At 38.0% G+C, this 72,089-nt stretch overlaps 3 protein-coding genes and 1 long non-coding RNA gene across 5 annotated transcripts; 1 reads left to right on the top strand and 3 right to left on the bottom strand.

Moving 5' to 3' along the window:
- Positions 1-18,722: 18,722 nt before the first annotated feature.
- Positions 18,723-27,863, top strand: LOC128856698 (uncharacterized). Its single transcript, XM_054092011.1, has 5 exons — positions 18,723-18,833; positions 27,176-27,263; positions 27,354-27,442; positions 27,512-27,651; positions 27,712-27,863. Exons 1-5 carry the CDS (start codon positions 18,765-18,767, stop codon positions 27,794-27,796), a joined length of 471 nt encoding a protein of 156 aa, XP_053947986.1. The 5' UTR covers positions 18,723-18,764; the 3' UTR covers positions 27,797-27,863.
- A 5,775-nt stretch (positions 27,864-33,638) lies between these two features.
- LOC128856697 (general odorant-binding protein 19d) lies at positions 33,639-35,054 on the bottom strand. The gene is made up of 4 exons (XM_054092010.1): positions 34,671-35,054; positions 34,284-34,571; positions 34,163-34,216; positions 33,639-34,086 (listed from the first exon to the last, which is right to left on the bottom strand). The coding sequence occupies exons 1-4, from the start codon at positions 34,863-34,865 to the stop codon at positions 33,928-33,930; spliced, it is 696 nt and encodes a 231-aa protein (XP_053947985.1). The 5' UTR covers positions 34,866-35,054; the 3' UTR covers positions 33,639-33,927.
- An 11,971-nt stretch (positions 35,055-47,025) lies between these two features.
- On the bottom strand, positions 47,026-47,934 carry LOC128856696 (uncharacterized). 2 transcript variants are annotated; one of them, XR_008453856.1, is made up of 3 exons: positions 47,775-47,921; positions 47,110-47,716; positions 47,026-47,040 (listed from the first exon to the last, which is right to left on the bottom strand). It is a non-coding gene; the product is annotated as an uncharacterized LOC128856696 (long non-coding RNA). The 2 variants fall into 2 exon arrangements; XR_008453855.1 differs by lacking the exon at positions 47,026-47,040 and having other exon boundaries at positions 47,466-47,716; positions 47,775-47,934.
- A 3,080-nt stretch (positions 47,935-51,014) lies between these two features.
- On the bottom strand, positions 51,015-51,360 carry LOC128856695 (uncharacterized). Its single transcript, XM_054092009.1, has 2 exons — positions 51,290-51,360; positions 51,015-51,183 (listed from the first exon to the last, which is right to left on the bottom strand). The coding sequence occupies exons 1-2, from the start codon at positions 51,342-51,344 to the stop codon at positions 51,068-51,070; spliced, it is 171 nt and encodes a 56-aa protein (XP_053947984.1). The 5' UTR covers positions 51,345-51,360; the 3' UTR covers positions 51,015-51,067.
- Between the last annotated feature and the right edge of the window lie 20,729 nt (positions 51,361-72,089).

Here is a 72,089-nt window from a genome sequence, read left to right as displayed (position 1 = left end):
AATTTTCCCCCGGGACCCGGATATGCTCTCTACGGCCCTGCATGGACGTTTCAACAGGACTCGGCATCGTCTCACAAAGCTCGAGTGAACCAAGAATGGCTAAAAAACAACGCTCCGAACTTCATAACGTCCACACAATGGAATCCGATGGATTATTTTTTTCAGGTCATTTTGGAGAGCAAGGTTCGAACTAAAAGATGCACCAGTCTGGTCCAGGCCCTGAAAAAAACCATTTCCACGAGTGGGCCAAAATACCTGCAAGTCACAATCAGCAGCTTGCGATTCGTTTTTGGACCGTCTCGAGGCCATATTCAACGCAAAAGGTGGTCATATCGAGAAAAAGTAAATTGATTCTTAGTTTTGTATTATTTTCATACATTATTTACTTTGATTTGAATAAAAGTAATTTTCCAAACTAAATTTATAGCCTTTTTAATTGGTTACACTTCGAGTGCCGAACCCTGTAATGTGCAGTGCTTTGTTTGACTGACAAGTGTTGACAGAGAGTTGAACGCCAAAATTGAATGACAATGATGACAATGTAATAATATGTAGCGCGGCATCAGAGATTGTGGAAATAAATATATGGACATACATACGTACATATATTTACAAACGAATGTATATCTACTCGTACATATAAAAATCGAGAATTATTTGCGCAATGCCAGTGGAAACATATTCAATAAACTGAGGCAGTAATGAGTGGGTGGACCAAATTATACTTTGTTATTAGTGACAACACTAATAGCATGTGCGTGTTTTATGGTGTTTGTGGTTAATGTATGTATGTATTTATGATTAATAATAAATTAGTAATGTCTGAATAATTTTTTTTTACTGCACCATGCACACATGGCCAAATAAACTTGAACTTTAGTCGTTTTTATTAAAATTTGCTCCATTTCAAATTGCGAGAGAATATTTTAGAATTCTGAGTTGTGTTGTTTTTATTTCATAAAGAGTGTAAGTGTATGCTAAGTGTGAAGAGTGTACATCTGACTAAATTTTCAATAACTTTTTGGCAAAGCACCAGCTTAATTTCATTAAAGGCACTCAAACTCATCTTTAAGTTCAGGAATTGTGCTTGGATTATTGGCTGTTAAAAGTCAATGCTATACAGCTGCAAAACATGGTGGAAAATTCATCATAGCCGGAGCGTTTGCATCCAGTCGCACGCTATGACCCAGCCGACGGATTCGCTGGATCTTTATCCTGCACTATGTCTATGTCGCAGTTCATTGTTCCATCTTCTATGATCTATCTACCAACATCCCAAGATGTTTTGGATATAAAAAGAAATCCATTAATTTCTCGGTAGATGGCTGTAGTGATTGATATCTCGTAAAGTATCGATGAAACAATTTAAAGTTTGTGCGCGTTGTCAAGGTGACATTTCACACTAAAAAAATTCTTTTGCTGTTTTTTGTTTGTTCCATTTAGTTGTGAGTTACAGGGCACTACAACTGGAAGTTAACAAAGAAAAAATTCGATACATTTTACAGTTTTTCTTTGATAAGACAAAAATGCAAGCCAGACCGCTGAAATTGTGAATGGTCTTCATGATGCCGATACTGTAACATTTAATTTTGGCGTCATTGATTCTATTAAGACATTTTTGATGTAAAAGATGCACCTCACACAGGCACGTTCGTCGGCGAAAATGTCGATAAAATCAGAACTAATCGAAATTGAACAGCATTTTAGTAGTCGTAGTATCGCCCAGAAGCTACAGATCGACCATAAAACAGTTTTAAACCATTTGCGCAAAATAAAAAAATACTGGATTTCTTTTCCCCAAAGTACAATAATAGTGGGCAGTCGAAAAAGTCTTTTCGTATTTTGTCAATAGATGTCGTTGGAGTCATCTATCTCCAGTGCTACCAATCACATTGTGTCATATCATATGGTGTTAGAAAGGTGCCATTTTAAGCTTCATTTAACCAAAAAAAAAAACAATTAAATTCAGAGAAGTTGAAAAAAAGTTATAGCTGTTCAAAAATGAGTGAAAATGTTCTTCATTACCGCTGAAAAAGTCGATGAAATTATGGAAAAGATTGACCAGGACCGTCACATAAGCTGTCATGACATCGCCAAGGCACTAAACATTCATCGTCAAACGGGTTTGAACCATTTAAAAAAGGCTGCTTACAAAAAGAAGCTCGGTGTTTGGGTACCACATGAATTGTATGTGAAAAATTTAATGGACAGAATTAACATCTGCGACTCTTTGCTGAAACGAAATGAAATCGAACCATTTCTGAAGCGAATGGTAACAGGAGACGAAAAGTGGATCAAATACGACAATACTGTGCGAAAAAGATCATGGTGCAAGTGTGGTGAAGCTCAACAAATGGTCGCAAAGCATGGATTGACGCCTCGAAAGGTTATGCTGTGTGTTTGGTGGGATTGGAAAGGAATCATCTACTATGAGCTGCTCCAGCCTGCTCGAACGATTGATTCTACACTTTACTATCAACAACTGATGAGATTGAAGCAAGCAATCGAAAAAAAACGGCCAGAACTGATCAGCAGAAAGGGCGTCGTCTTCCAACAGGACAACCCTAGGCCACACACATCTTTGATGACTCGGCAAAAACTGGGAGAGCTTGGCTGGGAAGTTTTTATGCATCCACCATATAGCCCTGACTTTGCACCATCGGACTACCATTTGCTTCGGTCAATGCAGGACTCCCTTAATGGAGTAAAGTTGGCTTCAAGAGAAGCCTGTGAAAATTACTTGTCGCAGCTTTTCGCCGAGAAACCACAAAAGTTTTACACTGATGGCATAATGTCTCTAGAAGAAAAATGGCAAAAGGTGCAATGAGCGCATTATCTCGCGCCGTGGACCTGTGGCGTGGCCTCCAAGATCGTGCGATATAACACCGCTGGACTATTTCTTGTGGGGCTATGTGAAGTCGCTTGTCTACGCAGATAAGCCTGAGACGATTGACGTCTTGGAAGAGAATATTCGGCACGTTATTGCTGACATACGGCCCCAATTGCTGCAAAAAGTGGTCGAAAATTGGGCCTCTCGGCTGGAGTTTATTCGAGCCAGCCGCGGCGGCCACTTGCCCGAAATCATTTTTAAAACATAATGGCAAACCCTTATCTTTATAATAAAGCTAAATTCTTGGCCATAACATTAAATTATATACGTTTTATTTCATCTTGAAAACCTAACCTCTAAAAAAAACACCCTTTATTTGGTTTAATAAAGTTCACTATAAATATTAAAAAAATGAGTTGAAGTTTGATTAGAAATAGGAAATGACTTTTTCGACTACCCAATATATAACATTTTTTCCAAATCATAAACGAAGTACAAAAACTTTTCATGATTCTAGTTTTAAAATTGTTTCCACAAGTTTCTTTACATATTATCATATTTTTCTCTTTCGAATAAAATATAATCCCGTGAACCAAAATTTTATTAAAAATAATTGATTTTAGTATTGATTTGAATTAAAAATTTCTTTAAAAAAAATTCTTTTCGGTTGTTGATTTTATTGTGTTATTTTAAAAACATGTTATGCATTAAAACTTGTTGTTACTTCGAGGGTTGCCTTTTATATTTTGCGTCACTATGTGTGCAACACCACGTGTGACGAGCAGCAATCTGACATTTTTACCGAAAAGTATGGTATTTTTATCATAAACCTACTTGAAGTGTTTCAGTTGCGAGTTTTATTTGTTCTTTTTTCAATGAGTTGAAATATTCTTCGCGCTCAAAGGATGAAATTAACTCGTGAAAATTTGCATGCGTTGATTTACGATTTTTGACGTTGATTATCGGGACAGAACTTCGACCTTTGGCGTTGAAGCACTACACTTCGCCGCTGTGAAACGATGAATTCCGTGAACGTCGTCGAAAAACGGAGTTTGCGCCAGAAACAACTGATAACGCAAGATCATCATGTGGCATATCGCGAGATAGAGGCATCCCTGAGCATTAATGGGACCAGCATACATTCAATATTGCATGAACATTTGGTCGTCAGGAAGTTTTCGTCGGATACTTCATAATTTGACAATTAGCCAAAAAAGGACTTGTGTCGATTAGTGTAAAGAAATGTTGAAGAAATTCAGCCACGGAGGTTAGGACATCCTAACGAATTTTGGATCTATGCGCATGAGCCGGAAACAAAACAGCTGTCGACAGTATGAGTATTCAAAAACGATCTTAATCCAAAAAAAAATTGTTCACGGAAGAATCACCTCAAAGCAAATGATCGCCTGTTTTTCAGAAAATCTGGTCATGCCACAATTGTACTACTAGAGAAACTTAGAACATTTATTTCTGAGTGCTACACAACCATTTGTGTGCCAGAAGTTTTGGGAGAATTAAGAAAAAGTAATCACCAAAGAGGAATCATCCTCCACCAAGACTATGCGAGCCCTCACGTACGGGCTGACGCAAGAGAGTTTTTGATCACTAAAAATATCGAATTAATGGTTCATCCGCCTTGCAGCTTTGATTTGGCTCCTAATGATTTCTTTTTGATTCCGAATATCAAAACTAAAATATAAGGTCAACGTTTTTCAATACCTGAAGAAGCTGTTGAAGCCTTTAAACAGCTCGTTTTGGAGGTATCCACTTCTGGGTGCTAAAAATGCTTCCAAAATTAGTTTAAGCGCTTCTAAGGAGAGTATTTTAAAAAGAATAAAGCCATTTTCATTTTTATTTTGCAGGGCTTTCAATATGGACTGCTAAATATAAAAGGCAGCACTTTAATGCATTACAAATATCTTAATACTAATTATTAATTATATCGCCTATAAATAAAGGTTGTCAAAAAAGTCTTGCGGTATTTCCGCAAGCTTGTCTTTGCAAGCGCGTAGTTCTAGTTGTATTTGTCGCATCGGTTCACGCTAGAGCTTTTTGGAAAGCTCTTTTCACGTGCTAACACGTGTTTGATTAATTGTTGTTTGCTTTTAGTCGTTCGTGAGTTATAGCGTCGCAAACATGGAGCAAAATAAAGAGAAAATACGGCATATTTTACAGTACTACTACGATAAAGGCAAAAATGCATCTCATGTTGCCAATAAAATTTGTGCAGTTTATGGACCCGATACAGGTTCCATTTCCACCGCACAACGATGGTTTCAACGTTTTCAATCTGGTGCAGAGGTGATCGAAGATGCAATTTTTGGTCCTCAGTTAACTTGTGCGGAATGAAACGTGCACAGACCTTTCGTAAGCCCAAACGATTAGTTAAAATGCGATAAATCGATGTTTTGGAGATATTCAACTCCGATTCCATGAATTTCAATGATGATTTCGGTTCATTTTTGATAAATTTACTAACAATTTCGATGGAGTTTTCGTTGATTACTGATTTTGGGCGGTCCGTATGTTCATTGTCATTAATGTCCTCACAACCATCTCTGAAACATGTACACCACTCATGAACTCTGGCACGAGATAAAATCGCTGAATTGATCGAAAGAGACCGGCATAGTAGCAGCCGTAGCATGTGCCAAGAGCTGGGCATGTGTCATCAAACCCTTATAAACCATTTGAAGAAGCTTGGATTCAAAAAGAAGCTCGATGTATTGGTGCCACACGACTTGACGCAAAAAAACATTTTTGCCCGTATGAATGCATGCGAATCGCTTCTGAATCGCAACAAAATCGACCCGTTTTTGAAGCGGATGGTGACTGGCGATGAAAATTGGGTCACTTACGACAACGTGAAGCGCAAACGGTCGTGGTCGAAAAGCGGTGAAGCTGCCCAGACGGTATCCAAGTCTGGATTGACGGCCAGGAAGGTTCTTCTGTGTGTTTGGTGGGATTGGCAGGGAATCATCCACTATGAGCTGCTCCCCTATGGCCAAACGCTCAATTCGGACCTGTACTGCCAACAACTGGACCGCTTGAATGCAGCACTCATGCAGAAGAGGCCATCTTTGATCAACAGAGGCCGAATTGCCTTCCATCAGGACAACGCCAGGCCACACACATCTTTGGTGACACGCCAGAAGCTCCGGGAGCTCGGATGGGAGATTCTTTTGCATCCACCGTATAGCCCGGATCTCGCACCAAGTGATTACCACCTATTTCTGTCCATGGCGAACGAGCTTGGTAGTCGGAAGTTGTCCTCAAGAGAGTCCTATTAAAATTGGCTCTCCGAGTTTTTTGACAATAGGGAAGCGAGCTTCTATAAGAGGGGCATTATGAAGTTGGCATCTCGTTGAGAACTCGTCATCGAACAAAACGGCGCATATTTGACTTAAATCGCATTATTATAACCAATTTTATGAACAATTGAAAATTCAATAAAAATACCGCAAGACTTTTTTGACAGAAAAAAAAGATAGATAGAAAAAAATTCCATTTAAGAATTGAAAATCGAAATCATTATTAAAAGGCGTCATTCCTTGTATTCATGTTCCTATCTATCTGTTCATGAGTGTAGTTAACGCCGGAAATGCGAAGTATGCATTGAAATTAATTGCAACTGTGTTTCATGAATTACTATGTTATGTAAGTATTTAAAGTATTTTATCATAGAGAACTTCAACAACTATCTAAGTGCATAATAAGTTGGGTAGTGGGGTTGGTAATTACATACTTTTGTTAAACAGTTAATGACATACTCTTATAACGAGCTTAATTGGCAAAAAGAGAGATATACATTCTGTCAAAAAAATATCGGGAATTGTTCATTTAAAAAGCACGCGTTACACATACACATGCCCCACAAAATCTGCGTTCACCCTACAACAACTTTTTAGTGAATGAAACACACAACCTGATTTTATAATTTTTATAAATTTGTATATATTTATATGTTTATTATATGTTTAAGTTTTAAAAACAAAAATAAATTTCAAGATTCCTTACATAAGTTTTTAGATAACGGTGAATAATGGCTGTAACAAGTAAATAAAGCGACCATAAAGTCTGCGCTCAGTCTTAAAGTCTAATACAAAAAAAATTATATGCTATATCCAAAAATTAAATCTAATATTTAGTTGGATATCCACGTTGCTTCAGGACTTCACTCAGCCTATTTGGCATTGAACTTACTAGTTTCTCGGTTTTCTCTGCTGTTACCTTCTTCCATTCTGCCTGCGTGACACTCCCGAAAACCTCTTTACTAGTAATCGCTTGCTGACGAATTCTTTTTCCCAATAGATCCCACAGATGTTCGATGGGGTTAAGATCTGGGGACTGTGGCGGTGTTTTAAGTTGTTTTGGGGCGTTGTAAAAGAGCCAAAGCTTAACGATCTCGGCTGTGTGCTTCGGGTCGTTATCTTGTTGAAACCAAAATGTTCTTGATAAGACGAGATTTTCTGCACTTTGCTTTAAATTCCGTTTTAGTATGTTCAAGTATCCCCATTTATCCATCGTCGAATCAATAAATTTTAACTGACCCACCCCTTTTGCCGCCATGCAGCCCCAAACCATAACCCCGCCACCTCCGTGCTTAACCGTGCCAACAAGATTTTGCTTTTCAAGAGCAGTTCCAGGTTTTCGCCAAACAATTTGACGGCCTTTTATTCCGAATATACAAAATTTACTTTCGTCTGAAAATATTACTTTTTTCCAGAACTCGGGAGGCTTATTTATGTACTCATTAGCAAACTGTCGATAGTTTTTTCGGACGCCCTGACCTGGGCTTAGATGTAAAAATTCCAGTTTGCCGAAAATTTGTTACAACTCGCTGAATAGAGGAATACGTTCTCCCAATAGATTTTCCAATATTTCGGAAACTTTTCCCGTCTTTCCAAATTTTTGTAATTATTTTCCTCTCAGAAACCCTTATTTGTTTTCCCTTTCCTTCCATGTTCTTTAATTATCTCCAGTTATAAATAAAATGTTCAACAAAGCTTTGTTAACATTCAGTCGAAGTAATGCGCAATCAAAAATTAATATAAACAAGGAAAAATATCTTAAAAATAACGGTATCATTAAAATAAACAGGCTGAACGCAGACTTTTTGGTTCCACATTTACATGCTGCTGAAATTATTTTCCCGTTATCTAAAAAGTGAAGTGGGGAATCGTGTTTTTTTTTTGCCCTTGAAAGCTGGGATTGTAGTGAATAAACAAATTGTAAAGATTTCAATTTAATCATAATATTCTATTTTGTTCTTAATAAATTTAAGAAGGCTATTCGGGTGAACGTAGATTTTGTGGGGCATGTGTATGTATAAATCTTTCTTGCTGGAATTTTTATACAACTGTCCTCTATAGTGCCGCAGAGTTTGAGCGTGATCTGTCAATCAGCTTATTTTTGGTATTTAATTATACCAGTCAAACGCAGGTGTGCCCTGCGATTTTCACTATGGATAAAAATATCGAACAAAGAATTTGTCTTAAATTTTGGGTATTGAGCGGGATTTCATGTGCCGAATCGTTGAAAATGTTGCAGAAAGCCCATGGCGAGTGCGCTTTATCAAAAACACAGGTCTACGAGTGGTTTAATGCTTTTGCTGAGGGGGGAGAAGACATGAAAGATTTGCCCCGATCTGGTCGCCCATCAACGTTTTCAACGGATGAAAACGTCGACAAAGTCAAGGAAATGGTGCTGGAAACCCGTAATTTAATTTTGAGAGAGGTAGCTCGTGACCTCTTAGCGTGTCTCACGAATCAATTCGCAACATTTTACACCATCAATCGGGCATGAGACGGGTGGCTGCCCGACTCGTTGTAAGAGAGTTGAACTTCTTCTTTTAAAAAAATTCATCGGAAGAAGGTGGCTGAAGACGTGCTTAAGCAAGTGAATTCGGACCCAACGTTTATGCAGCGCATCGTAACAGGTGATGTGACGTGGGTATATAAGTTTGATATATAAACCAGTCAACAGGCGGCTGAATGGCGCCATCACATGAGCCGAAACCTAAAAAACCATGTCAAAGTCAGTCAAAAGTGAAAGTCATGCTACTCGTTTTCTTGGATTATCATAGTGTTGTGCACTCGGAACTCGTACGAAGTGGTTCAACGGTAAATAAAAAATATTATTGTATTTGGAAGCGACGCTTTGAGTCGATAGAGACCATTAAGGAGAATTCGCTGGAGGAGCTGAAGAAGATCTCTTCAAACGCGTTTAAAAGGTGCTTTGATGACTGGACTAATCCTGTATTGTTTCGAATGGAGCCTATTTTGAAGGCGACAAAACAAGTTTTGATGATTAAACAAGTATTTTGCGTTTATTGAACTAATTCCCGGTACTTTTTTGCCAGAATGTAAGTAAATGAAAAAGGCCGTTTAGTAGAAAGTGCAATAAGTTCAAATTTCCTGATACAGGATGAAGGTTGAAGATTTGCCTGATGGCAGAATACAAAAATACTTTCATAGGTGGGTATTTAAATTTAATACAGGTATAGTATAGTATATGGTAAACGTTTCTTCTGCAATCTGCACAGCTACAAAAAAAAACAAAGATTGACTTGACTTCATTAAAGCGGCCCTACTTCGGGTGATCGGTAACCAGATTTAGACAACCGATGCAATATTGTGAGAGAAACTTCGGATACCACGTCATCGGGGATTCGGCTACATCAGTAAATCAGCTGATTCCTCCAAATTGCTAAGAGCCGGTTAACAGTCTGATGTTGGCAACACCTCTGCATGTGTACATCGTTAGCCCTACCCAGTTTTATGGGCAAATGGACGGCATTGGGAGATAAAAATTAGGTAGAGATCTAGTTAGGAAACCTGGCACATATATTGAGGCAAGAAATATCTGTTTTGGGCCCTTTCAAATAGATAATTTTCATAGTAAGGGGTAAGCCCACCTTGAAATTTTTAGAAATTTGAATTTTTTACTGAAATCTAAAGAGAGTGAAGTGAAATTGTTCTCTTGTACACTCGGAACTCATCCTATTTACGAGGAAATGCAAAATACTCACACCTCAACTTCCCTCAATAGGGGTGCTTGGTACTTTCTGACAAAGTGAAGTAGGTGGGTCTAATCGTTGACAGTAGGTAAGCTAACGTAGAAGCCCAACATTGAGGAGAGGATAAGGAACGCACTAATAGCCTTTTATGGATGCAAAGATGCTATTGGAAAAAGATAGGGCCTCTCACCTAAAGTGTTTTTTTATGCTTTGTTATACTATGATAAAGCCAATTCAGTTGTATTCAGTTGAACTCACTGAAAAAGATGACATCGGTGAAGAAGCTTTGGAAATAATCCAAAGGTCTGCACTCATTGGAATCAGTGGGGCGATTCGAACTACTCCTACTCTATTGCTTAAAGCAATGCTAAAAGTTGTACCTATAGACATTGCAGGCAAAGCTGCGGCTGAGAGACTCAGGCTAAAAGGTTGGCCTCAATTATGGATACTCAAGTGTCTTTATGAACTTTGGATTCATCCCTTTGGCGACTGATCAATGCGCACTCCTGCTTAGTCCGCCCGGAACATTTTCCACTTATATTCCTTCGTGGGAAGAGTGGCCGGGGTGCAGTATTTGAAGGCGGGGCCTGGTAAACCCCTATATGGATAGGCCAAATTGGGTAGAAGGGTTGGCGCAGGAGTATCCCCATCAGACTCAAGTTCAGGTTACCAAACTACTGCAGTGTATTCCGAGCGGAGGTAGCGGCAATTAAGGAAGCAGCTGATTGGTTGCTCACTTGTGTAATAACTGTCACGGAGGCTAATATCACTTCCGACACTCAAGTGGCAATCAGGGCGCTGGGCTCGATGATGATGCAGTTAAAACTGGTTGTGGAATGTGTGACTTCACTTTCGCTTGCATCCGAATTCTGTAATACCTTTAAAACTCATCTGGGTACTTGGTCATAGCCACACCGCAGGAATCTGCGAGGCAGATGACTAGCCACATCCGGTAGAACCTGCGAGGTAGCTACCCCGCAAAACCAGAGGATTCGAATCCCGTTGACTACGGTCAGATCCTAGAGAGATGGGCTTCGCGTCAACTCAGCGAGCGCTGGGCAAGTACAAAAACTTGTACGGTCGCGAAATCTTTCTGGCTACGAGGGCATCGCAGGCACTCGAGGGATCTCTTGCGGTTAACAAAATTTCAGCTCTCGAATTTCGTGGGTACCCTTACATTACTTAGAGTCCTTTTTGCGTCAGTCGCATGGAGCATGAGGTGGAGGATAACTGCTTTTGCGGGCATACGATTTAATCATCTCGGCTCTCATCTCTTTGCCACACCTGCTGATTCAGCAGGCATTAATTTTAAAAACCTGATGCATATCATCAGTAGTTCGAAGCGGCCACACCACAGTAAATTAGTCACATCGCCTCCTTATTTATTTCTTCCCAGACTTCTTATATCCTTTACAATAGTATCGCAAAGGACGAATTTTTGATTTTCGCCCAAGTGTGCCCTCTCTATGGGCAACTATTTCAACCTAACCTAACCTATACAATTAAAATATTATATACGGCTTGCGTTCGCTCCAATTTGGAATACGCTACTTTCCTTTAGAAGACAAGTTATACTATACAATAGTGCAGATGCATACGACGAGAGTAAAATCTACCGAGTCTCTGAGACTAATTTAAACGCTTCGTATAGGCGCCAAAAAATCTCCCACTATTTGTTCTATGAGATTAAAGAAAAATCACAAAGTAATTTTTCCTTTTTAGCTGTGTAAAAATATAATTAGGAGTGCATACTTTGAAATTAAATACTAATTAATTATTGGAGGTTGAATTAGTTTTAAAGGTGACACAGAGATGGCGCTATTTATCACTTTATCGCGTTGGCAATACTGAATATATATTCATGACAAAGCCTCATCCCTAGGCTTTGTTTATCAGTATCTGTCATTTCGCTGAAGTATAAACAACGCAGTGTTTTCGTGCTCCGAGTATGTCAACTTTCGTGCCGTCGAAACGCAATTTGCGGGAAGCTTTGCTTTTCTGCTTCAATTTGAAAAAAAATACAGCCCAAGCCCGTGAATTGCTGCAGGAGGCCTACCCAGACCATACTCCGTCGATTTCAACATGTGAGTACTGGTTTCGACGATTCAAAAGTGGTGATTTTCACACCGAAGACAAGGAGCGTCTTGGCCAGCCCAAAAAGTTCGAGGACGCGGAATTGGGGGAATTGGTAAACGAGGACTCGTGCCAAATCCAAGAAAAGCTTGATGAATCATTGGGCGTTGATAAATCAACCGTTTGCAAGCGTCTAAAAGCGATGGGAATGACCCAAAAGCAAGGACATTGGGTCCCGTACGAGTTGAAGCTGCGCGACGTCGAACGGCGACTTTTTACGTGCGAATTGCTGATCGAGCGACAAAATCGGAAGGGTTTTTTGCATCGGGTGGTGACTGGCGACGAAAAATGGATCCACTACGATAACCCAAAACGCAAAAAATCATGGGGTTTGCCCGGCCACGCATCAACGTCGACGGCCAAGCAGAATATTCACGGCAAGAAAATCATGCTCTGCATTTGGTGGGATCAGGTCGGCGTCGTATATTTTGAGCTGCTCCAACCGGGCGAAACAATCACGGGGGATCGTTACCGACTGCAATTGATGCGTTTAAGCCGGGCATTGAAAGAAAAACGACCGGAAACGGTAAAAAGGCACGACAAGGTTATTTTGCAACATGACAACGCTCGGCCGCATGTTGCTCAACCTGTCAAAAAATACCTTGGAACGCTTGGCTGGGAAGTGTTACCCCACCCGCCGTATAGTCCAGACATAGCTCCCTCCGATTATCATTTGTTCCGGCATATGAGTCTCGATTTGGCGGACCAGCGGTTCTCCTCGTACGAGGCTACCAAAATATGGGTTGAGTCATGGATAGCCAAGCAGCGGCCAGAATTTTGGAGAAACGGCATCCGGAAATTGCCCGAAAGATGGGCGAAAGTTGTAGCTAGCGATGGCCAATACTTCGAATAAAATATTTTGTACCGTTTTTTCACAATAAAGCCCCAAATCTTCGAAAAAAACCTTTAAAACTAATTCAACCTCCTAGTAATTAATCAACTAAAAGGTGTCGCAAAATTAAAAATCCAATTTTGTTTTTGAATAACAATTTTACAATAAAAAATTTAAAAGTAAATAAATTATTCTAAAAAAAAAAGAATTCGAGTGTTGCAAATCTTTATTTTGACCTTTACGCGCTCCATTGCTTATTTTTTTGAATACTCCAGCTGTCTAATTCACAAACTGTCGAATATGATTGACGTACAATGCTAATATATTTGCTGAAGTTAAAAATTTTTCGATAGTCCGATTACTTTTGCGCCACATTGATCTCAATCAAACTTGGCGAAGTTTTCCATGCTCCTGAAATTCTATCACCTCTGAATGTAATCGATGAGCAGAGTGAGGAAGGCGACATCACGCTACTAATTAACCTCAGCTCCGAGGAGTCACCAGGAGAAAAAACAAACAATACACCGAAGAAAAAACTTTACTTTTTATTAAAAAAAGTTGTTTAACATTTTTACATCCCCACGCATTTTTGGTTTTAATTTATCGGGCAGCATTGACTTTAACATTTTCGGTGTCAAAATGATTTAAAAGCTTCGCAAATAAGGAACTGCACGCAGCCTAATATAATAACACGTGCTTATATGTAGTGTGGTAAATGCTCAGCGGAGCAACACGTGTTTAACTCTTTCGAATCGGAAAACAACCAGCGGGAACATTTCGAATTTAGTGATATATCTAGCTTCAGTACAGGCCCTGAAATTAGAAAATCTGAAAAGGAAGTCCACCACCCCCTCCAGGGGCTCTAGGCGGGGTGGGATATATGTGTCCCATTAGGTGTTTTGAGCGGGACCTTTAAGTCCCATTAGGTCTCTATATCATACTAATAAATAAATACCAAATAATAAGTTGAATGTTTCGTAGCAATTAAAATAATGTATTTCATTTATTTTGAAAAAAAAAAAAAAATTAAGTGAAATTATAGCAATCAACGCTTATGATAAGGAGCGAAACAATTCTTGCGTAGTGGAACTTCACATTCTTCACATATTGTTTTAGTACGCCTTTCAACATTTTTGAGGCGACAGCCAGCGCATCGTCGTCTTGTGCTTCCTTCGATTGGTAGATGAGTAGCGGACTTTCCATAAGTCTTTTTCTTTTTGGAAGTGTAACCAGACCTTCCATTGCGAATATTGGCGGCCGTTTTCTGACCTTCGCCAATCAGCTCTTCTGCCAAAATTACTATAAAATCAATCAATGGCATCTTTTGAGGACGTAGCTCTGAATATAAAATCCATGAATTCACAACGGACATCATCAGAAGTCGATAAAAAATTTTCTTCAACCTCTTATTGGATTTTCGATTCAAATCATATAAGCCGGCCATTTGATCTGCTCTATCGACTCCTCCCACAATTGCGCGATATAACTGTATCATCTTAGGACCTGGTGTAGGTAGTATTTGGCCATCCCTCTGTTTTTTTCCTGTGGTTGTCATTTCATCATCGTGGCAGTTACTTAGGAGGTTAACTTATTTTATATCCAGCCATTTCGTGTACATTAGTGCAGAGCTGCTTGTATTACTGAGTCAGATCGTCCGATATGTGAAGGAATGAGGGGGGTTCGTTGAGCTTGAACAGTCTTTCGTTATTAGAAATTTTGATCAGGCATTGACCAAACAGTAACATTTTAAAATGTCGACACATAATTAGTTTCACCACTTTCCGTTGATTGCGACTCATCATTTTCAGAAGACGTATTATTTCCATTATCTTCCCTAGATTTTTCTGATAAGAAGCTTTCCTCTTCAGAGTTCTCGTAATTATCGTCACTGCCGTCTGAAAAATCGACGACACCAAGGTCACCAGATTCGACATACTCTATTAGCTTGGCCAATATATCCTCTTCATTTAATTTTCTCGACTTGTTTCAAGGTTTTTCTAAATCAAAACAGGTTTATGATTAAATATGTTAAAAATTTCGAAAGGTTAGAGAATGTCGACAAGCTCTAAACGGGACATATTTATACCAATAAATAAACGTAACGGGAGACATATATAGATCCCATAAATAAAAATAATCGAAATAAGACTTAGAAACTGAAATAATGCTATATTAATTAACTTACCCAATTACGGTGACACAATTCGAACTTAGTTTTAGTAAAATCTTCTATTTTTTACACTTATTTTCACTGAAAAAATCGCATATTCACAAGAAAAGAGAAATTGATTCAAGCACAGTACGCTTAAAAGCATACTGAGCGACGTCTGTTAACTATTTTAGCATAAAAAAAAACACACAGAACCGTTACCTAAACCTCACTATACCAGACGGGACAGTTTTCAATGAGTTTTAATGGAAAATTTAGACTATAGTTATAAGAAAACTTTTGCTGGGACGTATGTGTCCCAATAGGTCCGAAAGGGTTAAGTGATTTTCGATCGGGTGATGTAATTTTTATGTAGGGCTACGTAAGCATTTATTGAAGTAAGAGCAATTGTTTTCTAAAGGCTACAGTATTAAATGGTGCTTCGAGATTTCAATTTTAGAAAAAAAACGGTAAGTAACAATAAGTTTTTAAGAATGAAATAATCAAAACAATTAATGTGGACAAAGTCATTTGGGGCACATTTGCCTTTTGAGTGTAGGGTACTTGTGACGAATGTGAAATGTGCCCCATGTTATAATTATGTTAATATGTTTGGTAACTGTAAGTAATTTGGCTTATTTATATATGACTTTTGTACAGTAATGGTACGAAACTATAAGAAAAAGTCATCTGGAAAAGAAATAAATGAAGAAAATATTAAAAAAGTCATGAATGATGTAAAAAATGGAGATGAGACACAAACTTAGGCAGCAAAAAATACAGCATCAAAAAAACGACATTTATAATGCGGATGAAACGTCAAGGTTCACTTAAACTTGCGGTGAACTCTAGTAATAGTCATATCGTGTCAACTCTTCACAAAGAAACTCGAAGTGCAGCTTGCTTACTATATAAAGAAATGAGCGTTTTTCGCATATGGCTTGTCATACCAGTTACTCAGAAAGTTTGTTTATGATTATGCTAAAATAAATCAGATCACCGTTCCAGTTGGATGGAATGTTACTAAGGAAGCAAGTAAGGACAGGCTTTATGCTTTTCTCAAAATAAACCCAACTGTTTCATTGCGAAAGCCAGAGAAAGTAAGCCTGGCCAGACTTTCGGGCTTTACAAAATCAGCTCTAGAAGAATTTTACTCCAACCTCAGGGCAATTTATAAACAATACTCCTTCTAGCCAAAGGATATATATATATATATATAGATGAAACTGGATTAGTCTCATTATAGTCTCGAAAGCATTAACTTTTGCAGAGATAATGGAATTGTGATGCTATCTTTTCCATCTCCTATCTCGCACCGTTTGCAGCCCTTAGGTGTGCCCATATTCGGACCATTTAAACAACTTTGCCGAAAGAGCTTCAACGATTTTACTGTTTCAAACATCGGAAAACAAATAACTAAGGGTCCGCCATATAACTTTAAGGAATTAAAAATGCTATAAAAAAGAAACTACTCAATATTTTTCCAAACTGTTTTTTTTATTTTGAAGTACAATCCTTCCGGTTAATGATGGGACACAACTTCATTCATATGGCTGCCTCGACTAGCCATGCACCATCCCATACGATCGGTCCAATTTTTCAACACATTTTCGATTGTATGCGGCTGTATTTCAGCTTTGACATCGCGTATGTTGGTCTTGAGTGCATCAATTGTTGCTGGTTTGTTGGCATAACACTGGTCTTTGACGGCACCCCAAAGAAAATAATCCAACGGCGTCAAATCGCAGCTCCGAGGCGGCCAAATGATATCAGAATTTCAGCTGATAATGCGATCTTCGAAGACAGTGCGCAAAAGATTGATCGTAGCATTCGCTGTGTGGCAAGTAGCGCCATCTTGTTGGAACCAAATGCCACCAATATCCTCCTCTTCAATTTCTCGGAACAAAAATTCGTTCAACATGGCCCGGTAACGCTCTCCATTGACGGTTACGGCCACTCCTTGCTCATTTTCGAAGAAAAATGGACCAATGATGCCTCTCGACCAAAATCCGCACCAAACAGTGACTCGTTGTGAATGCATTGGCTTTTCTTCGAGTACGTGCGGGTTTTCTGAGCCTCAAATGCGGCAATTTGCCGCCGAGATGGAAAGGAGCTTCATCCGAAAAGATTATTTTTCGGTAAAAGTCTTAATCTTCTTCAAGTCGATCACAAGCCCATGAAGCGAAGCGAAAACGCATTGGGTGGTCGGTCCTTTGAGCGTATACACAAACATTTTCGTTCAGCGGAAGAATACAACTAATTTTCTGTCAAATCAGATGACAGCTAAGTGTTACCATTCTTCAAATAATATCTAGTTCAAATCCGTAACGATAGATGGCGGGCCCTGTATTTATGATGTGGCAAAACTAACTGACGACATGTTTACGTTGGAAGACTTGCCGAAAGAAGAATCTCGCCCAGTTATTAATGTCAGCGAAAAGGTAGAAAACAGACAAAATATAATAAACGTGCAAGAAAGCCCACAAAGCAATTCGGCCCAAAACCGAACTCCTGAAATGGTTCACCCAATCAAACGTTTGTGTGCCTCTAAAAAAACGGCCAAAAGTTCAACATTCCGTATCATAACGAGTTCAGCTGAAAAACAGAAGATGATGGAACCTAACAAAAAAAAAAATATATATTCATAACGTAAAGCGAACTATTGTGACGGAAAAAAACTAACGCTTTTAAAGAAAGAATCCATAAAATATGACGTAATTGAGTCTGATACGAGTGCAGAAAATGAAGATTACGTTTCCTACTATGAGTCCATTAATTCCATTGGTCCTATTTCCGACGGTGAAGGACATTATGACATAGAAGATAACGACTTATCTAAATGGAAATTAACCGATGGAGATATATTAGACATAGGAGATTTTGTTCTGTTTAAATTGGCTCCTAAAAATCAAAAGCCATTCCACTATATTGGTGAAATAACGGAAAAGTTCAGTAATAACGCTTTTAACATGAACTATTTACGAAGATTTGCAACATTTAACTGGGTGTTTGTAAAACCAGAGGTAGAAGACCTCGCACTAGCTTCAACAAGTGAAATTGAACTGAAATTGCCACAGCCAACTAATCCAGCTGGCACATCTCGATGCCGGACGAAGTATTTATTTCATGTTAACTTTGGAAACTACTATATTAAATCATCAAATACTTTTTAATTACCTTTGTTCTCTCTTACACATTTTTACTATGATATAATATTATTTTGATCTAGCTTCGATGGAAAAAAATAAGCCTGTGTTTTTATTTTGTTGAAATAAATATATTTATTTTGTTTTTTGAAATAACGTCTTGTCAAATGTGCCCCTTTAAAAGTCAAAGGTACCCCTCCGGCGGGGCACATTTCACAAATTGGCTATTTTTTAAAAAAAGGCCGAATAAGATATTTATACTGTTTCTTGTAAGTCCTTGACCAGTTAAATATTAAGATTAATTTTAAATAGTTACGATCAATTTCTAAGATCTACGGTTTTTTCGAAAAACATGCGAGAAATATGGTTTCGCAAAAAAGGTGTCACAGGTGCCCACTTTCCCCTACCTTGGAAACTTCCCATGTGTCGCTTTCCAGTCACTGTGAAAACAAACAAATCTTCCCACTAATTGTATTTCAGATTTAGATTGCTGTTCGATAAATTTTAATGAAGAACAATATCCGGCGCATTCGATAATAATATTCATAATATATGGAAGCATGCAAATTTTTAGTTGAAATTTAAATAAAATGCAGTGCAATATCTAGTGAATGCTAGTCTCATTTCGCTGAATTCGTGTGATTAATGTAATTGAAATGAAAATGTTGCAGACAGCTCGAATTTTTACGGGAACGATTTTGCTAATATTCACGGGAAACGTTCTGGTGTGTTATATAAAATAGTTTTAATTTTAATTTATTCTGTGAAAAAATGTCGAACTTTAGGGGCAACGAATTTCATAAGTTCAGCGAAAATTTTTGTAGTACTAGTCAACTAAAGAATTTCAACAAAATGTGTATCATATTTAAGTGTTGTACTCAAATAACTAAGCCAGCAACATTTTGAAAAGTTTTTGCTATTTTTCGTTTGTTTATAATTTTTTTATAAAAATCTGGCTCATTGTATAAGAAATATCACATATCACATTTACAAAAATTAAAAAAATTATATTTAATTATATTTTTTTATTTAAAGTGCAAGTATAAGTTGCAAGACAAAACTCTCCTTGATGTTTGATAATTTCTTTCCTCGACGTTATTGCGCATTTCCTCCACATAACGAATGCAGGAAATTTTCTTTACATGTAGGAATTGCGCAAAACAATAATTTAATATAGCCCATTACTACTATGACAATACAATTGACGACATAACCCACTTCGGATGGAACTTACCGTGCAATTATGAAGTAAAAGAATTACAAAGAATTTTGAAACGATGGCATAAGCGCAGAATTACTCAAAAAAGGAGTAAAGGGAGAGTAAGGACAGAGCAAGGAGCAAGCAATGCTCTTCATTCCCAAATAAGAACCATCTGGCGCAGTGAATAAATCCCTGCAGACTGGCACGTAGGCACGTGAAGGTTGAGTCTGGCTGCATGCTCCACTACTTTCCAGTGACCTGTAAGGGTTGCTGTGATGCGTGAGATGTTTGGTCGAGAACATCCTAACAGGGGATTCGTCCTTTGGGTTTTGTATGATGGCCATGCGTTTTTTGTTGTAGTGCATGTAGTTAGTTGCTCCCATCTTCTTTCAGCTAAAACTTCATAGTGTGAAGCAATGGATGCTTTTATTGTGTTCAGTGGGGGTGGAGACTACCACCGCCTTTGCTAAGGCACTAGGGTCGCACCTTTTCTTGCTAGCTCATCCGCTATCTCATTACCTCGTATGTTCCTGTGACTGGGAACCCATATCAGAGTGATTTCAAGCCAATGACTAAGCAATTCCAGCTCCTCTCTACACTGTAAGACTAGTTTGGATGAAATGGAGTTGGAGTCTATGGCCTCTATAGCTGCTTGACTGTCTGAGAAGATAGCTACTCTTGCATCAACTTCCTTGTAGAGCACTATATCGTCTGCGTACGCCACTACTTTAATCCCCTTTCGGTTGAATTTGGTAAGGATATTGTTGACAACTAGTAACCACAGCAGAGGGGATAAGACTCCTCCCTGAGGGGTTCCTCTGTTGACAGTGCGTTTTAACGGCGCTGCTGCCTACCTCACCGAGGATTATTCGAGTTTTAAGCATGTTCTCTATCCATTCGTTGAGACCTGTGTCCGTGCCTAACATATTAAGAGCCTCAATTATGGATCTTGTGCTAACATTGTTGAACGCCACCTCTATGTCGAGCAAAGCGACTAGTGAGTATTGTTTGTATTCTATGCTCCTCTCAATCGTACTTACAACCTCATGAAGAGCTGTCTCTGTGGATTTTCCCTTGAGGTAGGCATGTTGAGATAGTGAAATCGTTGTGTATGTAATATTCTCCCTGAGATATACATCAACAATCCTCGAGAGCTTTGCGAATAAAGGAGGGTAAGCTGATGGGTCTGTAATCTTTCGCTGTACCATGACCGCGTCTACCAGCTTTGGGGATAAAGATCACCTTAACCCTCCTTCAGCTTTTTGGTATATGCCCTAGCATAAGGCTTTTTCTGAAAAATACCTCCAGCCAAGGAATCGTCGTTTCTCGAGTGTTCCACAGCATGGCTGGGAATATCCCATCTGGGCCGGCTGCTTTGCATGGTTCAAAGTTTTTCATCGCCCATAGTATTCTGTCTTGGGATACGATGTGATTGATTGTAATGGATGACAGGTTGGATGTTTGAACACTGTTACTATTGTTCTCAATATATTCTGTGCTACCTGCGAAATGTGTATTTATAAGATATTCTAGTGTGTCGGCCGAGGATTTTGTCATTCTCCGTTGTCTTTATTCAAGAAGGAAGGGCAGGAGTGTTCTTTGGATAAAAGTTTACCTAGTCTGGCCGTATCTTTGGTTGATTCGATGGAACTACAAACATTTCTCCAAGTCTCTTTCCGAGCCTCTTTGATTGCTTTCTTGTACTCCCTAAGGAAATCTTTGTAGAGTTTGAAGTACTTGTGTTTGTAGCAGATATTGAAGATTTGTCTTAACATTTCCCTGAGTTTACTTAAATCTTCATTCTACCAGGTAGGTTAGGTTGTTTTGCCATATGTGGCGGGACATGAAACTTCAAGCCGTTTCGTTAACGAAGCTGCGAAAGCTCCTACTTTCTCATCTAAGTCTTCACTTGATGTTATGGTTTTATTTATGTGTTGAAGTTTAGACTGGGTTACTCTACGGAATATGTGCCAGTTTGTTCGTGTAGGGTTTCTATATCGGGTATGTTTCTCAAGTTTAAGATTAATATTGAAGAGAATCCAACTAAGGTCCGAAAATGATTTCTTGTCGGATACTCTCCAATTTGTGACTATTTGGGAATTATTGTTTGTGCATAGGATAACGTCTAGGACCTCTTCCCAGCCTGGAAAATTTGTCGAGCTCAGAAAAGTGAAGGTTGGGGTGGTATCTAGATTGCATATATCGAGATTGGTATGAAGTAGGAATTCAAAAAGTGACTCACCTCTTTCATTGCGTTTGCGTCGCAGCCCATCAACAGTTTGTCTGTCTTGTTCAGTGTTGATAGGAATCGAGCCACTCCGTCTGGCGGCGCCGGTTTATCATGTGGCATATACACCGATTCCAGGTATATTGCCGATTTCTGCAGCTGCGCTTTCATTACAGTAAAGTCGGGAGTACTAAAATTAGAATGCAGAAACGCTTTTAAGTGTTTTTAAATGATTATGCATGATCGGAGCTTACCGTTCGCTTGATTGTAGAATATGTTGATGTTGTTGTTGTCTTGGAACCCTTTAACCTCATTGTCTGTGACCCAGGGTTCCTGTATAAATCCGATGTCGATGCTCCTTTCCCTGAAGAAGACATCCAAGTTCTCTGCAGCACATTTCGAGTGCTGTAGATTCAGCTGCATGGCTCTAGGCATCGGGTTGGTTTTCGTCTTCAGCTAGGCCAAGCTTTTCTAGCTTTACTAGCTATCGACCTCATCTAGGTCATCCTCATTTTCATTGCGGTCTGCTTTGAACATTTTTGGTTTGGCCTTTCTTAGACCAAACCGCATTTCGTTGTCAGTTTTTTTGAGTATTGGCTGGCACTCATCGTAAATCTGGAGAACGAATGACATGCTGCCCTTTTGCGGTTTTTCTGCCTTCACGATTGCCCAGACGTCCATCGGCACCGCAGGGTTGTGTGACTTTAGGTATTTTAGCACATCTGCACCGCTTAAGCCCATTGGACCGGTGCGGATAGAACACGTCAACTATCACCTACGTTTTAACGTTGAATGCCTAGCTGAGCTTCAGCGTCTTAAGAGGGCTAAACATGTTCTGAGGATGGACACAAACGAAATTGCAAAAAAGATCTGCAATATTAAGCTGTCTGTGCCTTTTAAAACGGGAAAACCTGGATTGATACAGTTAATGACGATGTCAAGATATTTGTACTGAAAAACTGGAGGATGTCTGCAAAGAATCGAGAGTCTTGGTCGAAGTTATTGAGGGAGGAGGGAAGTCAAGGTTTAACGTGGACCGTCACGCGAACAATGATGATGACATAACTGCCTTCATAAATTTTTTCTAAAAATTTCGAATAAAACGGTTGAATTTTTATCATTTTCTTACAAATTTGAAAGCCGGCTTTATATGGTATTTCTCATATATTTTGAGTTACACTTTTATAAAAAAATATAAACAATAAGTATCCAAAAGCAAATTGCTAAAACTAGGCAAAACTTTGCTGGCTTAGTTCGGTGAGTTTAACGACGTAAGAGTATAAACGTGTTAACCGGCGCCACTTAGAAAGGCTAAGTGAAGTCAAACCCTTTATTTGCTTTTCCAATATTTTGAGGGAAAGAGGGTGCAAGATGACCGAACCCACTTGATTTTTATTCGCTACACTCTATCTATTATACATACCACCGATGGTGCGTCTCACGGTGCAAAATCCACAAATTCTGCGTTTTTTGCCGAATTGCTGCACGAGTTGCTTAACTTCCAGATATTAGTCCTTATTAAATGTCTGACTTTCTGGCCATGGGTACCGCTTTCTTTTTTGACTGAAAATGACGTAGTTTTTTTTATATCGGTTCATTCGGAGCTCGTATCTAGTAATGATGCGTTTGATGCATGTTGGGTTTGATTAAGCCTTGGAAATAATGTCTTTGGCGATTTCAAAATGGTCCCTTTTTTGCATGCAATTCAGGTAGTTTGGGATGAACTTTGAAGCAACACGTCGCAAGCCAAAATCATTAACTAAATACAATGTCTTGAACGGATCCATAAGCATCGTTCAAATCCTTTACCAACTCTCTGTTGGTCAACTTTTCTTTCACTTTTTTAACTTTTTGCCTCGACATTCGTCACCTCGATGGACTCACGATCTTTTCTTTAGCGTTCATGTCACTCGTAAACGGCTGTTCTCTCTGGTCGCATGGAACTTGGGTTCCCTGTGGACTAAGCTTCATACATGCCAAAACCCTGCAATCAGGACAGTAACGGGATGCCTCCAGGTGCCTCCTTTACAGCACCTACATAATGAAGCACTAATGCTGTCAGTTAAGGAGCACATCAAAATGCTCCGCATACAGTTTCCACTTGGGTCCTACCGAAGGTTTCATCCTTGTAGACAGCTGCTAGAACCTGAGCCGCCTCCCAGGCACATTAGGAGACATCTCTTTAACTATTCAGATGAGATCCCGAACAAAACGAACCGATAATACGCTAAATGACATCCATCGGGAGACATTTTCCACCTTCTTAAACTCCTGACCTCTGAATGTCGTAATTGGAGTGCAGTCACCACTTATTGTAGTTGAAAACCTTCAGCTAACCCGAGAGACCCGCGTCACTCTGGCACAATTACATTCTGAATACTGTAACTGACTACACTCCTACCTATCCAGGATCGACCCCGACATAAGCAACATATGTCCACCTCGTACGATACTAACCACCTTTTCACATGACCTTTCCCTCTGGATCCAACTTGTCAAAACAGCAAGCTACAATAACAATAACAGAGTAGGGCAAAAGGGAGAGCAAAATTTTTGATGGCTGAGATCGATAATATCAACACCAGCCATTTTATAGTCTTAAACGCTAAAATGATATCTGAGCGATTCAGTTACGTATCCCAGAGTATTTTACTACCGAACTTCACTCCAGATACCGGGGAAACTAGAATATCGTTCATCACCCAACTGCTCAAACCATTTGAGCATCAAAAGAAAATTTGTCAATTTTTTTTTATCAGCGTTTCCTTAGTTTTCCAATCACGTTAATGTGAAAGTAATTTGTAATACTTAAAAAAATATCTGAAAAAAAGTCAAAGTAATCAAAACTATTGATCAAAAAAGCTCGATATGCTCCATCTCCAATGAGCTCCGAACACGTGGGCGAGTACTCGTTGCTCCTTTTCTCAAACTGTTCGAGCTGCACTCTGAAGTAATCACATGGTAAAGACCCTGTCATCTAGTAGGCTCGTGTGACATCAAACGCCCTTGGCAGTTACGATACAATTATCACATTTCGACAGTATTTTTCAAGGTTCCTTTACATCCTCCTTTCTCATCACGTTTACAGGAATATCAGTTTCAAACACAGTGGCTTAAAAGTACTGATATTCTTTTCGCATAAGAAATTCTTTTACCTGCTGTTGGAAGTGGTTTTAAAATCTACAAAGAGATTTTGTGCCTCGAGTCTCTTTTCGCAGATTTTTTCAAAATTGGACTTATAGTAAATTATGGGTAATGTGTGATCAGCCTGCCTACATATACAGGATTCTCAATTCATTTTGCACTTTATACGCCACATTAAGATCGCCGATGTCCTGATAGCCGATGGAGACTAAGCTGATTCAAATTGATATTAGGATTCTAATTTCATCGTTCATGTTGTTGTGAGAGCTTAAAACATTCCCTACAAATTTGTGATGAAAGCTACTGAGACGATAGTGTTTGGTTGGTTATAAATTCCGGATATGTTGGGGTTCCATTGTCAACAGACGGTTGCTATTTCTTGCTTTAAAATTCTTGGAAATAGCATAATTTGAACTGACTTGAAAACTCTATTATTCTAGTACAGGAGGTGGGTGTCGTTGCTGTCCGATTCGTATATTCGTAAACATTTTTTTTAAAGGACTTGCAAAGTATTTGATTAGTGGCAAATATTTCTTTCAGATAAATTTTTAAATTATGGGACTTTACCTAAAGTTTTTGAAGTGAAACTTCTTTAGCGGCGGTCTGATATTTGAGCGAGAATGGAGAGTGAATTGGAAAAAATGTAACGTTTAGAGATTTCGTTACGCGAGAGAGAAAAAAAGATACAACGTAGAGAGAAGGAGAAAGAGAGCTATATATTTTCTATACCTAAGACATAGGCTTCGTTGTAAGACAGAGTATACAGATATATAACATAGAGAGAAAGAGAAGGAGAGCTATACATCATAATGTTAGGCGACAGAGAAAAAATCAGAAAAAAAGTTGCTGGTCATGTTGCAGCGCATAATATCAGTAAAACAGCGGTACCAATCGGACGACGCACATCCACAATCCTGCTTAACAACAACAAAACGATTAACGCTAAACGATCACATTTACCATTAGTTTGTGCTTGTGCGACGACCATTCACAAGTCTCAGGGAAGCACGTATTCTGAAGTTGTTTACGAATACGAGTATGATAAAAAACATTCGCAATCATTAGTTTACGTTGCTTTATCACAAGTCACTTGTATTGAAGGCTTGTGGATTATAACGAACGGAAATGATTTTCGATTCTACCATGGTCGACGAGCATCAGTCAGTATGTCTCATTTACAAGATGAATTCCGGAGACTGTCGTTAAATAGACTGGAAACTGTGGATAAACAAATAATCGATTTCATGACTCAGAGAAGAGGGCTATCTGTATATACTCTTAATTGTCAGAGCCTACGAGCACATTCCGCAGATTTAACAGACTCTGTCATCCGCAAATCGAGTATAGTACTTTTGTCCGAAACTTGGTTAAACGATAACGAGGATATTATTGTAGTATACCAAATTTCAATTGCGTCATCAAATATAAGCGACTAAATGTTAGAGCTGGCGGTAAATATCGACACACCAAACATGGAAATGACTGCAAGGCAGTCTCAGTCATATTCATCAACAGTCACACCAGTTGGCGATGTTTGCATTGCAGAATGTCAAACGCTGAATGGAAAAACTATTGTCATAGCCGCCATCTATATCTCACCGAACCAAAATCTTGATGACATATTTCATTCACCGCTCACTACTGGTTTACAGCCACGCAGGTGCAAATGTACTTGGAAGAGGCGAAGACAAAATTCCATTGATTGTCGGGGGAGATTTCAACGTAAATTTCGGATCCAATGATTCTTTGCCGTTGATTCAATTTCTTCGAGAAACATTCGGTTTGCAGATAAACAATAACCCTAAAGAATCAACAACAAAATCCGGAACTACACTAGATGCAATTTTCTAGAAAAGATTGAATCACGTACATATATTTCATATTTCAGCTATCACAAACCAATTATATCAGTATTACCAATTGAACCACCAACAGATGATAGCATAATGCATATATAGTTACTAGTTATAGTTAATTTTGGTTTCACAAATTTTATACTGTTGTATTTCTGAAATTGAAATTATCCCTGTCTCCTTCTCTTCCTCTCTCGCTCTTTCTCTCTCTCTCCCCCTTATTCACACACAGAAGTTTCACTTCTACCACGTGTACGATGCTGCACATGATTTTTTTTATTTATTTGTTAGTCACTGAGATATCAGGTCTTTTGTATTTTTGTATTTTTCAAAATGACAGCTGTATGGTGACAGTTATATGCTGATGTCATTTTACGGATACGCAGGAATGGCTAAAACGATATCTCACATCGCTCTGAGCATTTTGGTATATAAATATAAATATCTTTATTTATTTCTTAATTAAATATATCGTAGTTTTTAGAAATTAACAATTATTTGAGAAATTTAACTATTCTACTCCGGTGTGCTTGCTGCGTTGGGTACAAAAATGTGTGTGATATTTATTTTTATAAGTCCTAAGCCATATTTTTGTCTATGCTACTGATTTCGAATAAAAAAGTTTTCTTGTTTCCATTTCAGGCTGATGAAATGATGAGCTTGCCCATGGGATTATTGATTGAAGCCGTTGAGCCATACGCTATTAATTGTGACCCGAAGCCTGAGCTGGGTAGGTTCTAAAAATCAGATAAGACAAATTAAAATGTTTCTGTTGCCATGTGTTTTTTATTTATTTATCATTCTTTGTTGCATTCGACAGAACACGCGCAGGAGCTTTTCTTGAATAAGGAGGACGCACAGCATACAACGAAATGTCTACGTCGGTGTCTAATGGATCAGTTCGAATTGGTATGAAGTTTATGCACGAAGCTTTTTTTAAGTAAATTTCTGAAAACTTTACAATTTTGAGTTACGCAGTTTATAGATGGTGGCACGCAAGTAAATAGCGAAAAGCTGGTGGGCTATATGCTATTGGCATATCCTGACAAAATGGAAGAGCTTAACGAAATTTTAGACGGCTGTAACGAACAAAACGAAGAAATGGGCATCGATGAGAAGTAAGTTGGGAAGAAATACTACTACCAGGTTTAATTTTTACAAGCACATCTCGTTTTCAGATGCGAAGTGGCTCATGTATTTGGAATGTGTATGCTGAAAGAAATGCAATCACGTGAATATGAAATACCTAAGGTTGTGGAGTGAAAAAAAATTTCAAACCAATTTTAAATACAATTGTTACTTTTAATAAAAGTTGAACAATTACAGCATATTTTGCAACTAAAATAATTTTATACAGTCAAAGAGTTATATGGTAAAAGATTATTTATAGTATTTAAGCAGATTTTCGTCAAGCTGCTGCCACCGTTTTTAGAATTGTTGTGTAAAAGTTATTCAAAAATCTCTCTACGCTAATGGTGTCAATTAGAAATAAAGTAATAGTAAAGCCAAGTTCCTTTCTACATTTCCACACATCCCTGCCTCTTCCTTTGCAGCCACGTTTCATTGCTCATCGTTCCATCGCCTACGATATCCACCCTCAGTAACAAGTAAGGGCCATATCTCTCTCTGAAGTTTGCTCTTGGCCACTCAAAATTATAACAGTCGATATTGACGTTGAAGCCAACGATGTAAATATGGGCGGGATACTCGTACACCTGCAAATTGTTCGCTCTCATAAAAATTGGCGGCTTGCGAACTTAGCACCGTAGGGTTACTGAGAAATATGAGCGCGATCTGTTCCGTGGTGTATTTGTAAATAGCTGCTGTGTTTATTAAATCTAATTTGCGTGTTCTGCGATTTTTACTTAATGCAAGCGGCACCTGAGTTGCTGACGATACATAAGTTTAGGAGTACAACTTGCAAACAAACTAAAAACCTTCGGAGTTGCTCTTTGGAAAACGAGATTGAGTAAAAAAACAACTGACTTGTCATAATTTCTCCGACCGGTTGGTGTCTTAATGGAATATCTAACAAAAGCGGCAGTTTGGGTTTTCTGCAAAAAAACCGAACCCTTTCTGTAACCGAACCCATTCGGCTTGAAACACTAATGATAGAAAGTTTTTTCTAATAGGGGTCGCCCCTCGGCAGGCAATGGCAAACCCCCAAGAGCATTTCTGCCATGAAAAAGCTCCTCATAAAAAAATATCTGCCGTTCCGAGGCAGCATAAAACTCCATTTGTGGAAAAACATCAAAACACACACTACAAATAGGAGGAGGAGCTCGGCCAACTACCCAAGAGTGTCAATTATTATTTTTATACTAGGCAATACAAGACTGCAGGACTGATTTTGAAAAATTAGCATACATTTATTTTGGAATGTGAGGAAAATGTCAGCGAAGTCTTGTAGAAAAAAAATTAAAAGTTAACATAGGTTAAGTAATACCAAAAATGATACAAAGAAGATTGCGCCCATCAGAGAGTACGTGACGTCAGGTTTTTCCAAGTTGTGCAGTATTGCCAAGCATTTGCTCTTCGCAATAAATTTAGTGCTTTTTTATACCGAAAATTTTGAAGTTTCGTGTTTGTTTCTTTTTTTTAATTTAAAGCTACCAAAACTTTAAGTTAAAAAAAAAACTGTATTATTATACAAAAGAAGGTTAAAAAAGGCCACTCCGAGAAGATTTTAGTGCTAATGAAACTTAGTTGGTGCTTATAAAATTTGATATTTTTAAAGTGTGAATTTAATTTTTTGCTCCTTTTAAGGTTATGCAAAAATATTTAATGCCCCTCTCTCAACCCTTCTTAAGATTGAAAACCTTTTTACACATTTTAAAAGGCGTTTGAATTTACTGAATGCGGATTAAAACCATAGAGGTGTAATCGTTCCTCCCTGCCATCAATCCTTAGTGGGACATAGGGCATCAAGAGGTGTATTCCTTGTAAAAATAAGCCACAAAATACCAGAAAATACTAAAGAAACCATACTGACATTTTTACAAAAAGAGTACCTTAGCTAGTTACATAACCTCAAATTTAGCAAATAAGTCGTTCCCTTAACAAAAAAAGCCTCGCTTAACAAAAAACTCATAAATTAAATTGTACATAAGCATAGCACATTTATTTAAAAAAAACGCACATTCTAAAGACAATTTGTCACGCATACAAAGTTCTTTAAGTGATTGAATAAAAAATTGGTGTTTTATTTTCTTTAAATGGGAATTTTAGTGCGTTTTTATATCCAAAGCTAGGCAACACTGCAGTAGCGAGAGAGAGATTTGACTGCCGAAAGCAGAAGAACACCAACAACACCTGCAATGGCGGGCAATGCCACCAGATGCTTAAAAAAAGTAAAGCTAAATAAAACTGAGTGAATTATTATGAAATTATAAACGTTACATTTTAATTAAAACAGGCTAGAAAAATATCATGAAGAAAGAAGTAAAACTCCGAGACTAAATAACAAAAAAACAAAATGCTAAATCAAGTTACGAAAATGGTAATCTGGCCATACTGGATCTAAAATCACGTAACTCGTTGTCAAATTCGCTGAGAGCAAAGTAACGGGACCACGATAGGCACCATCTCATTATTCTTTCCATCATGAGGTAATACATACAAGGAATATAATGGAAGAGAGAATAGAAAGTGAAAAGTTTTTGTGAAGAAACTCTACAATTAGGTATGTAGGCTTAACAGCAGATTCTGTCAAATACAGCAGAGCCAAGTAGCGGCAACGCGATATGCGCAACTTTCTATATACAGTCAGAGGGGTTGAAAATTCCGACTTTGACAGCTCGTTAGAAAGTGAAGTTAGCTGCAGAACACAAAACGACACAAGTGCGTACAGTCCAGGTTTACGGGATTTAATTTGAAAAGTTTTCCAACTCTTTCGCTGTTTTTTTTGAGGGTCCACTGAGGTACATGATGTATACATAAAGGAACGTGATAATGGGCGCAAAATGCTGCTCTGCGGGACACCGAAAGAGGTAGTAAAGGTATAAGAAGATGCATTATCGACAACAACTACACATTCACGATTTGCAAAAGTATGACTTAATCCCTTTAAGGAAAATATAGTGAAACCCAAAACTTAATAGTTTTGAGCTTAAGGTGGACTGGCAAACTTTATCAAAAGCCTTGGCAAAATCTGTATAAACTGCATTAACTTCAAGGCTATAATTGAAAGCCGACTTACCAAAATCTGGAAAAATAGGAAGATTAGTGACGGTTGACCTACCAGCCATAAAACCATGCTGATTACTTGATATATTACGTATATAATTTAGTATAATTTTTGTTTTACAATAAACTCAAAGCTTTGAAACCGTTGAAAGTTTGGAAATAGGCCTGTAGTTGCCGATGTCGTTTTTATTCCCTGCTTTGAATATCGCTGCGATAGAAGTAACTTTCTATGAATTGTCCACAAGCTAACGAAATTAGCAGAAGTGTATAGGTGAACCGAAAATTTTTTGATAAACAAAGGTGATAGATAGTCCATCAACATCCACTTGCCATGAACTTTTGATGCGCTGATTACCATCATAAATATCGCCAACAGTTAACTGGAAAGAACCAAAATTAACAGAAGAAGCAGTATTCTCTCGATCATAACTAATTGATTTTAACGCAGGTTCAAAATAGGAACTGAAAAAGTCCGCCAAAACGGTCAACGGCCTCCTTGGTAGAGGAAGCGTAGTTTCCATTGAAGAACACATCCAAGGGAACGCAAAAGCAGAACTTTCTAGATTTTACGTAATACCAGGATTTATCAATGCTTTAGGATTCGTTCTAATTTCATCCTCAAATCCTCGCACGTTATTATACTGCAGAACTTTACTTAAGTGCTTAAATTCTTTAGCAAAGCGCAAATATTTATCCCCATGAAACTTGGCCTTAGATAGTTTATATATATACATATATAATATAATTGGCGGTGTATAAGGGTGTACTTTTTGGGTGTTTGACCGAGCTCCTCTTCCTATTTGTGGTGTGCGTCTGCGACCTACAGTTCAAGCCGACTCCGAACGGCAGATATTTTTATGAGGAGCCTTTTCATGGCAGAAATACACTCGGAGGTTTGCCATTGCCTGCCGAGGGGCGACCGCTATTAGAAAAATGTTTTTCTTAATTTGGTGTTTTCACCGAGATTCGAACCAACGTTCTCTCTGTGAATTCCGAATGGTAGTCACGTATCAACCCATCCGCCTACGGCGGCCGCGTAGATTAGATAGTTTACATTTTTTAAAAAACTTATTCCTCCAATTCTCATTTTTTGCGAAAACTGCAGTATTTATTATCTTAAAATAAATTACATATTATTATTGATGCTTAACCCTTTCGAACTGGCATTCAACCTATTAAATAAAAATAATTTAACTAGCTCCGACTTATTGGATTACTGATAACTGAAAAGTGTGCGTTTAAAGATTTCCCAATTTTGTCATGGGAGGGGCAGGGGGGTGGGGGTGGTACAACATTGTACCATCAGTACCTTTGAGTGGTATTACATGTGTACCATCAGTTCTCTATCGACAAGTAGTAAAACTAAGTATAGAATTAAATTTCTATATCATTTAATGGTGAAAAATTCAAGTTATACAAAAATTGTATTCATATTCAAACAGATTTTTATTCGAAATAAACGTAAAGTATCTTAGCTTCATAAAAAATGTACGGAATCTACTGATTTTCAGTATGATAAGTGGCAAAGCAATTCATGCAAAGTGATATATTGAATTGCTGACAAATTTGTTTTTTTCTGGTTTCCATTTTTTCTAGCGCACATTTGGAGCAACGTCTGCGAGTTTGAATTGGCATCGGCAAATGCAAAGATACGTTTCCCAGCTGTCTCTGACGTTTAGATAAACGACCTGATGATTGGGATCTGCTGACGGCTGCAGTTTTCTTACCTTCTGCTATTAATGACTCGGTTAACGTTATTAGAAATTCGATGGAAGGAAGTTTTTCTCTTCTAAGGTCGCAGTAAATTATCCAGGAATTTACTGCGGAAAACATTAGTAGACGGTAGAAAACCTTTTTCCACTATTTTGTAGACTTCCTATCGTATTCGTAAATTCCTGCCATTTGGTCGGCGCGATCTACTCCTCCCATTGCTTCTCGGTAAAACTTTATAGATTCAGGGCATGATACTGATATATATTCCATCTTTCAACATTTTACTAACTGGTGTCATTGTTGACGTATGACAGTTGCTTAGCACCATAACTTCCTTTGTATCTTGCCACTTAACGCAAAGAAGGCCAGATGTGCTGACCCTGAATGAAGACTCGCTTCTTTTTAATTTTTCATCTAATACTGGTAGATTTTTTCTGTTTCGCATGCATGTTCCTAAAGCTGGGAACTCTAGAGTCTCAAGTAGATTCACAGAAGTAAAAAATCTATCGAAACATACCGTCGCATAACGTTCTCTAATTGTACTTACTAAGCTTTTAACCACACGTTCTCCAAAAGTACCATCGCACTGATTTTGTTCCTTTCCATTATATATATTAAAATCATATGTATACCCGGTCTCAGAGTCGCATCGCAGCCACATTTTTATACCACGTTTTACTGACTTTAGTGGCATATATTGTTTTAAGGACGATCTTCCTTTAAATTACGTCATTGATTCATCAATACGAGTACTCTGCCTAGAACTATCCTGTCGGCATTTCTGAAATGTATTTTTCAGACACACTTTATAAGCAATTAGTGGTACATATGGTGTACCAGGAGGTTCGAAAGGGTTAAATAAATATACTAACTTTTTTTTTTAATAGAAAAAAAAAAATTGCGGCGCTACTGCTGCTCAAACATGGCTCCTTTAATTTGCGCGTGGAATGTACAGCCTCTTGTGATCAACTTAAATCAACCAGACAAAAATTGTTCTCTAAAAAAAGTTATTCCGCTTTGCACTTACCAATTTGTAAGGAAAAAAATAAAAATTTCGAGAAAAACGCGATTAAAGTTTTCGTTCTTACTCTTCTTTTGTTCGACGCTCATCACTTCACTGACCTTAAGCTTAAAACATTGAAAAGATATTCTTCAGATTGCGCATGAATTTTTAATCAAAAAAAAAAGTAAAGCGTTGTGTATTTGGTTATAATTCTATATTTGTAAACTATAATAGCTGACAATATGGGTACGCAACTGCAATTATAAACTAATTTAATTTACTTTATTTTGAAGTGCAGCACTAAGAAGTGTAATCTGAAGACTTAAAAATATATATTTTTTTTGCTTTGATTTCTTATACAAGTTCATATTGCAACCCAAAAACAGAAATATTTAACTAATTCCACTCATCGGCATAAATCCTAAACTAATTTAATGCTGCAACTAAAAATTTTGCTGTGGCTTCTTGTGCGACTGCCTAAGTTGCCAATTTTCTAATATATTAATTTAACTTTGCGCATCTTCATCTCATTAGCAATGCATTTATTAATTTGGAATGCCCGCTCGCAGGAGTCCTCGGCATTTATGAACTTCTTGCAATTCTCCGCTGATGCCATAGCGATCGATGTAATCAAAGCATTGTTGCTGCCAATCTTGAAAGGTAATTTGGAATAAAAAAATAGATATTTGTAAATACAAACAAATGACTTAAATCTTTCTTATACTCACTATGTCCGCAATGCGCCCGATTGCCGGCGTCGACAATGAGTTGTTCTTATCCATCTGAAAGCGAAATATATTTATTACTCGTAGCTAAAATGAAAATTTGAAAAACTTGCTGCCAACTTACCACTTCCATGCGCTTCAAAATGCACTCCATCAGGCACTTCTCCTTTGGTGTTGGTTGATCTTCGTGAAGCAACGATTTTTCATACTCATTTGGCTTGAAACCCATTTCTGTGGCACATTGGACTTTCATAGATGTTATGAAATCCTGGAACTCCTGCATGGGCTGCATGGACTGCGGCAATTGGCGTTTTATGCGTTTGTAATCATCCAAATCAGAAGGATCCTCGCGTGTTACTAAAGGTTTGCGTTTGCCAGACAGTTTGTATAAGTCAGCATCGAGCGCAGTGAGCTGTGAAATAAGCAGAGAAGGTTGTTTTTTTATTAATTTTATTTTCTTATTACAGTAAAATCATTTAATTTCTATAAGTAAATGCTAAAAAAAACTTACACTTTGAATTGTCGCCAAACAAAGCAGAATGTGGACCAAAGTTTTATTATTTGAGTTGCTCATTTTCTTGACGATTTCGTGGTTAACGAACGCTTGTCGAATTGGGTCTGATGTGGTGCTCGCCAACCACTTCACGCTTTTATAGTGGCCTACATTTTGAGCAGATGATGGCTTTGAAACAAATATCGCTGGCATAAACAGATTTTTCTTTTGTAACTGAAGGTTTGTTTTGTTTGCTTTTGCTTTTGAACTCGAAAACTTCAAGTTCAAGTTGGTACTATTTATCTGGAGTAAACATTTTTGCAGAAATAAACTTAAGTTATGCTTGATGATCGAATAAAATGTTCTGAATTCGGAATGAATGCCATTTAATCATAGAATATTAAGGAACTAATCATTAATTTTTACCTCTAGCATTACATTGTAATTCCTTCTTCAAAATTTTACCCTGCATCTGAGTACGGCCTCGAAGATGACGTAATTCCAAATTTTCTTTCACAAGCAAAATTTTTGGGTACGGTTCTACACTGCGTAGCGAACAAGCATGAGCTGCCACATATAGAGATTTAGAGCGCGCATCTACTTAAAAAGCCATATCTCAAAAACTATTAAAGTTTTGTTACATATCCTTATACGAATTCAAAAAAGCCCTAAGTTACAAAAAATCAAAATCGACTTTTTAGTTGATTATCATGTACCGTATCATAATACATGTTCCTTTAAAATTTTATAATCCAACAACCAATAATGACGTTGGTATAAACAAAATTCGAAAAGCCCTAAGTGCAAGCGTAACAAATTTGCCAACCAAAACTGTAACTTACGCCTTTAGGGAAATAATAAACAACAAACACAAGAAGGCATAGCATGCCATGCCATTGTGTGTGTTCTTATTTATCAGTTACTGACGAAAAGTATTGACGAAAAGGTTTTATGCATCTCTGTATTAACAGTTAGTTTTTCTTTTGTATGTTTCTAAGAGGCTTTACTGAGTTGGAGTTTATTTAATTAAAACTAAAAATCTCTAAAAATGATTAACGAAACTAATTTTGATAAGTCAGCGTTAAAAAAACGGTGAACAAAACATATTTAAATTACAACAACCGAATGACTGGCAAAATTTATAAAGGTCTTAATAAGAGAATTGTGTGTGAAAAGAATCCTCGAAAAATGGGCTTAAGAGGTCAGTCTAAATATTGTGAAAAAAGCACATTGCGTCATTGCTCCCAATATGATGAAAATATACGCCAAGAAATATTTGATGGATTTTGGAACATGTCGTGGAAAAAAAAGATTTACATATGTAATAGTTCAAGTAGAATTAGAAGAAAAAACACGAAACCGTAACACATTTTCGAGGCGATCGCTATCTAAACGGTACTATTTGAAAGCAAAAGCAACTCGTATCCAGGTTTGCCGGCAAATGTTTATGTCAACTCTTGGAATAAATAAAAAAATTATAAGAAATTGGGTAAATTCGAACATTTTAAAACACACGCAATTGGATATTGCTCCGCCAAAAGGAACGTCGAAAAATGCTAAAAAAATACGTAAAGCGCCTTAACTTTTTAAAGAAATGGTTAAACAGTATTCCAAAACTTGAATCCCATTACCGAAGACAATACAGTAATAAAATTATTTACAAACAGATATTAAATCATACAATCAACTTTATAAACTATATTGTAAAGAATGCGATGGTAATAATGACGAGGAAATTTTACCAGTATCGTATCCAAAATTTATGCTTACCATAAAACAACAAAATATTTCATTGTTTAAACCATGGAACGATATGTGTTTGTTTATCATTTGAGGCAAAAAACATAACTGAGGATCAATATAATAGTCATAGATCACAAATCAATGAAATGAGAAAAGAAAAAGAAAACGATATCGAAAGTGCCAATCTGGACTGTGCTTATTATTATGCATGGATATGCAAGCAGTGAAACTGATTCCCCAAACAAATGCTAATGCCTCATATTATAAAATGAAATTACTCACGAGTCTGATAATTATATTTGGGATGAGTCTGAAGGGAATCTTGTAGCGTCTACTACCGCCACATGTTTGTTAAATACTTAGAGAAGTGTTTACTTAAGTCACCAGATACGAGTATTAACCATGTCATAATATATTCTGATGGCTGCTTTTATCAAAACCGCAATGTCATATTGTCAAACGCATTGCTATCTTTATGCATTGAAAAAAACATAACGATAGAGCATAAATATTTAATAGTTGGACACACTCAAATGGAGTGCGATTCAACACATTCGCTTATCCAAAGAAAAATTAACAATAAAAAAATTAATCTTCCGTCTGAATTTGTTCAGTATGTTAAGGATTCTCGAAAGACTCCATTTCCACTGAACACTCATCACCTTACTCATTCATATTTTCGCGATTACGACTCTCTTCCTAAGCGATACTCTTCTATTCGCCTAGGTTACATTATCAAAATCAACTTTCACGATCTACTTTTACAATAAAATGTGTTTTACAGACAAAAAAATTGGTGATCCTACCGTTAACGAAATTCGAGTACTGGCATATGATCCGCTTGGAATTATTTATTTTAAAACAAACATCAAAGACGAATATACTCTTCTTCCACACCGATGTGCCAAAAATTTTCATGACTCCCAACTTGCTCCATTACATACCAAAAGATTAAACATTTCTAAAAAAAAGTGGGAACATCTTAACGATCTGAAGTCCTTTATACCAGCAGATTGTCATGATTTTTATACTAATTTGCCCTATGAAAATGAATAGCAAGATTTATGTAAAGTTTTCATCTTTTTACGAATTTAATTTCTTTTTGTTTAACTTTCTTTTTGAGAATTATTTTTTGTTTTGTTGGTTTGTTATCAAAATAAAAAATACAATATATAATAATAAATTGGATAATATCCATTATAATATATTATTATATTGTATTATAATCAATTTAATGCAAGAAATAAGCAAAATATTTTGAGAAAATTACCAAAAAACAAACTTTCTATTTGAGTTACGCCCTTTTCGATTTCAGAAAAAAATAATTGTAGAAGGCGTAAGTTTCATATATCTCTAAGTAATACGAAAAGTAATATTTTTTCTTCAAATACTGATTCTTTTATGAAAAATAATCTTAACTTGAGAAAATATTGAAAAATTTTGCCTTGTTTTTCATATTAAAAGGTTTTTTGCTTCTCCTGTAAAATTTTTAAAATGTAAATTAGGGATTTTTTGATTTCATGTGACGATATGCACATTGAAATATTTAAAAAACTAATCAAATCAACTAAAAAATCAAAAAAAAAAAAAAATCAAACAAAATTGATTTTCTTTTTAAGTAGTAATAGCTGACAATATGAGGGCATTCTTCCAGAATCCAACTAGCGCTTCCGTACCATCTTGTAGCCACATCCTCGTTACCAACTTGTTTACCAGTTATTTTCAGCATGACTATATCCAGTCTGTGCGGTTCAGGAACCTTATCACGTTGTTGACATCTAAGCCAGACAGCTGTTCCAGACTCTCGAACAGCGGTTTACCCAGGGTTAACATTCTGTCCTTCCATAGGGCAGGGCATTCGCAGAGGAAATGGAATATTTTTTTCTTTTTCTCCGGTTGTTTACAACTTTGACAGTAACATAACTGCAGTAATAAAAAAAATTGTGACAAAATTAATAACAAAATTTAACAAAATTAAATTTTTTGTTGTGACAAAATACAATTTTTTATAATAAATTGTTATTAAGCTACATGGTTTTGCAAGCGTGAGTTCGCTGCACTCAACACTAGGTTTCTGAATGCATTTTGTTTCTCGATAAAACACAATTTTATAGTTTGAAGTACACTTTATTTTACAGTGTAGTCCACTTGAACATTAATATACTTGTTCCAACGCGATTCCAATTTATGAATTCCATTCGGGAAATGAGAATCTGCGAGGGCTGCAAAATACGCTTCCACAGCTGCTATGACCTCATTATTTGATGAAAAACAGTTTTTACGGATACATTTTTTTAGGTTTGGAAACAGTTGGAAGTCGCTAGGGGGCAAATCTGGTGAATTTTTTTCCTACGCAAACTGGACGTTTTTTCATGAGTTTTTTCCTGCAGTTGGGTTAAAAGTTACAATAATATTCCGAATTTATTGTCTTACCAGTTTGCAAGTAATCCACAAACAAAATTCCTTTCGCATCCAAAAAAAAACTGATGATAACACCGTCTTGGCCGATTTCTGTACACGAACTCGTTTCGGAGACGAAGAACCAGGTTAACACCCCTCTTTAGTCTCCTATTTTGATTTAGAATCATGAAGATAGACCTAAGTCTCATCCATAGTGATGAATCGATGCACAAAATCCAATATATTCCTTCGAAAACGCTATAAATGTTGCTGGGAAAGTCGCATTCGAATGTGTGTTTGTTCCATTGTTTGCGAATGTAGCACACAACTTTCTGAAATCCAATACTTCAGTCAATATACCATATTGCTTTTATTTTTTATTTTATAATTGGCGCGTACACCCGTTTTGGGTGTTTGGCCGAGCTCCTCCTCCTATTTGTGGTGTGCGCCTTGATGTTGTTCCACAAACGGAGGGACCTACAGTTTCAAGCCGACTCCGAACGGCAGATATTTTTTATGAGGAGCTTTTTCATGGCAGAAATACACTCGGAGGTTTGCCATTGCCTGCCGAAGGGCGACCGCTGTTAGAAAAATGTTTTTCTTAATTTTGGTGTTTCACCGAGATTGGAACCGACGTTCGCTTTGTGAATTCCGAATGTCAGTCACGCACCAATCCATTCGGCTATGGCGGCCGCGAGGACCATACTGCTTACACTGCCCAATGAGATACCCAGAGCTTCTTCTAAATCTCTTTCAGTTACTCGACGATTTTCCTATACGATATCCTGTCTTTTTTCTACGATTGCTGGTGTTGTTGCTGTTCTTGGACGTCCTTGACGGGGATTGTCTTCAAGACTTGTACGACCACATTTGAATTCAGTAAACCATTTTTCTACTGTACTAATTGATGGCGAAAAATCCTTATACACTTGCAACAGTTGTTCTTTAACTTTCGTTGCTTTTAAACCTTCCAAAAATAAAAATTCAATCACCACACGATACTTTTTCATTGTAGAAAATTCTGTGACTCGTCGATACTTATCGTTTTTAAACAGAGAATGAATTGACAGATTGAAATGAAACTTCACATGCGTTCATATGAAGAGTGTACGAAGATGACAAAAACAAAAAAAAAAAAACATTAGGCTATTAGCAACGCCCTCTAATCGCACGGCAGAACTTATTGAACAACCTAGTAATTATAGTGCAGCGATTAAAGATCCAGCGGCTTCGTTGGCTGGGTCATGTCGTCCGAATAAATGCAAACGCTGCGGCCTTGAAAGTATTAGATGCGGTACCAACTGGTGGTAGCAGAAGAAGAGGAAGGCCTCCTTTGCGTTGGTAAGGACTTGGCGTCAATTGGTTTTTCGAACTGGTGCCGGATATCACGACAAAAAAGGACTGGCGCACGTTTTTAGACATTTTGTGACAGAGAGCCTGCGATCTCTTAAAAAATAACACTGCCGCAATTACTACAACTCGAATTCACAGTGTCGGAACTGTTAAATGTTGAAAAAAAATGCTGCCCCGATTTTTAAAATGGTTTCGTTTTCAAATTCCCTATTTCCTAAGTTAAAAAAAAGAAAATCGGAGCATAACTTGCATATTGTTTACCTTTTGATAGAATCTTACCATTATCCGTTATCTTCATTGATTACATTAACTTAATATAACTTTACATTTTTGCTTACAAATCTTCTCTACGAGTATTTTGGCACTTTGTTCTTAGTTCACAAACCTTATCCTATTAAAGATGTCGCGGTGAGTTGAGTTGAGGTGCTGGCCGAATACCCGTTCGCTTCAATGCCTGATTTCCTTCTCGATTGCATCCGAGTACTTTGGTATTAAGCTCACTTGTGTTTACGGTCACAATCGCATGTTGGGAAACCGCTGGGCTGATGAGCTGGCTAGACAGGGGTTTCACTGCGTTATGAAAGGATTGAGGTTCCCTTGAAAACCTGTGGTCTGCTCCTTTTGCCTTTATTGTTGCACTCTCACGTTTCGGCATGCTTGCTATTATTAAGTTTTGACACGTTTTTACCGGTATTTCTTCCCAACTTTTTTGAACTCTTTCCCACAGTTCATGAATGCTATTTGGGGCCTCATCAAAGTTACCTAATCGTCGTTTCACTATAGGCCACAAGTTTTCTATAGGATTGAGGTCTGGGCTTTGAGATGGCCACTCAATGGTCTCGTAATTCTGGGTTTTTAGAAAATTTCGGACGTGCTTTGAGGAATGCTTGGGGCCATTGTCCTGTTGGAAAATTACTTCATTCTCTGGAAATTCCATTTGACCCAAAGCTACCGGCATATTTTCGTACAGAATTTGATGATACACCTCTTTCGTCATGATTCCTCTAATAAGCTCTAACGGTCCTACTCCGAAATAGGAAAAACATCCCCAGACCATCAGTGATCCGCCACCATGTTTAACCGTTTCTATTACCTGATGACTCTGGGTGGCTCTTCCTGTGTCAGACCAAAAATATCGTATGCCGTCTGAGTTAATCCGAATAATTTTGCATTGATCAGACCATATCACTCGTTTCCAGTCTTCTATAGTCCAATGCTGATGAGCTAAAGCAAATTACATGCGAACCTTTCTATTTTTGACAGAAAGTTTTGGCTTTTTGGGCTTTTTGGCGGCAAAACATCCAACTTTTTTTAGTGCTCGACGCGCGGTCCAAGCAGTAGCCTTAATTCCTATGCTTTCAGCAGCTTTTTTTGGTGTTTTGGTTTTTCCAGCCATTAAACTTCTGGCCATGTGCCTTGCATCTTGGTCAGATAGGATACGAGGGCGGCCATTTTTTGCACTTGGCCCTTTCAAATTTTTATTTTTTTTAATCGTTGATTTGCCTTCTAAAATTAATTCTCCAGCTTTTACCACTTTTTCATTATTAATCTTTCGCATTTTTCACAAAATATAAATTTTACTCCCAAAATGAACCTTAAGGAATGAAAACCACAACACCACAGAAAAATAAAGGAAGTAACGAATACAAATCTATCGAACTAAATAAACTTGTTAATGTTATTAACAGTTAACTTCCAAATCATAAGGTTAAATAGAGTGAGGGCAAAAGTGATTACATGTTGCTCTTAAATGCTCGCTGCTTGCAATTTCTTCTGTTATACTACAATATAATTGTTGTTTTTGTTTCCTAGTATTTTGTAACACACTAATTCCAAAAAAAGTGGTACCAGTTTTAATAAAAAACCATGCATAGCGCTGAAATTGATTTTAATACAGCTGAATTGTAATTTTGTGATCACTTTTGCTCCATAGTGAACATGCGACGAGACTTGGGATTGCTTCAAGCCCTTCCTACAGAAGTCGTCTGGAGAATGAGGTGGAATCATTTCAGCACTTTCACTCAATCCGCCCTGCTCTCGTCGGGCTAAGATTCAGAAATCTAGACTCTCTATTTTTTGGTACACCTGTGGATATAGCTGACTTATATATTACACACCTGGTTAATTTCATTAGCAGCTTGAAGTGGTTAACGCCATTAGCCACCGTTTGGTCGTAATTATTATCATATCAATCTCATTTCGTTCTTTAATATTATGGACTACCAATTTAACTTTGCGTCGCTAGTGATTCCTAGATATCTAGGCTCAGAGTATACGAGTATCATGACCTCAGGGATATTGTAAATGAAGTTAAGTTAAAATATTCCAGTATACTGAGCATATCAAAAATAATTCCACCAATCACCCTTTGATAATACAGAGTGTTAAGTTAAACGAGCTTTAAGCATTCTCGGTTACAAAGAAATTGTGCAATGATTGTCTAGGGTAAAAGCTTTGCTCAGGTTCGTATCGCAGGTAATCGTAACCATCTTCTTTGCTTTGAGCGCTTTAAAAATATGCTCATACGCATTTATTTATGTACGAGTATGTGTTAATATAAGCTTACAGGCGTCTAGTCATGGGCCAACTCAAAAAAGCTGCTTTCGTTTTTATTATTGCTTCTGGTTTTCATAATGCATACAGTGCCTCACAAAAAAAATATTTTTTCTATGTTATAAAATATCAGAAACTCCTTTCAGTTTTTATTTTTTGCTCAAACACTAATTCAGTCATTTTATTGTGGTCTAAGCTTTAATTTCGGCGGCTGCCGTAGCCGAATGTGTTAGTGCGTGACTACCATTCGGAATTCAGAGAGAGAACGTTGGTTCGAATCTCGGTGAAATACCAAAATTAAGAAAAACATTTTTGTAATAGCCAAATATTTCTTTGCATCGCTGTGTATTTTCTTCCCATCAGTTTTTTACGAGATATACCATCAATCCGTATGACCCGTTACATGCTGATAGTGTTAAAACTGTATATGATATAGATCATAATCTAAATCTGGGACATAGGTATGTGTCCCAGCAGAGCTTGCCATTGGGATGCATATGTCCCAACAGTATCATATTAAACAATTACAATTTTCAACTTTTTTCAACCAGCGACACATCCCGGGATAGAAAGAGTTTGCGAATAAATGATGAAGACGTAATACGAAGCTTATTAGAAGAGAGTGATTCTGAGAGCTGCAGTGACTTCGACGATGATAGTGTTATTGACCCAAATTATTCAGATGAAAGTTCGTACGAAAGTGATTCGGATTTAGATTATGATCTTACTTTGCCAGTGCAACGTGTTGAGGAAATGCAAGAGCCAGTCCCAGAACACTTAGTATGGGACAACAATAATTCCAATTTCATTCCCAGAAAAACTATTCCGGCTTTGCAAATGCCTACCATTTTTGCTAAAATTGATAGAAGTTCAAGAGAACTCGATATCTTTTTCAAGATTTTCCCAAGAAGCTTGTTTATACAAATTGCCGACTGCACAAATAAGCGAATCGAAATACTTAAGAATAAAATAAACAACAGTAACCGAAATGCTTCTACATCTAAGAAGGGAAAAGCCTTAGTACAACCAACTGATCAATACGAAGTGATGATCGTTGTCGGTGTATACATGGTCATGTCATATAACCAACTACCCCACATGTATATGTATTGGTCACAAAATCAATCTTTGGGCAACATGGCTATGAAGAACTGCATCAGCCGAGATCGGTTTTTCCTTCTGTCATCAAAATTTATGTCACTGATCCAATAAAGCCATCAGATACTACTAAAACTTATAATATTGATGAAATGCTGTCTTGCCTAAAACATACTTTTAAAAAATCTCGCACTGACTGCGTTTATCAATCGATTGACGAAGCTTTGGCAAAATTCAAAGGAAGGTCTACTTTGAAACAATACAACCCAATGAAGCCTATCAAAAGAGGAATTAAAATTTGGGAAAGATGTGATTCTATAACTGGTTACAGCTGTGATATTGATATTTATTCTAGGAAGGAACATGTTCAAGCAGAGGGTACTCTTGGAGAACGAGTTGTAAAAAAATTGTGTGCAACAATATCGAATCCAATGGCAGTAATTTGCTGTGATCGGTTTTTTACTACCGTACATTTAGCACAATCTTTGGAGTTTGGTTTAGTAGGCACCATTATGAAGAATAGGAAGCTATTACCAAGTACTGATGGACCAAAAATGGAAAGGGGTGCCTACGTCTTCAAATTTAACAATAAAGGGTGTTTGGTCTGTAAATGGCAAGACACCAAAGAAGTTTTACTGATCAGCAATTGCCATACTGACAAGATGACAACCGTACAAAGAACCAATAGACAAGGAGAGAAATTAGATGTTCCATGCCCAGAAGCTATTGCATTTTATAATAAATATGTGGGCGGAGTAGACCTTTCAAATCAATTTTCATCTCTCTACGATCCAAATAGAAAATCTGGGAAATGGTGGAAAATAGTTTTTTAAAAGCTTCTTATGGTTTGCGTTTCTAATTTTTGGATCATTTTTGAAGAAACTCGGCATACAAAGGTTCCATTGATTTCCTTTCTCGTAGAATTATCAGAACAGCTTTTGGCATATGGAAAAGATCGCGCAAAAGTTAAACGTCGTAGTACAAGCGGCCGGCCCTCTCACCGATAAAAATTTGTATCCGGAGTTGGAGAGCATCTTCCAATAGAGGAGACAACTCGACGTCGTTGCAGAAGTTGCGCCGATAAGAAAGAAGAACAACGTACGAAAACTATATGTTCTTCTTGCAATATTCCTTCATGCAAGGCCTGTTTTGCCAAATATCACACAAGCTAATTTCATATACATAAACTTTGATTCAAAATACTGTTTTAGATCACTAGTAATAACTTTTCATGGTTAAATATTTTTTCCCCTTAAAAAAAAAAAATCCGTATTGAAAGGGTTAAATCATGGACTAGCCTTGCGGCAAGATGCGTTTTCATAGGGGGTTGGGCAGGCCAGTTCATAACTGTGACGCCATTTTCTTGTTTTGTTGTTTCTCAATGTGTTTTTCTGAGAGCAGTGGTTTTGATAATGTGGGACGGTACGATATGTTCACCTCCTTCAGTCGACGTTCGTTGGTGTTGATACTCACAACTATTCCCTTTTCACAAAGAAGGGTCCCGCTTAACGAGCTGGATGATCACTATCTTGCTTTTTTGTCGTCACTCGCTTCAAGCCGCGCTCGGAAAAATCATTTTTGTACACCTTATACCGCTGATTCCACATTTCAACAAACTTTTTTAATTTTTTAATTTCTTAAGATAATTTCGGCCCTTTCGAATGCGTGCATAAAAATACCACCTCAAAACGCTTCGCGTACTTCTCACTCATTTTTGTTTGGTTGCGCTTACGGGAGAGTTTCGAGCCACACTAACCTGGGTTAGCACTGGCGTCGAAGCCGTTGAGTGGGACTATTATGCAGGAAAACGCAGAATGAAATATGTATATGTTGAAGTTACAAGAAAAGAAAAAACCGGTTCTTTTCTCCTGACACAGACTGTATTTATATATATATTGTATAAAGTATTCGGAAAAACAAATCTAGATTTAGTCATGTCTGCCCACCCGTCCGCCTGTCTGTGCGCACAATAACTCGGAAAAAAATTGAAATATTTGAATGAAACCGCACATCTGCACAACGGCAGTTCTCTAAAAGAAAAAAAAAAACTGGCATCTTATAAAGGGTTTTTCAATAAGGGCGGGTAGATGTGCAGAATGTCAATCGTGGCGTTTGCTGTGTGGCACGTAGCGCCGTCCTGCTGGAACCACATGTCGTCTAAGTCCATATGGTTCAATATGAGCCATAAGAAATCGGTTATCATCGTTGTGTAGCGCTCGCTGTTGATGGTGACCGCCTCACCAACGTCGTTTTCAAAAAAGTACGGACCAATGACGCCGCCGGCCCAAAATCCACACCAAACGGTAACTTTTTTAGGATGCATTATCACCTGGTGAACCTCGTGTGGATTGGTGTCGTCCCATATACGGCAATTTTGTTTGTTAACACAGCCATTCATCCAAAAATGCGCCTCGTCACTAAAGATGATTTTTCGCCCAAAACTGGGGTTCTCTTCCAAACGATTCGAAGCCCAGTCAGCGAACAAACGGCGTTGTCTATGGTCATCAACTTTGAGCTCCTGGGTCAGTTGGATCTTGTACGGGTGTAGGCCCAAGTCCAGACGCAAAATTAGCCAAGTTGAAGTCTGAGAAAGGCCAAGCTCTTGTGCACGGCGAGGAATATACTGCCTCGGGTTCTGCTGTACACTTTCACGGACCGCGGCAATGTTCTCAGCTGATCTTGCGTTCCTTGAACGTTCGGGTGTTGGCTGATTGTTTACTGACCCGGTCGTCTCAAATTTGGCCACCAAACGTTGAAGAGTCGACTTTGAAAGGCCACCACGTCTACCGAAAAATGGGCGCAATGCGCGCAACGTTTGCGTTAATGAACACTCATTTTGATAATAAAGTTTTATCTTTTGAACGTGCTGTTCAATCGTGTATCACTTGCCATGATGATTTGGCATAAACAACTGAATAATAAACAAAAGATTTGACAGATGACACGAAAACAAAACGGCTGCCACATGGCGCCAAAATCGACCCGCGCCAATTGAATAACCCTTTATATAAAAATGAATATTTGTCTGTATGTCATCGACGACGATGATGTGGTCTAATCGGTTGAGCATCATTCAATAATGTAAAATTATTCTCAATTTTGCCGATGGTTTGCCGGATAGTGCTTTCGGTAGGACGGTTGATGAACACTTTTCACAGAGCGCCGCTTTTCGTAACACAATTATACGATTTGTAAACGTTGTTGAGACGTAAGTCTTTCCATGATCAAATGTCAATGAATTCTGAAAAAAATTATGAATTTATTGCGACAGTAGTGTTATCTGTAAAAAAAAACCTAATGGGAAAAGTACCTCCATTCTGATGAACCCGTTATATGTTTTAGAAGTAGTTAATACTAGTCCTATTGACTAGCACTATTGCCGTTAAATGCATTACATCAGGTGCTATTTAACCTAGATGTTCATTGCATCAGGCTGGGAATTGGTTGAGAGCCAAATTCGTTCAGTAAATTTTCCGCCTTGCGTACAAGTTTTAAAATTTTTGCAACAGGTGCATTCTTGATTTCTTTCAGATACATTTGATCTCGATGAACTATGTGCAGTAGGCCGGGTCGATTTGTGGGGAGGCAAAAAAATCGCCCATCTACAGTATGTACCGTGAAAATCTGCTGCCGATCCCACCCTAGTGAGTTTGTCAGCAATTCAACTAGATTTTATTCCAGAGTAACCCGGCACCCAGTAGGGCATAATTTTATTTCTTGTACTAAGTTGATTAAGGTACGATTTTGATAACAGATTCCTCTTAACTTATATACGTGTGTTTACTTTTTAATTTAAAATATTAGTCTCTATATTTAAGATCTTCGACTTCCGGGGTTGCCTGGATTGCCGGGAGCGCCTGGGGGAGCACCAGGGGCCCCTGGATTGCCGCCACCCTGTAGTTGAGCCAACGCAGCGCCTACAAAAATAAGAATATTGAATATTCGCTCAAGATTTCGCTAAAACAAAATGCTTACCACTTAACAAAGCCATTGCTGCCAATAAAAGCATTACAAAGTGGAATATCGATTGCATTTTGATTTCTCAGCACGAGCTTATGCGTTCAGGTAGTCGAGTGAATATTAAAATATTGAATGCCGAGTGGTGCCAGTTTCTGTGCCTTTTATAGTTTGCCGTTTTTCAGCGCTGAATTACCGCACCTCGAGCATTATCTCATATTACATATATACATTCGTAAGCACTTCTGCTTATGCATAAAGAGTACAGTCATGGGGAATGCTGATTTGCATCTACATATAAATATTTATATGCATGTAGGCCTCATTACTTGAATATCTTCGCTTTAGTATTCAAGTAGAATGAGTAGTTAAATATCTGTATGTACGAGGATATACATATAATAATACCATCCTGATCAAAAAGTTTCCGGAATAACCGCCTGTTGAAGCTTAGTGGAAGCAGGAGGGATACAAGAATGCTTTCATTAATAAAGCTCATGAGAGCCGTTGGTGCAGTATTGACACTATTAAAAAAACCAAGTGTTTCCACTTCCAAAATTTGCTGTTTGAGAAGAAGTGAGCTACGAGCCCTGATAGAACTAATAATGACACAATCTTCACTGTGTACATCTTTTTGGAGCGATAGTCAAGAGCATTTTCTCTGTTGACGGTTCTATTTTCTGTGAGATTGCCACATTTGTGACTATCATTCCTGCCAAAATTTCATCGCCAAAGCAGCGACATGAACTCTTCAAAAGAGATCGTGTGTCCATCAAGGAAGGCGATCACAGTGGCACGCCGTCGGCATGGAAAACTTATGAAAACATCAATAAAGTGAAAGAAAAGTTGATCAATAACTGCAAACTAACCATCAGAGAGTTGGCAGAAGACTTGAACTTTGCTTATGGAAACATTCAGGACATTGTCGTTAATGACTTTGGGCTTGCACCGTTTTGCTGCAAAGTTGATCGTTCGTCCCAAAGGACCTGAATTTCAAGCAAGAAAAGGGACCGCGCACATTAACAATGACATGATATCCAAGGTTGAATCCGATCCAACATTCACGAAACGGATCATTACTGTAGATGATACGCGGGTTTATGAGTACGACACGTAATCCAGACATCAGGCGAATGGGTGGAGAGCTCCGAATATAAAATCATTAAAAAAAATGTGATAATCTTGGTTTTTATGGACAGTATTGTACACCAAGAATTTTTGTCAGAAGGTTGGACAGTTAATAAGGACTATTATTTGGGCGTTATGAGTTGTGAAGCAGTTTACCTAAAGCAATTCGCAATTCGCCAAAAAGAAATTATTTATGGGAAAACAACTCGTGGATTTTGCACCATGATAACGCACCGTCGCACAGCGCCATCATTTTGCGTGAATTTGTGACTAGGAACGAAACGAATACCATTCAACAGCCATCGAATTCACCTGATATGACTCCCTGCGATTTTTTATGCTGGATCGAGTCAAAAAACCACTACCGGGCAGGAGTCGCGTTTTAAAGGCGAAAGAAAGTAATGGAAAAATCGAAGACGGCTCTGATGACTATACCGAAAAAAGAGTTCCAGCAATGTTTCGAGAGCTGGATCAAACGCTGGCATAAGTGCGTTGCAGTTATCGAGTGTTTGAAATATTAAATGGTTCGAAATTTTTCAGAGAAAATAAAAAAACTTCGAATTATTAAGTGTTTTTATTTAATTGCTAATGTTTTAATATTTGAAAATGATTCATTAACGCTTAATAAGTTAGGTTTCTATACAAATTTTCTTTATCTTACCTCTCTAAGTGAATCCCGCATGTCGAAATTCGCAGTATTAAATCACATCCCTTTGTTGCCACACCTGGTGTACCTCAGAGTTGATCAAATTTCTACTCCATGCACATGATTTTAAAAGTTCCAGCAGAACTGCCTACATCGCGAATATTTCGTTATACTTCTTCTTCATTGGCGATTTTGGTTGAGTTTGCCAAATCGTTTCTTTCTCCTGCTAACCGGTACCAGTTGGACACTGCAAGTCGTTCTCCAACTGATCTTCACAACGCAAAGGATGCCTTCATCTTTCTCTGCTACCTCCAGCTGGTACCGCATCTAATACTTTTAGAGCCGAAGAGTTTGTATCCATTTGAGCGACTTGACCCAATCAACGAAGGTGCTGGATCTTTATTCGCATGAAGCTCATTGTTCCGTTGTCTACGATACTTGCCGTCACCAACGTTCAAAGGTCCAAAAATCTCCCGCAGAATCTCTCAACTACTCCAATGGACGCCTCATGGGATATTTCATTGATAATTTAAATAATCTATCCAACTGGAGTAACAAAAGTATCGCTTCAATATCAATAAATGTTTCAACATAACCTTCTCTAAAGTTCTAAACTCGATTACCTTTACTAATACCATTTGAAATGTGCGGCAGTAAATGAAATTTCGCTTCTTGGTATTGTTTTTGACTAAGACACTCCTTTGTTAATCACATTAGTTTCATTACTCTTAAGGGTTATTTGAACTTGGACTTTCATCGACGTTATGTGCGAGATTTTAAATTTTTTTATACTTCTTACACTTCCATAATTCTCTATTCATAGCCGAAGTACACCGCAGTAATTTGGAATCCAATTTATAATGTTAAACCCAAAGGATCGAAAGAATTCAATGTAGCTTTGCCCGGTTCGCGCTGCAATGTCTTCATTTTAATGAGCCACTTCCACTACTTAGAACCCGTTGAATGCTAAAAAAGTTTAAATCACATTCCTCAATGTATGTAATAATCTCACTAACTAATGCTTATCTATGACATGGTCTGTGGCCTCATTCATTGTAGTGATCGACTGGAGCAGATAAGCTTCAATGCTCAACAAACAGTATTACGTTTTTACCTCCCTCCTTTTAAATCAAACTATTTAAATTATGCAGCCATTACTAGGACTCTTAATTAATTTCACAAAACTTTTAATAGTCGCGATCTTGATTTCGCCCTTCCTAGATCTCTATTTTTATCTAAGCTGGAATCAAATTTTTTTGAGTCTTATCTTTAAGCCATTTTGTACCTCAAGCCATAGATTTAATAAAAAAAGGGAAAGCTGTCTGCCTACCACAAAAAAACGATATTACCTCCTAGAGGCTCGATTCTGACTCCTTCCCCATTCTCGATGATGGCTATTACCTCAGCCCGACATCAGCTGCAGTGTTCCATAATTCGAAAACAAAAAAGCTCGTATTTTAAGTTTATCAGTATTTTATTTTTACATTTCAAATAAAGTCACGTTGGTATAAAAATGACATTTGGTAGAAAGAAGAGTTCACTTTCCACCACCCCCTCCACCGCCGCCTCCGCCACCTCCACCTCCGCCGCCACCACCAAACCAAGGGCCACCTCCACCTCCATTAACCGCCACAGGAACAGAATTTGGTCGAGCTAATGATTGAATGTAAATATAAAAATATTTACAAAAATGATGCTATTATATAGAACTCCGGTTGTGTACGTATGTATGTACTTGTTATACAAGTATAGTACTTACCAACGACAAGCGCCAATATGGCCAGTACAAATGCAAATAATGCTTGGACCTTCATGCTGTTGGTTATAATATTACTCTGATTAAATCGCAGCCGTATTTATATTAAAATTTTGACACAAATTTCAATTTGTACACTCAAAGAAAGACTATTCTAATAAAATTTTCTGAGGGTCGAATTAATCGAAGATAGATTTTAATTTTCTTAGAAGCATTGGAAGTAAATCGATTTCATTTTGTTATCGAGTGTCATAAAACTAACTTTACAAAAGAATTTGGTATCGTTTTCTAATCGTTTATAGTGAAGCGAAATGGATTCACGAGGAAACGTTCATTTTGCTAACACGAAGGCCTACATCACTCGTAGTCGCTGCCTTGTCTACCTTCGTATTTATTCATAAACAAGCTGATCACTCGTTAGGGTGAAGTTTAAGTTAGCTTGGACTTGGTTGATCCTGTAGATGGCACATAGACCAGAAATTGATCCAATTGATTCGGTAAACGTTACGATGTAGTATTGCTCTACACAGAATAATTACGAGTACATTGTGCCGCAGTATTCTTGAAACAGAATGCAGCAATTAATCGAGAATTCATCTTAAGCAGAAGCTAATTTTTTTTCGGTTGGTAACAGTTTCCAATTTTTACGTGTTATAAGTCAATTTCTTAGAAGCTTGGAAAAATACCCAGAAAGGGTGTAGATTAGATTAGATTAGATTTGAGCGGGTTTGGACAAGTCCAAGCACTCAGTCAGTAGACCATTGTAGGTACTACACCCGGATAGAAATCAGTAGAAAGAATAGAGATAGGAAAGATAGAAGGTGGACAAATCTCTTGGATTCACTGATGAATTTTAAGAGATCCGGAAGAGGAAGAACTTTGTCCATACTCAGTGTATCGCAACCCAATATCCTAAGTCTGATTCTAGCAAATGCAGGACAGCTACAGAGAAAATGCTCTGCAGTGTCGTCATTCTCAAGACAGAATAGGCATTTCGGACTGTCCACGACCCCCATGGTAGCCATATGCTGACCACAGACGTTGTGCCCTGTGATTACACCCACCAGTACTCTCAGGTCCTTCCTGCTGAGTTTTAGGAGGAAGGTCGCTGTTTTCCTGTTTGGTTCTTTCACAAAGCACTTGGCTACTCTGCACGAGTTCAACTCAGACCAACGACCTCTGTGAGTAGACCTCATGAAGTCGTCAGTCCATAGTTGAATCGATGCGGAATTGACACCTAGAAAGGGTTCAGTGCCTAGTGGCATACTTGCAGAGCCTTCATTTGCCAATTTATCAGCCAACTCGTTCACTGCAATACCACAATGTCCAGGCACCCAAATAAGACTAACTTTGTTGTGTTTTGCAACACTGTTCAGTTTTGTCTTACATTCACCAACCAACTTCGAAGAGCAGCATGGGTTAGTAAGGGCTTTCAGTGCAGCTTGACTGTCACTATAAATTCCAATACTGCTGCCAAGCCACTTTTTCTCAATTAGCCAATACGCCACATTCAAGATGGCATAGACTTCCGTAAGGAATGCCGTGGCCATCTGTCCTGTGGCATAGGAGTACTTAGTGTCTTCGTCTAAGTACCATCCAGATCCGCTTCCATCGCTGGTTTTGGATCCGTCGGTGTAGAAAGTGTGCTGGTATCCCGTTAATAGGTTCTCTGGACTTAACCATTGATCTCTATCTGGAATCAAAACATCATACTTCCTACCGAAGCTAACGACAGGCACCCGATTGTCCACCGGCATCGAGAACAGTGTGCACCGCTCCAACAACTGGTGGTATATCTGACAGTGGCCAGTGCTTACTTCATTTCCCCAGACTCCGTTTAACTTGAGCCTGTACGTCGCCTTCATTGCTTCCTTTCGAATTTGAAGATCTAGAGGTTGCAAGCTCAGAATGGCATTAAGGGCATCACCAGATGTTGTGCTCATGGCGGGGTTTTACTCTGGAATTAACCATTGTGGCTTTCCACCATACTACAGAGGCGTATGTAATAATGGGTCTAATCATTGTGATGTACAGCCAGTGTACTATCGCTGGTCTTAGACCCCATGTCTTGCCAAAGGTTCTCTTACACTGCCAGAAGACTTTTAGTGTTCGAGAGACCTTCTGCTCGACGTGCTTCTTCCAGGTAAGTTTACTATCTAGGATTACTCCTAGATATTTAACCTCCAAGACAGGCCCTTCATATTGCGTTTCCTAGTGAAAAGCTCTAAGGTACTTTTTGTAGGATTCACCGAAAGACCATACGATTCGCATCAATACTCAATCTTATTTAGAGCCACCTGCATTTTATTGCATATAGCTTTAAGTGATCGTCCTGAGATTAATACGCACACATCGTTTGCGTAGGCTTGGATATGTCCAATTTCCTGCAGATCATTAAGAAGAGAGTCCACCACGAAGCACCAGAGAAGGGGAGAGAGTACACCACCTTGTGGGCAACCCTTCTTAACCTCAACCCTGACTCCTTCATCGCTTTCTCTATCCATAGTAAGCAGTCTTTTGGATAGCATAGAGTGGATCCATCTGACAATGATTTCTTCTACTCCATGACTTCTCATAGGGTGTACGCACCAATTATATATATATATATATATATATGTTCCATAATGAAATTTCTCAAAGATGACTGTTTTGGAGCACTGTGGCAATGAGAACTGGAGTTTAGATAAGGTGTAGCGACTTTAGTTTTTCGATCTGTCAAAAAAAATTTAAAAACCGATTTTTATTTCCGAGGGAAAAGCTAACACTTAAGGAATGTATTTTATTTTCGATGAAAAAATAAATACTAAAAAATAATCTTTATATTTGATCAAAATTTCAAAACTAAAAATTAATAATTATTATTTCTGATCAAGAAAATGACAACTCACAAAAAAATCATTATTTCAGATCGAAAAAATAACATTCGAAAAATTAGTTTTAGTTTAGTCCTCTAACTCCTAGTCGGAGTATAGAGCGTCGCCAACTCCTCTTCACCATCGAATATGGTTTTGTGCAAAGGATCTAATGTCGTAGAACACCCAGACTTGGGCATTCACACAGATAGTGGAAGAATGTCTGCCTAGAACCTTCTTGATTGCAGCTTCTACATCTACCGTTTTACGGCCACCCCATCTTCCTAGCATGGTATCCGAAAGGTCAATGGCCGGCTATAGTAGACGTAAGTCTAAAGATTTCTGCTCTTGCCTTTCTTAGCAGCTCGTCAGTTTTGCACTTATTGTAATCTGGCCACATTTCCCCCTGTTTTGAAAGCTCACCAGCTTTCTCATTTCCTTCTATGTTCCTATGGCCAGGATGAGAGTGATGTCTCAGTAGTTCGGTGTTAGATATGGATTGATGCCAGAAAATTCGCATTATGCGGCGCATGCAGCTACATATTATTGAAAGTTTGGAGACGCCTTGTGATTAATACGGTGACCTTCCACGTTGTACAGCAGGATGGACTTAGCGTATGCGTTGAAAATTCGCAGTTTGGTGTGCTTAGTTATGTTATTATTTTTGCAGAGCGGTGCAAGGGTGCCCAACGGTGCTTTGGCGAATGTCCATTTGCTACAATTGCACCTTAATTTTGAGCAAATAGATGGAATTGTAAACATGAACCACGACAATTATTCTCGAATTTCAATTAACGCCAAAACCGCCTGCGAATATTTTGCTCAGTGCACTTAAATGATGATACAAAGTTACATGTAATGGAACTGATACCAATGGGAATTTCTACAAATAATCGAGGCTGATAAGCAATCGTTAATTTTTAGCAAATGTGTATACATTTACAGACCCTGATTCTCGTGGACAAAGTCCATAGCCGTCAAATAAAGTTGTATTATGTAAATATGGTAAATAATTTTAGGTTATAGAGGCGTGAATTTTCAGTTACGTCCACTGATTCGAGCCCTGTAACGGAAACGAGGGCACGCTATTACTATGAACACATCGCATGAAGTGTGGGCGCACTATTATCGTGAACTAATTACAACTATATATATATATATATAATTGGCGCGTACACCTTTTTTGGGTGTTTGGCCGAGCTCCTCCTCCTATTTGTGGCGTGCGTCTTGATGTTGTTCCACAAATGGAGGGACCTACAGTTTCGAGCCGATTCCGAACGACAGATATTTTTATGAGGAGTTTTTTCATGGCAGAAATGCACTCGGAGGTTTGCCATTGCCTGCCGTGGGGCGATAGAAAAAACTTTTCCTCCATTTTGGTCTTTCACCGAGATTCGAACCAACGTTCTCTCTCTGAAATCGGAATGGTAATCACGCACCAACCAATTCAGCTACGGCGGCCGCCTAATTACACTTTTACTCTTATATTTACCTGAAGAAAATTTTAATATTACATATTTTCAATTAAGAATCCTAATTTTTATTTAATAAGCTTTTCATAAAAAAACGCCCACCGTTCAGACGCGGCACAAACCAACCATAAAAAGGTATCCGGATTTGAGAAAAACCATCAAGACCCGAGCCACATAAGGATGCACGTGCCATTTAAAAATATACATATGTACATACGATCTCTCGTAAGGAATTCTTGCTCGGAGATTTCTTCGCCAATACCACTCGTTTCATAAATACACAAGGGTACAAAAAGAGAAACCATGATATTTTATTTAGCTTCAAAAATTTAACCAATTATGACCAATCACCCCTAGTTATCAGTCGTCACCGCCTTGGTATGGATACTTTTATTGTTTCTGGTATCAGAACAAACTATCGAATTCTGAGTAGGTAGGTAGGTAACTTAGATGGCAAGAGTATCGCGGGTACACTAGAAGTAGCACTAGAATGCCCTTTTGTTACAGAAAAATTTCAAAAACTTAAAGGAAGAAATACCATCTACTAGCTATCCAGTGCTGTCGATGTAGTGGAGGAGAAAAACGGGATCTAGGCTTGCGAACTGCCTCAAGTTATCCCCGAAAGGCACAGTAAGGAACCTCAAGCGCCTAGCCGCCAGTCCCGGACATTTGCAAAGAAAGTGTCCCACAGTATTTTTCTCTGCCGGATCTTCATAGCTTCTGCAATGGCGTTTGTACGGAAGTTGAAACTTTTTCGTATGAGTTCCGATCACCCAGTGACCACCGCTATGAGTTTGGAAACTGAGTGGCATGGGATCCCCAGCACTTTAAGCGTCCCGGTGGTCTAGAGCTCGAAAATTTTCGGGTATTTTCAGGAATTTTTTTACAATAAAAAATGAAAAACATTATTTAAATTTTTTAGGCTTTTTATTTTTTCACATGCAAAAATGAAACAAAACAATTTTTATTTTTTTAAATTGGACCTGGACGGTGTTGCCCCTTTCGGCTCTTCTATTTAATTGAAACACAAAAACCAAAAAAATTATTAATCATTACGACTGTAGCTATGTCCCGTACTTGTTTTTTTTTTTTTACAACACCAGGCCGAAAAAAGTCGTTTCGAGATAAATGCATTTAAAGTTCGAGGTACAGGAGCGCGCGGACCGCTCTCTACCTAGTTAATGAATTTCCGGATCAAAATCTCACAGTATGTTCTTAAGATAATATACTTTCGAAATAGCGAAAAAACAAAAAATCGAACCACCGACAAGACAAGCGTGCAGTTTCCCTTTAAAAACGGTCAAGGAGACATCGATGTCTGAGATGGGGGCAACTGAAACCGATTATCTCGATCAACTCCTAGCAAGCTCATCGACTATTTCATTTAGGAGTTGACCTGAAGAGATCTGCAACATGGCGACGTCAAAGCCTTGATCACAGCTTGACTTTCGGAAAAGATATTAATGTCTCCCTCCCGACAGCGATCCCTAAGCATTTTGTATGCCTGAAGGAACGCGAAGGCCTCTGCTTGAAAAATATTACAATACTAATTTTCGATAGTTTAAGAAGACTGAAATATTAGCTGATCTAGACATTGAAATTATAAAAATCCGATACTTTTTTTTAATTTTGATGTTCGAAGGATTTTGTTTTTTGCAAGTCTTTTCTGAATTTTACTCGGGAAAATGCAAACAATTTAAGATTTTTACATTTTTGTAACATAGAAAACTAAAAAGTCATCCTCTTTAACGAAGGTAAAAAAAGAGCAAGGGTACACAGACAATCACATGGGAATTCCCTTACAGACATGTAAGCAACTTATCTCTGAGGAAATTGTGAGAGCAGTGAATGAAAGATGGTGGAACGAAACTACATGCCGAATCACAGCTGAATTATGGCGAATTGTGGCCGACTCTCAATGCTAAACGCACAGAATCTGTACTAATCCAAATTAAGTCTTAGCACATTAATTTCCGTTATAACGGGTCACTTCTTAATAGGCATACACGCCCAGCGGATGGGCGTTTAAACACATGACTTCTGTAGAAGCTGACTAAACAAAGAAGAAGAAGAAGACAATCTCGCATTTTCTGTGCCACTGTCCTACTCTATTCAGACGTAGATTTACCATTTTAGGTGCACAATTTTTAATGAATTTACGAGGCAAGGTACTTACGGTCAAGCAGACTCTTACTGGAAAAGTAAATATTGGTTTGCCGGACGTCCCTAACGAACTGCCATTAAGCTAAAGAAGTGAATTAAATGCAGCCGGTCGCTTTACAAGATAGACGTGACCGAAACTAAGCCGGAAGTGGTGGCTGCCGCTTAAATATAACCTAACGTCAATATAATCTAAACTTGCCTTTGCTTCTCAAAATAAAATTTTTGTGTTCTGAGTAGATTAATGATAAAATATGTTAAACCTTTCAATGGAAACATCAGTTGGTACCTGGCAACACTGGAAGTGCCAAAGACTAAAAATATAAATAGCAACCCTCGTACTCTAATGGCATTTAATAGCTTAATAGTAATAGTTAATAATGTGCAGAAATCCAACGGTAACCCTAGAACTAAAATAACTTTTTTTCGGAGGCAGTAGTTTTAAGCGTTTTATACCCCATTCACTGGAACTATTTCCACGACATGAAATTAAGGGTATTGACACATTTTCTTTGTACTTTTTCTATAAAGCCATTATTCAGAGTAATTAAAAAGGCAGCGCCAAATATCCTATTCTTCCGTCAGAGAAGAATCGTTGCCAAATTTTACGATAGCCCATCAAATGATTGTATAAGTAGAATCCATATCCCTTTCGGTTTTTCTGTTAACAAACAAGGAAACTAAGTCTTATCTACTCAGCCAGCAGCCTAGCGCCATACAAGTATAAAGGTTAACCCACATAGATCAAGTCAATCTTTTTAATATTTATTTCGTGGAAATCTCTAGCGAAAGAAAGGCAAAAACCAAATTTTAAAAAAATTTATAAAAATATAAGTTGCACGTACAACAAAAACAAACCCTGTGGAAAACCCTTAAATTGATAATGCATGCTAACTACTTTTTTATCAGCTGGGCAGACGCAATGACAGTGAAAACATATGACAGTCTATGGACGAATACATACGTAGGCTGAGTTTTGAGAGCAGTGATTTAGTGTGCCATAAACGAAGCAAAAAATTAAACGATTGGCATTCGCAAGACTTGGTTCTGAATCTTCACTAAATATGCGATGCTTAATTGTCGGCTGGCATGAGAAGCTGATATCAATTTGAGTAGTGGGTACCTACTATAAAAAATAACCAACACATAAGTTAATGAAGTGTTCAATAGCTTATGGGGGGAGCCTGGTTTATAAGGTCAAAAAAATCAATTTTTTTTTCGTTTTAAGCGGTTCCTAATATATTTCAGAATATTCACACAAAGTTACAGAGCCTAATTCTCAATATTTCCGTAGATACAAAGCCAAAGGTAGGCGAGCGTTAGGTAGTTACGCTGTGACCGGACAGCTATAGTAAAACTTTATCTTCTTTTCTCGACTTTTCATTTTTATGATTTCTTTGAATTGGCGTACATGAATGAAAAAAAAAACTAATGAACCTTTTGAAATGAATCATAGTTTGTTCCCTTTAGTATTAAATTCTCTTCTATTTGAACTAACAAAATAGATAAAAAAAATTTTTTCAAGATTTTTATACCAAGTTGAAGTGAATTTTTTTTTTATAGAAAGCCATTTTTTTCTTTAAAACCTCCAAAAAGTTGAAATTTTGGAATTTCTCTCAGTTTTCTTAGTTCATCTAGAAAAAAAATCATGATAATTAGAAATCCATTTGAATTTTTTGCTTTAGATAATAATTACGAGCTGTATCTTGTACGCCAGTTGGAAACTCCAGCGTTGCAGCGCTCTACTAATTTCTATGTTAAACATTTTTTTCAACTTATTTTAACCAGTACACCAAATTTTTATATTTTTTAAATGTTCATTAAAAGATAGGAAAAACTTTGCAGTGCTAAATTAATTTTTTCCTTAAAAAAAAAAATCGCAAAGAGGTGCAATTTTTAGACCTCATAAACCAGGCTCCCCCCCTTAAATAAATAGTAATAAAAAGCATTATGGGAATGATATTAAGAAACTGATTTTAGATAAACTGGAGACATTTTTAGTTTTTGTAAAAAATCGGTCTAGAGTTTGCGAGTTAATGGAATGTATTTGCAGAAAAATCATCTCCCTTGTAATTGAATTGAATTTTTCCATAAAATTGTTTACGGAAAAGTAATGGATTTATTTGCTACAACTTAATATTTGTAAGCTAATGTTATTGCTCACATTTGGTATGGTAATCCACTGTAAACCAGAATATATCAGTAAATTCTACATAGAAACATTTCGATTTAGGTACCATTTGTGGATATCTTAGAATTTCGGGGTTCGGGGCCGGTAGTTTTAAAATTTCAAAATTTCAGGAATGAGTTTAGGATATGAATCCCATTTTTATTTTTATTTTTATGGAATAAACGTTTATCGAATTAGAGGCCACATGAATTTGATAATGTTTTCTAGTTTCCCAAAAAAAAAAATGTCTCTTCATTATATGCAGACTTTATGAAAATGTTTAACACTTCCACAAATTGAAAAAGGCTTGCATGGGATAAGGCAAATCCAGTACGGAATTAGGCAAACTTAATACGGATGAATTTTGTTTTTGGAGAATAGTTGCATACGTCGATTTCGGTGTACTGCTGAAAATCGACAACGTCAACGAATGGAGTTTTAATAAAAAAAATTTAACAAAAAACATTAGGCTTCTTATTTTCGCCAAGCGTTAGCAAGTGGCAAATAGATAAAACAACTGATACAAATTAACATATCTTGGCGACAAATAAATGTGTTTAATTTTAGTTTGTATGAAATTTTCTTTAAGAAGTATAGTATGTATTACCCCGTATAAAACGAAAATGCAGTAACTACTAAAATGAAGTTGATTTTAAGATAATTTAAAATAAAAGGTCTTTCAAAAGTGACGCCTAGGTATCAGTAATCAATAATTACAAGACGGTACTTTTTCCTGTGTCAACTTTGACATTTGCCAAGTAGATGGATATAGAATTTTACAGGATAGAACAATGTTTTAAAATTATTGAAACTTATTATGAAAATAGTAGGTGGGGTGGTTGTCATGAAGACACACTTAGATTTTTCGCAGGTCCATTGTGATACCACTGGAGCTTATCCTTACTCTACGTGTTCCTTTTCAAACCATCCGAGCAGAGCTTCGTTAGTTTTAGATGGGCTATGCCCGCTACATCGGTTAGAAATGCTGTATCAAGAGTGCGCAGCCTTCTCATAGCTAGGCTTTCACACTCACATAAAAGGTGTCTGACTATTTCCTCTAATTCTGTATTAAGACAGCTTCTACAGAAATCGAAGTACGGGAGTCCTAACCTTCTAGCGTGGCTGCCTATTAAACAATGACCAGTTAATACACCTATCATTTTTCTTATAGCTTATCTGTTAAATCTTAGCAAGATCTTCGATCGACCGCTGTTCCAGTTCGGCCATGTCTGTCTGCTTAGTTCGCATGTTGTGAGGTTTTGCCAGCTTGTATTTACCTTTTTGATGGTTTCCCTGTCTATAAGTAATTTACAAGTTGCTATGGGCGGTTCGAGATCGAGCGTTGTACCGGTTCGTGCAAGTTCCGCCACCTTGCAGTTTCCTGCAATATTGCTGCGGGTCCTGGCACCCAGATAAGGTGCACCTTGTAGCACTTAGATACGTCATTTAGAAGTTTAAAACATTCTAGAACTGTTTTTGACGAGTGCGTTTTTGATTCAAGCGCTTTTATTGCCGCTCGACTGTGTGAGTAAATGAATTATTTAAATTGATGTCCTTGGTCTTACAGAAATCCGTTGAGCCGGGAATGCAGGGGAATTTTTCTAAAATTGAAGAGTGTCCTCTTTGGTTCGTTCTGAGTAGGCCGATTTCTCTTAGTCTGAGAGTTGATTTGGCAGCTGTTTGCTTACCGAATTGCTTTATTGGTAAAATATTAAGCATAATATTTAGTGCATCTGTGGGTGTGGTTCTAAGGGCCCCGCAGATGCAAAGACTGGCCATTCTTTGTACGTGTGCCATGGTTCTTTTAATGTACAGTTTATCTAAAGCCGGCCGCCATACTAATATGCCTATGTTATGATTGGTCTGACAATTGCTGTGTAAAGCCAATATACGATACATGGGGAGAGACCCGAACTTAGTCCTATCAGCTGTTTACAAGAGTATAGTGCTATTGTCGCCTTTATTACTCTATCTTCGACATTTGCCTTCCAAGTTAGTTTTCGGTCTAGTATTAGACCTAAGTAGCGGGCCTCATCACTAAATGACAGTGCCGTTCCACCTAGAGTCGGGGAAGCTATATTTGGAATTTTGTGTTTCCTGGTAAATAGGATGAGTTCAGTTTTATTGGCGTTGACGCTTAGCCCATTTGCTTTTGACCAGTTTTCAACCATGTTTAGTAAATCTTGCATGACTTCTCTAAGTGTATTGGGAAATTTCCTCTTAGTACCATTGCAACATCATCCGCATATGCTACGACGTGTTGTCCTCTCTCCTCTAGGCTCTATAGCAAGGAATTTAATGCCAGCACCCATAGGAGAGGGGACAGCAAACCGCCTTGAGGTGTTCCTCTGCTAACTTTTTTCTTGATCTCTGAGGCCCCTAGGGTTGCGATCACAAATCTGCTCAAGAGCATGTTTTTGATGAACCCAACCAGAGCGCCAGAGATCCCGAAATCCGTCAGTACCTTTATTATGGTATCCGGTAGGATGTTGTTGAATATCAAGAAAAGCTACCAGTGTGAATTCTTTATTATAAATTGACTTCTCGATTTCTGTAACAAGTGAGTTAAGTGCTGTTTCAGTAGATTTTCCTTTACAGTACGCATGTTGTGAGATACTAAGCTTATTAGGGCTGATGTTAGCCTTAATATGCTCTTCTATTATTCTTTCTAATGTTTTTAGCAGAAAGGAGGATAGGCTAATTGGCATGAAATCCTTAGGTGTTGTGTGTGAACTTTTCCCGCTTTAGGAATAAAGACAACTTTTACCTCTTTCCATACTGATGGGACACTTTAAAGTTTCAGAGCAGCCTTGAATATAGCCGTTAACCACTCCATAATGTAATTGAGTGAATGTTGTATTTGGGCCGGGAATAATCCATCTGGACCCGGTGATTTAAATGGTTTAAACATGTTCACTGCCCAGGTTATCCTGGATTCAGTGATTATTTCTTCAATGTCAGAGTTAGGTCTTTCTGTACTATTGTTGATTAATACGTTAGATGATTCGTTGCTGGGAAAGTGTGTGTCCACTAGCAACTTCAGAGTTTCGTCAATCGAAATATTCAAACTCTTATCCGGTTTTTGGAGGTATCCGGAGGAATAGTGTTTTTTTGAAAGGATTTTACGCAGTCTAGAAGCCTCTGTGGTTCCTTCGATTTCTCCACAGAACGTTTTCCAACCAGACCTTTTCGCTTTCCTAACTAGTCTATCTTCAAGAACAAAATTCGGTGGACATAATCTTCCAAATGAGGCGACAATCCAAAGGTTGGTGAAAAATTTCAAGAAACTGTAGAGGATAGTAAAAATACTTTCAGACCAAAAATTTAAAGTGAACGTTCTATTGTGTGTGTTGTGTGTTCTAAGTGTTGCTGAACAACTTTAAATATCTATATCTCAGTCGTGTTCATGGTGGACATTTAAACCATGTAATTTTTCTCATATATTTGTTAAGAGTTGATTCTTTATGTTTGTTGAATAAAAATAGAGAAACCTGGCAGAATCTAAATTTTTGCGTGTTTTAGTTTAAAACAATACCTAAACGCATCTTTTGAAAAACCCTTTATTTTCTTATTTACTGGCTTTCACTTCAAATGATATTGAACTGCAGCAAAAATGGGACGTAAATCGCGAAAGGGTTAATTTTTTTACTTTTTGTTTTATTTTTATTTCTTGAAGTAAAAATTAATAAAAACAAAACTTTTTCTTACTTACAATAGGAAAAGAAAAATGTAATAAGAAAATATAACAGAATATACAAATAAACTCCTCCACCTATTTGTGGCAAATAATTTTTATGAGATTCTTTTCCGTAGTAGAAATTAACTCGGATGTTTGCCATTGCCTGCCGAAGGGCGATCGCTATTAGAAAAAACGTTTTCTAACACTCGCGAATGGTAGTTACGTCTCAACCCATTCGACTATGGCGGCCGCCATAATAACAATCAAATTATTTATAGGCATAGTTAAGAATGCCTGAATGAATGAAAATGGTTATAGTTTTTATGGAAAAAGGTATTGGGTTAATTAAATGTTGACTGAATTGGAGAAAATTTGACCGAGAAGAAATGCCGAGATTCTGAGATTACATTAAAGTGCACCAAAATGTACAGATAAATGAAATTAATACTAATATTGACATCTATTCTTAGTGCATACTCGTACCAATTTTGTTTTTGAATAATTTTTTTACTAAATAAAACAAGGGTTTTGAGTGACGAAAATCTTATGCGCGGGTCATGAAAGGTTTTGCTTTTTGACCTTTACGCACTCGACTGTTTGTCTGTTTTTATACCGCCTTACCTTAGGAGCCATCCAAGATGTAATAGCTAGCGTAGAACATGCCCAGGTAGGTAATCGATACTCCAAGCGCTTAGTATTACTAGCCACATTGGATATTAGAAATGCTTTCAACAGTTTAAGTTGAGACGACGTAATTGAAAACTCAAAGGTAAAATTCAAGATCCCGAATAATCTATTGAAGATTATTCGCAGCTATCTAAGCAATCGCGTGCCTTATACGAAACGCGAGCAGGGTGTAAGACCAAACAAATAACAGCAGGTGCGGCCCAAGGATCAATACTCGGACCTGAACTCTGGAATATAAGCTACGATGAAATCCTTCGAATAGAGATGCCTGAGGATGTGCATTTAGTGGGATACGCAGATGACATTTCAGCTATAATAATCGCCCGAAACACTGACGAAGCCAAAAGGAAGTTAAATCAGGTGATGATCCGAGTTTAGACATGGCTAGAAGACCATGGATTAAAGCTGGCCACAGAGAAAACAGAGCTAATCCTTCTAACGAACAGACGAATCCCATTAGAAGTAGACATACAAGTACTCAATGCCACTTTATCGACAAAAAGAGTGGTAAAGTACCTAGGAATGCAATTAGACAAAAGGCTAACCTACTGGGCGCATATAAACATGCTGCCACAAGAGCTGCCACAGTAAGCGGCATGTTAAGTAAGCTCATGGCAAACCTTGGAGGCCCAACGCAGAACAAGCGAAAACTTTTAATGGACACGACGAACTCGATTCTCTTATACGGATGCGAAATATGGGCAGATTCGTTAAGGGTGCAATGCCGGCGGAAAATTCTGCAATCTGTGCAACGCACCTGTGCTCTCAGAGTGGCTTCGTCATACAGGACAGTATATGAAGCAGCGGTGTTAGTTATCAGCGGAACCATCCCTATAGATATTCTAGCACAAGAGCGCAAACGGAGATGGAAGGCAAAAAACACAGGAATCACAATATCACGCTTCCCCGATATTAGAGTTCAAACGCTCACACTTTGGCAGGCAAGATGGAACTCTGAATGGTATGGTAGATGGACAGCGAGATTAATACCCGACCTAAAAAAGTGGGTAGAAAGAAAACACGGAGAGGTTAACTATTACCTTACACAGTTTTTGTCCGGACATGGGTCCTTTCGCAAGTATTTGTGGCGAATGGGAAAAGTGAACCAACCAAACTGCATATATGGAGATACTGAGTATGATGATGCGGAGCACACCTTCTTTAAATGCGAGAGGTGGAACGTAGAGAGAACAGGTCTGCAACGAGCTATTGGTGTATTTACACCTGAATATGATTAACGTATGCCATTATTTGCAAAATTATAAATCTTTTGGACGGGTGATTAATTTTGCGCCACCTTGTATGTATGCACATTTGTTATGTTAAAGAAGTGATATTTTATGGCATTTTTCTCAGTACTGTTTACAATTAATAAACATTTTATTGCTTTCTACTCAACGCTCGATTTGTTGCCTTTGGCGTTTCAAAATTTTATTCGCAGGTAATAAAATTGAGTTAGTGGACTTGTGCGTGACTACTATTCGATGCCCACTGCATATATAATATGTACCTACAATACTACAGTACGTATAATATACCATCAATGGGCATGAAAATATTTAATAAGTGAAACAAAGTTCCTGGTAGCCAGCACTTCTTGTTTTTTATCTAAATATTATTGTGACTAAATATAATACAACAAAGATAAATAATAACAATGCAGATATCTTTGATACCTCCACTTCTGTTGTAGATAAGGTCGCTGAGCTCATATCCGAGAATTGGCTTAGTCATCTATTTGCTCTGTAATGTTATTATATAAAGGGTGGTCAATTTAGCGTTTCAGCAAAAACAAATATTTCGAAAATGATTCAAGCAAGAGATTTGAAAATGGGAAGCGAGCATTCATGTAACTGAAAAATGAATAAAATAAATAATTGGAGTAAGATTAATACCGAAAAGGCTATCTAAACAGTTGATTTCTTGGCGATACTTAGCACTGGAAGGGCTTAGAACATTTTTATTATTAGACCAGACAATCTTATTCTGATTGAAATCACCGAAAATGTAGAAATTATCATCTCCATTCTTGTCATAGATGTCAAGCAAGTTATTAATATGAGCTTCAGATAGAGATTCGGTGCTACTAGGCGGGATATAGGATACACAAATTAGCAATTTTACATAGGTTTCAAAGATGCTGACACAAAGTTGGTCTAGGGAGCCATCCTCCAAAAGTTGAAAAACTAAAGAACTTAGAATACGCTTAATCGCAGTAAGAACACTTCCTCCTATATTGCGTCCTGCTTTTTTTCTACATCCTGGCCCTTGGATGTATTCGAAAAGATGCCGGGTCAAAACAAAAATCATTATTGAGCCAAGTTTCGACTAAACCATGCATACCAATGTCAAAACGCAATGTGATTAAGAAATCCTAAGAAATCCTTGTTCACAGACCCAAAATATTTTCATAATAAATACTTAAATTTAGATTATTGAAATTCGTATGAGACTAATTAAAATTAGACTGCGGACTGTGATCCATTCTGATCCTTTGACAAAAAAAAAATGAAGAAATGGCTGGACGTTAATACCTGCAGGCTAAATTTTGGGGGAAAAAGAAATAATTCTATTTTCTCGATAGGTGGCTGTAGTGATCGATATCTCGTAAAGTATCGATCAAACAATTTAAAGTTTCACATAAAAAAAAATCGTTTGCTGTTTTTTTTTTGTTCCATTCAGTTGTAAGTTACAGGGTATAACTATGGAAGTCAATAAAGAGAAAATTCGGTACAATTTATAGTTTTTCTGTGATAAAGGCGAAAATGCAAGACAGGCCGCTGAAATTGTGAATGGTGTTCATAGTGCCGATACTGTAACGTGCAATTTTGGTTTCGTCGATTCCGTTTCGATTTTTGATGCTAAAGATGCAGTTTGCACAGGCAGGCCCGTCGTCGAAATTGTCGATAAAATCACAGAAATAACCGAAGTTGAACGGCATGTTAGTAGTCGTAGTATCGCCCAGGAGCTAAAGATCGACCATAAAACAATTTTAAACAATTTGTACAAATATTTTAAGCAAAAATAATGGAACGGTTTTTCCCAAATTCATATTAGGATCTAAAAGCTATAGGGGGTAGGTGTAAAAATGTACTGAAAAACAGGAGGAAATTGCTTGAACTAATACAAATTAAACGGAAATTGGATGGACTCAGTCTTCCAACACTGAAAGGTGTGACACTTGGTCTTTCCAACGAAGTTAAATATCTAGGAGTAATCTTGGATACGAAGCTGACTTGGGAGACACACGTTTCATTGAAGGTGAATCGTGCATTGAAGATTTTTCAGCAATGCCGTAGAGCCTTTGGCAAAACCTGGGGTCTGAAACCTGCTGTGGTCCTATGGATATACACAGCACTTATCAGACCAATCATCACTTACGCTTCTGTGGTCTGGTGGCGACGGAGCATGGTTAAGTTCACAATCCGGGAACTATACAGGCTGCAAAGAAGTGTATGTTTATGCATCACGGGTGCCATATTACAACCTCTGCTTGATTTGCTCCCCCTGGATCTTAAGATACAACAGGAAGCAATAAAAGCAATGTGTAGACTCCATAAATATGGTTTCTGGCACGAAGATGGAACTTCGAGACACAGAGAAATCTTTAAGTTGCTGTCGGAGCAGTATCCACTGTTTTTGGCACCTAAAGATGACCTAAAGATGACCACAGTTTCATTTGGAAGGAAATTTGATGTCAGATTTCCATTGCGTGAGCAATTGAGCAATCCAGAATGCATGCAGGGAGGTTTGACGGATATTTTCTTTACCTATGGGTCCAAGAATGAAATAGGGTCTGGAGCCGGATGGTACTTAAACGATAGTAATAAGTATCACTATGCTATGGGGGGAATGGCAACTGTTTTCCAAACAGAAATTTTTGCCATCCCGAAAGTTGCCGAATGGATAATGGAGAGGTGATGGAGCGGGAAACAGATTGGAGTCTTCAGTGACAGTCAGGCTGCATTGAAGGCCCTGGAGAACGCGAAGCAAACCTCAAAGATTGTTCAAGAATGTAAGAAGAAGCTTAATTCTGTCGCAAGACAAAACAGGCTTGTACTTATATGGGTTCCGGGACACTCCCGTGTTCAAGGAAACGAAATTGCCGACGAATTGGCTAACCGTGGATCAGCGGTGCCCCCACAGGGGCCAGAGCCAATAATCGGAATAGGTTCCGCAGGAATCAAGAATTGGACCAGCTATTATGTAGGCAATCTACATAAAGAGCGATGGTCCGGTCTAGAACGCTGCAGAACGGCAAAGTGTTTTGTGACAAGTCCGAACAGAAAACTGTCAAACTTAAAAAACTAACTACTAAAACTTAAAAGGAAAGACATTCGGTTGATGGTCGGCATCATTACAGGACACAACCCATGGGGTCAGCATATGACCACCATTGGAATCATCGAGAACCCGGTATGCCTGTCATGCTTGGAGGAGGCGGATAGCACTGAGCACTTTTTCTGTGAGTGTCCTGCCTTTGCTAGAGCAAGGCTACGAGTATTGGGTTCCGATGTCATGAGAATGAGTAATATTCGTTCTCTAAAACTGGAGGATATTTACAGATTTGCCAAATAATCTGGAAAATTCTCACAGGACTAACTATCTCTATCTCTGTCTCTATTCTTTCCTATCTCTTTCTCTGATACTTTTCTCCTTCCCTCCTTGACTATCTACCCCCCTTTCCAGAGCTATAAATACAATGGGCTCTTTAGCCTGAGTGTTTTAAGGGCCACCAAATCTCCTGGTGCTCCTTGGCTCGACCTTTTCAAATTTCAAATGTCAATACAAATTATTGGAAAAATATTAAGCAAAAAAATTATTTGTGAATTATTCCTTTCCCTCAGAGCCGAATGAAAGTAAAGGGTTGATGGACCATCCTGTGTGCTTCTGTTTTTAGTTTATTTTGCGCAGTTAAATAATAAATACGGAACACTTTGGTATTTGCTTCGTAAATTAAAAATTAACTCTTAAATACATACATTTCTGTATGATTTAAAAAAAGTATATTTGTATTTTTATATAATTTAAGACTTTTGCAAAAGACTCTGGGACTCCTTTCTATTTACCCCATCACCGCCATCCCCACCATCTGCACCCCCATGTCCACCTCTGCCACCGCCTCCGCCACCACCCCCACCTCCATTTTTGCCTCGACCACCTCTACCTCCGAAGCCGCCTGCAAGAAAAAAGGAGTACAGTTATTATGAATTATTCAAGCAACCTATTGAACACAAATTGAAACCTTGTTTCACTTACCAAAAGCCACTGCAAACATGGCTAGAACGAAGATAATGAGAGGGTAGAACTGCATTTCGTGAAGCCTGCAGTGATCAGTGAACTCTCAACGCCTGGCTCTTATTTATATAAAAAACACAGCTGGCGGTTGCTTAAAATTTTGCTTTAGTTTAATTTTTGCAAACAAAAGGGTTTGGATAAAAGCTGGAAGCAAAATTATGTGCTTTTCGTCTATAGATAAATTATTAAGAGGCATTGAACTCAGTTAAAGTAATATTTCTTTTCACATATGGTGGCAAGAGGTAGGCACTTATTGAAATTTTTTTAATAAATTGAATCCGAAATATGACCGTTTTTGAATCCTAAAGAATGGAATTAATGATCTTTGTTTAATTACGATAATTTTTTAACTATGTGAAATAATTATATGAATAAATTTCTGAAAAGAAAATATTTCCAAGTATATACGCACATACACATCTGTACAAGTCATAAAAAATGTGGGTACACCTTTTATGTAAGTCTTCCATCACCGCCCTTGCTATTCTCCTGTTCACTCCCAACTAGGGAAGAATGGAAGACAAATCTTACCGAAATCGATGACCCTCTGATTATATATACAGATGGTTCAAAACAAGACGGTAAAGTGGGATTTGGAATCTTTTCCAATTCCCCTCACATCTATCTTTCATTTAGATTACCCGACTACTGTAGTGTATTCCAAGTGGAAGTATGCGCTATCTGGTATGCTGCGAAAACTATCTTAGAAAAGAGAATATCACTAGAGGATATCCGCTTTTTCACCGACAGTCAAGCGGCCGTTCGAGCGCTCAGCTCCTCTTATACCCACTCAGATGTGGTTCGATCCTGTCTCTTATCTCTTAACGAAATAAGTGTTCAGAATTCTGTCCAAGTTATCTGGATACCGTGCCACAGTGGATTCGAAGGTAACTGCAAAGCTGATGAGCTCGCAAGAGCTGGAGCAGCGCAATCAAATGTTAGTAACTTACCCACAATCCACATTCCGCTCTCAACATGTAAAATGCTCATTGAATTTCACAGAATTTCTGAAACAGACAAAACCCCTTATCAGTCTTTCGAAACACGTACGAAGGCATATAATATCTCTTATCACCGGCCACTGCCTTTTGGGCACTCACGCACGTCGGCTCGGGGTTCCTCAAAACGGCCTGTGCAGATACTGCGAGGACGAAGATGAGGAAGTATCGAGCAGGCATTTGCTGTGCAGTTGTCCCGGTCTTGCCAGAAGTTGACTCGCTATTCTAGGCTCTCCAACAATTGACAATCTTTCAGTACTCTCGAACCTGAAAATCGAATCTCTCATCAAATTCTCGAAACGAATTAATATCTTTGACCAAAATCTACAATAAAAATCTCGGTTAGGTGGGGAAATCATACAATATAATGAGCTCTAGGGCAATACAACGGACCCAACTTGCGGTCTATGTGGCACTCCGATGCGGGGTCACCCTTAAACCAACCAACCAACACCTTTTATTTTACAACTTTTAATTACTATAAAAATCGTCAGCCTCTGATCTCGATTGTGTGAAAACCAAAGGTTTGTACAGCTAGCAGCCGACTCGGCAATGTAAAGAAATAATAGTACTAATTATAAAGGGTCTTTCAAAGGCGCGCCAAGCTGTTGTTTTAAAATAAAACCTGCCAAATTTTAGATTCTTTCAGCAGCCACTATTTTTATTTCATATACGGCTTTTAACGACTATACGCGAAAAATTACATAATTTAAGTGACCACCATGAGCACATCTACAGACTGTCATATGAGAAATAAAACATTCAAGAGCGTGTCGCTCAGAGATTATCGCATTGAGTTCAGCTATCTCGGCCTAAATGATGTGTTTCAGCTCTGGAATCATTGTTAGCTGATTCACGTAGACTTTACTTTTCAAAAAACTCCACAAAAAGTAGTCTAATGCAGTTAGATCCCATCATCTAGGTGGCGATTTTAGTTTATGTTACTTGAAATTAATAGGCCATGAAATTTAGATTTTCATCGTTTTTCCGTTTTGTATGACTTGTGGCTCCATTCTGTTGAAAATAAAGATAGTCTATACCTATTCCTTCAAGCTCAAGCCACAAAAAAATCTTCAGTCAGTTGTATTTAACGATGTCCATTGACAGTAACTTCAACAGGTACTTCATTTTCATCTTTAAAGAAAAACGGCCAAGAGAACCACACCAAATAATATATTTTAGTCGATCTAATGTTTTTTTCTGAAATTGCTCGAGAGGTGTTTTCTCCCCAGATGCGGTAATTTTGTTTGTTGACAAATCCATTCAGTGTGGAATGAGTAGATGATTTTGGATATAGATGCCTCTGTTTTCACTGACGGATCCAAAATGGAGTCTGGAGTGGGAGCGGGGGTCTATTCTAAATCAGCCAGCATTTCGGTCTCCTTTAAACTGCCGGAGACAAGCAGCGTCTTTCAAGCAGAGGTCTTCGCGATCCTGCAGGCATGCAAAATGCTTCGGGATCGCTGTTGGGAGGGAGACATTAATAT

This window comes from Anastrepha ludens, chromosome 3 (genome assembly GCF_028408465.1).
Source record: "Anastrepha ludens isolate Willacy chromosome 3, idAnaLude1.1, whole genome shotgun sequence".
Classification (NCBI taxonomy): domain Eukaryota; kingdom Metazoa; phylum Arthropoda; class Insecta; order Diptera; family Tephritidae; genus Anastrepha; species Anastrepha ludens.
This window is presented reverse-complemented; position numbering and strand designations above follow the sequence as displayed.

What these genes read in the sequence shown, in the direction of transcription:
- LOC128856698 (XM_054092011.1), top strand. Translation starts at nt 18,765, where the DNA reads ATGAAAATGTTGCAGACAGCTCGAATTTTTACGGGAACGATTTTGCTA. An exon ending in TATTCACGGGAAACGTTCTG is followed by an intron (nt 18,834 to 27,175) that starts GTGTGTTATATA and finishes TTTCCATTTCAG; the next exon opens with GCTGATGAAATGATGAGCTT. An exon ending in TGACCCGAAGCCTGAGCTGG is followed by an intron (nt 27,264 to 27,353) that starts GTAGGTTCTAAA and finishes TGCATTCGACAG; the next exon opens with AACACGCGCAGGAGCTTTTC.
- LOC128856697 (XM_054092010.1), bottom strand. Translation starts at nt 34,865, where the DNA reads ATGCCAGCGATATTTGTTTCAAAGCCATCATCTGCTCAAAATGTAGGC. An exon ending in GTTTGGCGACAATTCAAAGT is followed by an intron (nt 34,572 to 34,670) that starts GTAAGTTTTTTT and finishes CTTATTTCACAG; the next exon opens with CTCACTGCGCTCGATGCTGA. An exon ending in TCGGGCGCATTGCGGACATA is followed by an intron (nt 34,087 to 34,162) that starts GTGAGTATAAGA and finishes TTACCTTTCAAG; the next exon opens with ATTGGCAGCAACAATGCTTT.
- LOC128856695 (XM_054092009.1), bottom strand. Translation starts at nt 51,344, where the DNA reads ATGAAGGTCCAAGCATTATTTGCATTTGTACTGGCCATATTGGCGCTT. An exon ending in CATATTGGCGCTTGTCGTTG is followed by an intron (nt 51,184 to 51,289) that starts GTAAGTACTATA and finishes TTCAATCATTAG; the next exon opens with CTCGACCAAATTCTGTTCCT.